Below are 69,144 nucleotides of genomic sequence, written 5' to 3'. Positions count from 1 at the left end.
GATCGCCCAATTAATTCTCCTAATTTAACCCCCCCAAAATCCATCCTCTTTAACCACCAGCATCCAGACCGGTGTCGTTTCTATGAAGCTGGGTCTAATGGATTTCTAGAGGAAGGACTTACAAATCCCTTTTTCCTTTGTTCTGCTGCCTTGTCCCTAAGGGCAGTTTCCCACGGGGTCCTATTTCCTAACTCCTTGAAGAGCTGGAAGTTTGCTTTCTTCAAATGTGGCGTCCTAACTGTGCTTCTCGTGGGCTTCCAACTTGTGAAGAGAGTGAAGTGCACTAGAGCATGATGACTGCAGCCCATGGACTAGGGGATTGGGGGATGGAAAGGGCCCCCGGGGTTTCGCTTTGCTCCTTTTGCTTCTAGAAAAGGCCCAAATGGCTCAATCCCCGCCTTCTGGCCCGGGGCAGCCGCAGGGGTGAAGTGGTAGCCGGAGGGTCCATCTCCAGAGCCCTGATTTCCCTGAGAAGGGGGAAATTTTGTGGGGGATGGAGTGGTGTGTGAGGAGGAGGAGGAGGGCAAGGAAGGCTAAAGGAGGGTGTTGGCGGAAAGATTTTTATCCCCAGCGTGGTTTTGTCAGATTTTTTGGGCAGAACCTCCAGGATTTTGGGGTTTTTTTGATGGAGGATGAGGCAAAAATCCACGTTGAGCCGTGGGAATGAGGGCGACCCCTGGGAAAACGGGAGGAGGGAACTGGGGGTGGGGGTGGGTGTCGCTCGGCCCCTTCTCCACAGCGTGTTTTTGGGTGGAGGGTCCCCCATATGGGCCAGAAACCCCCCCAAAGGCCCAGTGCTGTCCCAGTAAAGCACTGGTTTTGCTGACGTCACAGGCCGTTGCCGGCCTCCCGCGTTCCACACAACATTCTGAGGCGGCTCGCTGGCCGTGGCTGTGGCAGCTTCCTACCGCTGTGGAGAGTGACATTCAGCAGTTGGATTGTTTTTTTTGGGGAAACGCCCAAATTGTCCTGCCCGATGGGGCCCAAAAAGCCTCCGGTGGCCGAAGGGTAACGCTGGGGGTGGGAAGGGGCGTTGGAAGTTGGTGGCGGAAGACTGAGTGATGTTTTGCTGGGCAATAGGGACCGGTTTTGCCCCACCTCACCACGTTTTCCCTCTTTTTTAGCGTTTGTTGCGCCGTATCCATTCCCGACGTGCCTTCCTCCCCCTCCTCTTCCTCCCCCTTTCAGCCACATCAATGTCGGGGAGCAGTTGCAGGCGGAGCTGCCTGCCCTGCGGGACAGATGCCTCTTGGAAGAGGAGGAGGAAGGAGCCTCCCTGGTTTGGAAGCCCTGGGGTGACACGGAAAGCAAGCCCGAGCCGCAGGAGAAAGATTTCTCTTCAGGCTTTTCTTGTGGGAAAGGGGCAAATTCCCCCTTTTCAGAGTTACTTGATAGGGCGTTTGGGTTCTCTCCCGTCTTGTCTTGGCCCCGTAGCGTTGGAGGGAAGGAGATGGCTCGTTTTTGGGAGGAAAGTGTCTAGATAAGAGCCGATGGTGCTCTCGGGAGCATCTTCCATGAGAAAGGGGGGGTTTTGGCGGTCCCAGCTCATCTGCAGCCAGGGAGGAGTTTCTCTCTGGAGATCCCGCTCCCAAAGCTCTTGAAAGAGCCTTTTTTTTGTCCATCAGAAGACTTTTGGCCTCATCCAGAAGGAGGTAAAGCCGTTGGAGCGGGGCGGAGCTGGTTAGCGGGGAGGCTTTTAACCCAGAAAGCCCTATTTTCAATCCCCCGTTGGAATCCTGTCCTTAGGACCCTTCTTCCTGCTCAAAACCCAGCGGGAGAAGACATCATTGCCCTCCTTTGTAATGACAAGGGAGTCTTTAATATCCCTGGATTTCTGCCCATAGATCCAGAGGCAAACCGTGGCCCAGTGTGTTGACTCTTGTTACTTCTGGAGGAAGACAGTGCGATTTGGGTGCACCTGACCTCGCCTGCTGGAGAAAAGGGTCAAGAGAGTCCGGGATGAGGTGGAAAAAGCCAAAGGCGAGGTAAAAAAGCTGCTGGGGGGGTTTGTTTCCTGGACGAATCCATCTGCTCAAACGTTCCTTGCCAGGAAAGAGGGATTTGCTTCACGGAAAGAGATATTATTTTAATTTTTGGTGGGCGGGGGAAGGGGGTGGCTGTGTGGCTTCAGTGCGTGGGAATTGCACCTTTTCAGCCCCTTTGATAGATTTTGTGGAGGAAAGTGCTTTTCCGCTTGGGACAGTGGAAATAATAGAGTTTTTCTTGCACCCCGTTGTGGCTTTGCACCCTGTTTTCCCATTGGTTTTTTGGCTGTTTAGACTTTACCTGGGCTGATAAACTGCGTGAAATCCACAACCAAAAAATCTTATTTTTCTGCCTTTTTGAGCCATTTCAAGTTATTTTGTCCCTGGTTTGCAGGCTGTCTGCCAGCAGAAGAAGAGGCCACGTGCGACCCCCAAAGACAAGCCCACGCCGGGGCGTCACCACCCGCAGCCCCACAGCGCCTGCGGCTCCTCCGGGGATCCCGGGACCTCCCTGTGTTGGGACTTGCCCTGAGGTGAGTGCGGAAGGTCAGCCCTCCCTTTTTCTTCCCCAAATGCCTCCTTTGGGTTCAGAAAAGCACCCTGGGGGAGGGGGTGGTGGGGCGGGGGCAGAAGGGAAGGGCAGCTGGAGGATTGCCCTTGCCCAGGTGCCTCTTGGTGGTTTTATTTGACTTTCAACCCCCAACGTTCTGTCTTTTTGGAGTCGGGGAGACCTTCCCCGGAGCCGTGAGGTTCAGAGCGGCCCCTCCTTGTGCAAAAGCCTCCGGTTTCCCCTTTTTGCCCAGGACAAACTCAAGTTCCATTGAGTTTTGTGGCCCGAGGCTTGCCCACTCCAGTCCCTCACAGCCAGCAAAATGCCTCCAGTTTTAATTTGACCTCATTTGAAGTGATCGCCCAATTAATTCTCCTACTTTAACCCCCACCGATCCATCTTCTTTAACCACCAGCATCCAGACCGGTGTCGTTTCTCTGAAGCTGGGTCTAATGGATTTCTAGAGGATGTTTGGACTCGATGATCTCAAAGGTCCCTTCCAACCATGAAGATTCTGTGATTCTGTGAAATCCCTTTTTCCTTTGTTCTGCTGCCTTGTCCCTAAGGGCAGTTTCCCACGGGGTCCTATTTCCTAACTCCTTGAAGAGCTGGAAGTTTGCTTTCTTAAAATGTGGCGTCCTAACTGTGCTTCTCGTGGGCTTCCAACTTGTGAAGAGAGTGAAGTGCACTAGAGCATGATGACTGCAGCCCATGGACTAGGGGATTGGGGGATGGAAAGGGCCCCCGGGGTTTCGCTTTGCTCCTTTTGCTTCTAGAAAAGGCCCAAATGGCTCAATCCCCGCCTTCTGGCCCGGGGCAGCCGCAGGGGTGAAGTGGTAGCCGGAGGGTCCATCTCCAGAGCCCTGATTTCCCTGAGAAGGGGGAAATTTTGTGGGGGATGGAGTGGTGTGTGAGGAGGAGGAGGAGGGCAAGGAAGGCTAAAGGAGGGTGTTGGCGGAAAGATTTTTATCCCCAGCGTGGTTTTGTCAGATTTTTTGGGCAGAACCTCCAGGATTTTGGGGTTCTTTTGATGGAGGATGAGGCAAAAATCCACGTTGAGCCGTGGGAATGAGGGCGACCCCTGGGAAAACGGGAGGAGGGAAGTGGGGGTGGGGGTGGGTGTCGCTCGGCCCCTTCTCCACAGCGTGTTTTTGGGTGGAGGGTCCCCCATATGGGCCAGAAACCCCCCCAAAGGCCCAGTGCTGTCCCAGTAAAGCACTGGTTTTGCTGACGTCACAGGCCGTTGCCGGCCTCCCGCGTTCCACACAACATTCCGAGGCGGCGGTCGCTCGCTGGCCGTGGCTGTGGCAGCTTCCTACCGCTGTGGAGAGTGACATTCAGCAGTTGGATTGTTTTTTTGGGGAAACGCCCAAATTGTCCTGCCCGATGGGGCCCAAAAAGCCTCCAGTGGCCGAAGGGTAACGCTGGGGGTGGGAAGGGGCAGTGGAAGTTGGTGGCGGAAGACTGAGTGATGTTTTGCTGGGCAATAGGGACCGGTTTTGCCCCACCTCACCACGTTTTCCCTCTTTTTTAGCGTTTGTTGCGCCGTATCCATTCCCGACGTGCCTTCCTCCCCCTCCTCTTCCTCCCCCTTTCAGCCGCATCAATGTCGGGGAGCAGTTGCAGGCGGAGCTGCCTGCCCTGCGGGACAGATCCCTCTTGGAAGAGGAGGACGAAGGAGCCTCCCTGGTTTGGAAGCCCTGGGGTGACATGGAAAGCAAGCCCGAGCCGCAGGAGAAAGGTTTCTCTTCAGGCTTTTCTTGTGGGAAAGGGGCAAATTCCCCCTTTTCAGAGTTACTTGATAGGGCGTTTGGGTTCTCTCCCGTCTTGTCTTGGCCCCGTAGCGTTGGAGGGAAGGAGATGGCTCGTTTTTGGGAGGAAAGTGTCTAGATAAGAGCCGATGGTGCTCTCGGGAGCATCTTCCATGAGAAAGGGGGGGTTTTGGCGGTCCCAGCTCATCTGCAGCCAGGGAGGAGTTTCTCTCTGGAGATCCCGCTCCCAAAGCTCTTGAAAGAGCCTTTTTTTTGTCCATCAGAAGACTTTTGGCCTCATCCCGAAGGAGGTAAAGCCGTTGGAGCGGGGCGGAGCTGGTTAGCGGGGAGGCTTTTAACCCAGAAAGCCCTATTTTCAATCCCCCGTTGGAATCCTGTCCTTAGGACCCTTCTTCCTGCTCAAAACCCAGCGGGAGAAGACATCATTGCCCTCCTTTGTAATGACAAGGGAGTCTTTAATATCCCTGGATTTCTGCCCATAGATCCAGAGGCAAACCGTGGCCCAGTGTGTTGACTCTTGTTACTTCTGGAGGAAGACAGTGCGATTTGGGTGCACCTGCCCTCGCCTGCTGGAGAAAAGGGTCAAGAGAGTCCGGGATGAGGTGGAAAAAGCCAAAGGCGAGGTAAAAAAGCTGCTGGGGGGGTTTGTTTCCTGGACGAATCCATCTGCTCAAACGTTCCTTGCCAGGAAAGAGGGATTTGCTTCACGGAAAGAGATATTATTTTAATTTTTGGTGGGCGGGGGAAGGGGGTGGCTGTGTGGCTTCAGTGCGTGGGAATTGCAGCTTTTCAGCCCCTTTGATAGATTTTGTGGAGGAAAGTGCTTTTCCGCTTGGGACAGTGGAAATAATACAGTTTTTCTTGCACCCCGTTGTGGCTTTGCACCCTGTTTTCCCATTGGTTTTTTGGCTGTTTAGACTTTACCTGGGCTGATAAACCGCGTGAAATCCACGGCCAAAAAATCTTATTTTTCTGCCTTTTTGAGCCATTTCAAGTTATTTTGTCCCTGGTTTGCAGGCCGTCTGCCAGCAGAAGAAGAGGCCACGTGCGACCCCCAAAGACAAGCCCACGCCGGGGCGTCAGCACCCGCAGCCCCACAGCGCCTGCGGCTCCTCCGGGGATCCCGGGACCTCCCTGTGCTGGGACTTGCCCTGAGGTGAGCGCGGAAGGTCAGCCCTCCCTTTTTCTTCCCCAAATGCCTCCTTTGGGTTCAGAAAAGCACCCTGGGGGAGGGGGTGGTGGGGCGGGGGCAGAAGGGAAGGGCAGCTGGAGGATTGCCCTTGCCCAGGTGCCTCTTGGTGGTTTTATTTGACTTTCAACCCCCAACGTTCTGTCTTTTTGGAGTCGGGGAGACCTTCCCCGGAGCCGTGAGGTTCAGAGCGGCCCCTCCTTGTGCAAAAGCCTCCAGTTTCCCCTTTTTGCCCAGGACAAACTCAAGTTCCATTGAGTTTTGTGGCCCGAGGCTTGCCCACTCCAGTCCCTCACAGCCAGCAAAATGCCTCCAGTTTTAATTTGACCTCATTTGAAGTGATCGCCCAATTAATTCTCCTACTTTAACCCCCACCGATCCATCTTCTTTAACCACCAGCATCCAGACCGGTGTCGTTTCTCTGAAGCTGGGTCTAATGGATTTCTAGAGGATGTTTGGACTCGATGATCTCAAAGGTCCCTTCCAACCATGAAGATTCTGTGATTCTGTGAAATCCCTTTTTCCTTTGTTCTGCTGCCTTGTCCCTAAGGGCAGTTTCCCACGGGGTCCTATTTCCTAACTCCTTGAAGAGCTGGAAGTTTGCTTTCTTAAAATGTGGCGTCCTAACTGTGCTTCTCGTGGGCTTCCAACTTGTGAAGAGAGTGAAGTGCACTAGAGCATGATGACTGCAGCCCATGGACTAGGGGATTGGGGGATGGAAAGGGCCCCCGGGGTTTCGCTTTGCTCCTTTTGCTTCTAGAAAAGGCCCAAATGGCTCAATCCCCGCCTTCTGGCCCGGGGCAGCCGCAGGGGTGAAGTGGTAGCCGGAGGGTCCATCTCCAGAGCCCTGATTTCCCTGAGAAGGGGGAAATTTTGTGGGGGATGGAGTGGTGTGTGAGGAGGAGGAGGAGGGCAAGGAAGGCTAAAGGAGGGTGTTGGCGGAAAGATTTTTATCCCCAGCGTGGTTTTGTCAGATTTTTTGGGCAGAACCTCCAGGATTTTGGGGTTCTTTTGATGGAGGATGAGGCAAAAATCCACGTTGAGCCGTGGGAATGAGGGCGACCCCTGGGAAAACGGGAGGAGGGAACTGGGGGTGGGGGTGGGTGTCGCTCGGCCCCTTCTCCACAGCGTGTTTTTGGGTGGAGGGTCCCCCATATGGGCCAGAAACCCCCCCAAAGGCCCAGTGCTGTCCCAGTAAAGCACTGGTTTTGCTGACGTCACAGGCCGTTGCCGGCCTCCCGCGTTCCACACAACATTCTGAGGCGGCTCGCTGGCCGTGGCTGTGGCAGCTTCCTACCGCTGTGGAGAGTGACATTCAGCAGTTGGATTGTTTTTTTGGGGAAACGCCCAAATTGTCCTGCCCGATGGGGCCCAAAAAGCCTCCAGTGGCCGAAGGGTAACGCTGGGGGTGGGAAGGGGCGGTGGAAGTTGGTGGCGGAAGACTGAGTGATGTTTTGCTGGGCAATAGGGACCGGTTTTGCCCCACCTCACCACGTTTTCCCTCTTTTTTAGCGTTTGTTGCGCCGTATCCATTCCCGACGTGCCTTCCTCCCCCTCCTCTTCCTCCCCCTTTCAGCCGCATCAATGTTGGGGAGCAGTTGCAGGCGGAGCTGCCTGCCCTGCGGGACAGATCCCTCTTGGAAGAGGAGGACGAAGGAGCCTCCCTGGTTTGGAAGCCCTGGGGTGACATGGAAAGCAAGCCCGAGCCGCAGGAGAAAGGTTTCTCTTCAGGCTTTTCTTGTGGGAAAGGGGCAAATTCCCCCTTTTCAGAGTTACTTGATAGGGCGTTTGGGTTCTCTCCCGTCTTGTCTTGGCCGCGTAGCGTTGGAGGGAAGGAGATGGCTCGTTTTTGGGAGGAAAGTGTCTAGATAAGAGCCGATGGTGCTCTCGGGAGCATCTTCCATGAGAAAGGGGGGGTTTTGGCGGTCCCAGCTCATCTGCAGCCAGGGAGGAGTTTCTCTCTGGAGATCCCGCTCCAAAAGCTCTTCATAGAGAAGTCATAGCGTGGGGTTACAATGTCATAGAGGGTGTTATGATTTCATTCAGGGGAGTTATGACGTCATAGAAGGGGTTGTGATTTCACAGAGTTGGATTGTGACGTCATAGTGGGGTTTGTGATGTCACAGAGTGGTTTGTGATGTCATAGAGTGTGGTTGTGATGTCATAGATTGTGGTTGTGATGTCATAGAGTGGGGTTGTGATGTCATAGAGGGGATTGTGATGTCATAGAGTGCGGTTGTGATGTCACAGAGTCGGGTTGTGATGTCATAGACGGAAGGTTGTGATGTCATAGAGGTAGGGTTGTGACGTCTTAGAAGGGCGTTGTGATTTCACAGAGTGTGGTTGTGACGTCATAGTGGGGTTTGTGATGCCACTAAGTGGTTTCTGATGTCATAGAGTGGGGTTGTGGCGTCATAGAAGTAGCGTTGTGATGTCATAGAGTGGGGTTATTATGTCATAGATTGGGATTGTGACATCATAGTGGGGTTTGTGATGTCACAGAGTTGTTTGTGATGTCATAGAGTGGGGTTGTGACGTCATAGGGGGTTGTGATTTCATAGATGGGGTTGTGACGTCACAGGTTGGGGTTGTGACGTCACAGGTTGGGGCTGTGATGTCATGGAGGTTGTGATGTCATAGAGTGGGTTGTGATGTCATAGGTTGGGATTGTGATGTCATGGGGTTGTGACGTCATAGAGTGGGGTTGTGATGTCATCGGGGTGGTGAGCTCATAGTTGGGTGTTGTGACATCATAGGGTGGGGTTGTGACATCATAGGGTGGGGTTCTGACGTCATAGGGTGGGGTTGTGACATTATCGATGGGGTTCTGATGTCATAGTGGGGGTTGTGATGTCACAGATAGATTTGTGATGTCATAGAGTGTGGTTGTGATGTCATAGAGTGGGATTGTGATGTCATCGGGGGGTTGTGAGGTCATGGGTGTTGTGACATCATAGAGTGTGGTTGTGATGTCACAAAATCGGGTTGTGATGTCATAGATTGGGGTTGTGACGTCATAGGGGGGTTGTGGTTTCATAGATGGGGTTTTGACATCATAGGGGAGGGTTGTGACGTCACAGGTTGGGGTTGTGACATTATAGGTTGGGGTTGTGATGTCATTGGGGTGGTTGTGACGTCATAGAGTAGGGTTGTGACATCATATGGGGTTGTGATGTCATAGAGTGGGTTGTGATGTCATGGGGTTGTGACGTCATAGAGTGGGGTTGTGACATCTTAGAGTGGTGTTTTGATGTCATCGGGGTGGTGAGCTCATAGTTGGGTTTTGTGACATCATAGGGTGTGGTTGTGACATTATCAATGGGGTTGTGATGTCATAGAGGGGGGTTGTGATGTCATAGAGTGAGGTAGTGACGTCACAGAGTGGGTTTGTGACGTCACAGAGTGGGTTTGTGACGTCATATACTGGGTTGTGATGTCATGGTTCTTCTGATGTCATAGAGTGGGGTTGTGATGGCATAGAGTGGGGTTGTGACGTCATAGTTTGGGGCTGTGATGTCATAGCGGGAGGGTTGTGATGTCATAGAGTGAGGGTTGTGACGTCACAGGTTGGGGTTGTGAGGTCATAGGTTGGGGTTGTGACGTCATTCGGGTGGTGACATCATAGAGTGTGGTTGTGATGTCATAGAGTGTGCCTGTGACATTAGAGAGTGGGATTGTGATGTCACACGCTAGGGTTTGTGATGTCCTACAAGGAGGGTTGTGACGTCATAGGTTGGGGTTGTGACGTCACAGGGTGTGGTTGTGATGTCGTAGGGCAGTTGTGATGTCATAGTGGTACTGTGACGTCACAGAGTGGGGTTGTGATGTCCTATAGGGGGTTGTGACATCATAGGTTGGGGTTGTGATGTCATAGAGTGTGGTTGTGATGTCATAGAGTGGGATTGTGATGTCATCGGGGGGTTGTGAGGTCATGGGTGTTGTGACATGATAGAGTGTGGTTGTGATGTCATAGAGTGTGGTTGTGACGTCATAGAGGGAGGGTTGTGACGTCACAGGTTGGGGTTGTGACATTATCAATGGGGTTCTGATGACATAGAGGGGGGTTGTGACGTCACAGGGTGAGGTAGTGACGTCACAGAGTGGGTTTGTGACGTCACAGAGTGGGTTTGTGATGTCATATAGTGGGTTGTGATGTCATAGGTTGGGGTTGTGTTGTCATGGTCCTTGTGATGTCATAGAGTGGGGTTGTGATGGCATAGAATGGGGTTGTGATGGCATAGAGTGGGGTTGTGACGTCATAGTTTGGGGTTGTGATGTCATAGCGGGAGGGTTGTGACGTCATAGAGGGAGGGTTGTGACGTCACAGGTTGGGGTTGTGAGGTCATAGGTTGGGGTTGTGACATCATAGGTTGGGGTTGTGACGTCATTCGGGTGGTGACATCATAGAGTGTGGTTGTGATGTCATAGAGTGTGCCTGTGACATTAGAGAGTGGGATTGTGATGTCACACACCAGGGTTTGTGATGTCCTACAGGGAGGGTTGTGACGTCAAAGGTTGGGGTTGTGACGTCACAGGGTGTGGTTGTGATGTCGTAGGGCTGTTGTAATGTCATAGTGAGACTGTGACGTCACAGAGTGGGGTTGTGACATCACAGAGTAGGGTTGTGATATCTTATAGGGGGTCATAATGGTTGTGACGTCATAGAATAGGGTTGTGACGTCATAAGGGATTGTGATGTCTTAGAGGGAGGGTTGTGATGTCATAGAGTGGGGTTGTGATGCCATAGAGTGGGATTGTGATGTCATCGGGGGTTGTGATGTCATGGGTGTTGTGACATCATAGAGTGTGGTTGTGATGTCATAGAGTGGGGTTGTGACGTCACAGGTTGGGGCTGTGATGTCATGTGGTTGTGACGTCACAGGTTGGGGTTGTGACGTCACAGGTTGGGGCTGTGATGTCATGGAGGTTGTGATGTCATAGAGTGGGATTGTGATGTCATCAGGGGTTGTGATGTCATGGGTGTTGTGACATCATAGAGTGTGGTTGTGATGTCATAGAGTGGGGTTGTGACGTCATAGAGGGAGGGTTGTGACGTCACGGGTTGGGGTTGTGATGTCATAGAGGGAGGGTTGTGATGTCATAGTGGGGGTTGTGACGTCATAGAGTAGGGTTGTGATATCATAAGGGGTTGTGACGTCAGAGAGGGAGGGTTGTGATGTCATAGAGTGTGCCTGTGACATTAGAGAGTGGGATTGTGACGTCACATGTGGGACAGGATTCGGCTGGTCTCAGCAAAACCCCCAGCACTGCTCAGTTGATAGAAGAAGATGTGCTGGAACTTGTTGGCCACAGGCCCTGGGAAGGGTAAGATAAGAACTTTCGGAACAGAGAGTACTGACTTCACACAAGGACAGCTGGTGAGACTGTAAAACAATTATCCTGTAAAAGAGCAACTATTGTCCTTGCTCAAGATAGATTGATACATTTACAAGAAATAAGTGTTTAGAAAAATGCTTTTCGCATTAGCATTAGCCAATCTGTGAATGCCTAATGTGGAATGTGAACCAATCAGCTTAGAACACGCTACCTTAGGACTAGTATAAATGTATGTAAAGAATTATAATAAAATCGACATCTTGCTTGCATCAAGCTGTGTCCCGTCTCTCCATCGCGGCAAATTGGTGACCCCGACGTGATTCCAGGGCTCGGGAACTACCTATCTGCGTGGCACGCTGCGAGTCCCACAGAACGTTGAATGAGCTGCTGAAAGGAAGCAGGAGCCGGCCGGCCTGAAATCCCTCCGGAGTAGAGAGGTGAGCTGTGGGAAACATGGGGAATCAAGCGTCTTCCCCTGAGAGAGACGTATATGAGCTTATGAAAGCTCTCCTTAAAAAGCATGGAAAGAATATCTCTGGGCATGATCTTAAAACGATACTTAAATGGGTACAAGTGAAAATACCCACTGTAACTGCATCTACTATTTTTACGCGGGAACTTTGGGATGATGTGGGGGTGAAACTATGGGATGCGGTGACTACAGGGAATGCCGAAGCACAGCATATGCTTCCGTGGTGGAGAGGTATTTTTGAGACTTTAAAAGCCCAGGAAAAAAGTCACAAAGATGAAGCAGAGAGAGAGGAAGACTCTCCTGCGATACCTCCGTTATCGTCGGAGGGTAAAAAATCCATTGCACCACTAGAGGTGTGTGCCGCGGGGTATCCCCCAGAGGAGGATCCCTTTGATCCGGGATCAGTGGACCCTGAAAAGGAGCCAGACCTCTACCCCTCCAACCCACGTGACGCGTGGGTTAACATAAGGCGCCAAGCCTTAAAGGAAGGAGAACTGGAAATTGCTAAAACGATAGTAGCCCCCGTGATTTATCAAGGTCGGGGGGCACAGTGGGAAGCTCTATCTTTTCCAGTGGTTAAGGAGTTGCGCCGTACTGTCACTGAACATGGACTTTCCTCCCCGTATTTTGCAAGCTTCTTATCCTCTGGTTTTGATACATATGTTATGACTCCGCATGATTTAAAATCCTTAGCGCGATTGCTATTGACGCCGACACAATACACTTTGTGGGAGGCTCACTGGAGAGGGGGACTCCAAGCGCTCCTCTTAACTTACATAGGTCACGGCGACGCAGCTATCGCCGCGCTGACTATAGAGCACCTCACAGGTACAGGTCAGCACACCAATCCTGTGAATTCCACGGGAAGCCCCTGAGGCAAGTCGTGAAGAAGCAAAAAAGGCCTTTTTTAAGGTTCCTGACTCTCAGAAGCCACAAAAGACTTTTACTACTATTACCCAGGAACCCCGAGAGCCTTATATGCAGTTTATCGATAGACTAAAACAAGCTTTGGAGCGCCAAATAGATAATACGGAGGCACGGGAAATTTTGTTGCTAAAATTAGCCGTCGAGAATGCTGACGTGGATTGTAAAAAGTTGTTAAAGTCTCTTCCGAATCCGAACCCTACATTGGTTGAAATGGTGGAGGCTTGTAATAGAATTGGTACTATGGATCATAAATTTGAGGCCATGGCCGCTGCTTTCGCGGCCATGCGTGGCCCAACAGGACCGGGGAACTGTTATGGTTGTGGCAAACCCGGCCATCTGAAGAAAAATTGTCTAAATGCCAATGCCGGTGCTAGACCCCAAGCCCCTGGGATTTGTCCCAGGTGCCGAAAAGGGCGTCATTATGCTAATCAATGTCAGTCTAAGTATGATTTTCAGATCATACATATAATGTCGCTGTCCGCTGGGAACACATAATCCGTGTTCAGATTATGGCATGGACCCCGTTTCCTCCCTGCACTGTACCGAAAGGTAGCCGTATAGCGCAGTTGATACTGATTCCCACGGGGACGGACTCCCCGGTTTCTAGTCAGCCCCAACAATGGCGGGGAGGGTTCGGATCTACGGGGAACCCACAAATCTTATGGGTACAGTCTATCTCCCAGAAACGACCTATATGTCAATGCACCCTTATTTGCGGGGGACAGCAAGTCGCGTTAAATGGGATTATTGATACCGGGGCTGATGTTACAGTAATATCTCAGGCTAAATGGCCCCCACAGTGGCCTCTGGCCAACATTTCCCAGACGTTGGCAGGAATCGGCGGAACTGGCAGCAGTCACCAAAGTCTGGAATTAATCCAAATTCGAGGTCCAGAGGGGCGTATAGCCTCTGTTAAGCCTTTTGGGCTGCCTGTTCCCATGATTTTGTGGGGGCGTGATGTGCTGTCCCAGTGGGGAATGTCCATTCGGACCCATTTTTAGGCAGGGCCATTGAAGTGCGCGACACCCTAAAATTAACCTGGAAAACCGGTACCCCTATTTGGGTAGATCAATGGCCCCTACCACTGGAAAAGCTTTGCGCCCTCCAAGAATTAGTTACGGAACAGTTAATGAAAGGACACATTGTGCCTTCTACTAGCCCCTGGAATTCACCTGTTTTTGTTATTAAAAAACAGGCTGGCAAGTGGCGCTTGCTCCATGACCTTAGAAAAATTAATGATGCTATGGAAGACATGGGAGCCCTACAACCCGGACTCCCGTCCCCTACTATGATTCCTCGAGATTGGCATTTGACTGTTATTGACCTCAAAGACTGTTTTTTTAATATTCCTCTGCATCCAAATGATGCTCCTAAATTTGCCTTTTCAGTTCCAAGCGTCAACATGCAAGCCCCGTTGCAAAGATACCAGTGGGTTGTGCTGCCACAAGGAATGAAAAATAGCCCCACGATATGCCAATGGTATGTAGCCAAAGTGCTTAGTCCAGTCAGGACTGCAATGTCTAGTGTCTTACTGTACCACTATATGGATGATATCCTGGTGGCTGCGCAACATCACGAGGTCATGGAGGAAGCTGTAGCCCTTGTCACGGCTGCCGTTAATTCGGCAGGCCTCTGTATCGCGCCGGAAAAAATTCAGAAAACACCGCCATGGAAATATTTAGGCTGGCGCATAAGGGCTCAAACTATAGTTCCTCAACCTTTACAGATACAGACAGATATAAAAAACTTGCATGATGTGCAAAAATTGCTGGGAACAATCAATTGGGTCCGACCGCTGTTGGGAATTTCTAATGCGGACTTAGGTCCTTTATTCGAACTCCTTAAAGGAGATACTGACTTGCGTTCCCACCGCAGTCTTGATCCTGAGGCCATTGACTCCTTACAAATGGTTGCTACCGCAATCACTCTTAAACAAGCACACCGGTGGGCTCCCGAATTACCTTTTTATCTAATTATTTTAAACCCTGCTCGACAGCCTCATGCACTAATATTTCAATGGGACTCTCAAAAATCAGACCCACTGCTGATTATCGAATGGGTTTTCTTGCCGAATCAATCTACAAAAACCATTTCGACGCAGCATGAGATGTTTGCTTCTTTGATAATTAAAGCCAGGCAACGCTTGTTAACGTTATCAGGAGTAGACTTTGCTTGTATTTGCTTACCTGTGACAAATATGTATCTACAATGGCTTTATCAGCAGTCAGACACCTTTATTATGGCATTGGCAGACTATACGGGTCAACTCACATCCCACCCACCTTCGCATAAGCTGCTTAATGTTGATTTTCGCTTGATGCCCGGGCCGAAAAGGAGCGATCAGCCATTACAAGCCCTTACTGTATTTACAGACAGGTCTGGAAAATCGCACAAATCAGTCATTTTATGGTGGGACAACCAGCATGAACGCTGGGACTCGGACATAGAGACTGTTCCTGGTTCTCCCCAGATAGTGGAGTTAACTGCGGTTGTTCGAGTTTTTCGGAGGTGGTCCACACCGCTTAACCTCATCACTGATTCAGCCTATGTTGCGGGGATTGTTGAGCGAGCTGAAGCATCTGTGTTACGCAACGTCCCACATTCTGACCTATTTGCTTTATTACAGGAACTTATCTTTCTCTTGGACTCTCGCCCTCACCCCTATTTTGTTAGGCATGTCAGGTCACACACTTCTCTACCTGGTTTTATTGCAGAAGGGAACCGACGAGCTGATTTGCTGACATTACCAGTACAGGTGTTGCCGGATCGCGTGGCACAGGCTAAACTCAGCCATTCCTTTTTTCACCAGAATGCTGGAGGTCTCAAACGGCAGTTTGGACTTACCTCTCAACAAGCGTCTAACATTATCGCTGTATGTCCTGACTGCCAAAGGCATTCTTTCCCGTCAGTCGCAGGAGGAGTTAATCCCAGAGGACTGCAGAGTCTACAGCTATGGCAAACAGATGTTACGCATTATCCGGAGTTTGGTAAATTGAAATATGTCCATTCCTCCATTGACACCTTTTCAGGTGCTTTATTTGCTTCTTGCCACACAGGAGAGAAGGCACATGATGTCCGCAAACACTTGATGCGCGCTTTTGCTACTTTAGGTATACCTTCACAAATAAAGACGGACAACGGTCCTGCTTATGTCTCTACGGCAACAAAAGCATTTTTTGACTCCTGGGGTGTGACTCATATTACTGGTATTCCTCATTCCCCTACAGGTCAATCTCTAATTGAACGCTCTCACCAATCTTTGAAGCGTTTGTTACAAAAACAAAAAGGGGGAGTAGGAACTACCACTCCTGAGGAACGTCTGCAGAAAGCTTTGTATGTTTTTAACTTTTTGAATTGCTCTTTGTTAGATAGCAACCCTCCAATAGTCCGACATTTTAACACAAACGCTTCACTTGAGGTTCGAGTCAAAGCCCCCGTGTTGGTTCGTGATCTGGAAACAGGTAAGATCATGAGACCGTATCCTCTTGTTACATGGGGAAGAGGTTATGCTTGTGTTTCCACAGAAAAAGGCCCCAAGTGGATCCCAGCGAAGAACGTACGACCCTTCCGTGAATCCCTACCACAATCATCCAGTAACGACCCTGATCGTCTCTTTGATCAACAAACTCCTGAACCCTCGGTCTCAAAATCGCAGGACACATAGCAGAAGATAACAAAGGAGATTATATTAATTACCGCCAGTGGGCCTGTTTACTGTATAAGTAATAATCATTAGCATAAAGTGTAATAAGAAGTGTTTAGTATCAGCTGATTGAAAATGGATATTTTAGGTATAAATGTGTGGGTAACTTTAGCTCGATCACTCAACACGACCAGCTTTTGTGCAAGCCTAGCAACACCTAGTTCCCCATTTACTACATGCCTTGTGGGGGTGCCCTTGACCGATGTCACCTTTAAGGTATTTAATGAATCCCTCTCAGAATTAAGACAACAGTATAAGGTGACAAGCAAAGGCCAATTCATGTGGAATGACATTGCGGAAATGTTTGAAAAGTATGATAATTGGGACGATAAACTCCCTGTAGGTCCCGAACCACAGGAGATTGATCTAGCGGACTCCCTCAACGCCAGTTATTGCATATATATTGGCACTGAGAGTTGGACCGGGGAGCAAAAGGAGGGACGCATGGTCAGGGAGACGGCCCCTACAATCCTCTCTCCAATAGAAAACCATACTAGTTGGAGGAAAACCTGGTGTCAAAGAATGGCCCGTAGTGAGAGTTCTCCAGCCCCTGGCACCATACTGCCCAGGCACCTTCCAAAAGGATTCTTTTTAATCTGCGGCAACCGAGCATGGTCAGGAATCCCTTCCAACCCTCAAGGAGGACCATGTACTATAGGCCAACTTAGTCTAGCTGCACCACTAATGCACCCTAACAGCACTCACCGATATCGATTTACAAGAGACACTTCCACAGCCTGACTAACGATTGTTCCGACCAAGTTAATCTTTGGAACAAATGGGAAGTTATCTTCGCATCCCTTTTTACGCCAGGTGTTGCCGCAGCACGAGCCCATAGATATTTGAATAGTATAGCATGTTGGGTGGCAAAGCAAGCCAACGCAACAAGCAGAGTCCTGTCCGAACGTGCAGATGATCTATCCACAGTGCAACACGCGGTATTACAGAATAGAGCCGCGATAGATTTCCTTTTGCTAGCCCACGGACATGGCTGTGAGGATTTCGATGGAATGTGTTGTATGGACCTAGAGGATCACTCAAGATCTATCCATAAAGAAATTCAATACCTAATGACACATACTCAAAAGATACAACAAGATTCTGGATTCTTTGGCCTGGATGCTCTTGGGGACTGGCTAGGTCTGTCCGGATGGCTGAGAAGTTTAGTTAAAACGATTGTGTATATTTTAGTTGTTTTTGTCCTTTTGTTGCTTTGTTTGCCTTGTCTGTTGCAATGTGTGCAAAAGTTGATAGCAAACTCTGTTAAGAAAGTCCTTATTGTGCAACAAGAAGGGGGAGATGAAGGCCAAAGCCTTAGCAAAACATCGTCTGTCACACAACTGATAGAAAAGAATGAAAAGAAGGAAATGGACGTGCTGGAACTTGTTGGTCACAAGCCCTGGGGGAACAAAACAAGCTAGCCTAGGAGGAAGTAAAATGAGGAGCAAAAGAATGTTTACTCTCTGCCCCCCGGGGGTCAAAAGGAGAACAAAGGATGCTTATCTTATGTTGGGTAGTAAGCCTTCCTTAAACAGGACATGTATACATGCTATATAACATAAAACAGACCTTGCAACTGCATTAAGACTAACAGCAACCAATCAGCCAGTGCCTGATGTAAGAAGTAACCAATTAGAAAGGAACACGCTACTTTGTGATCTATGTATGTAGCCTTGAATCTGTATAAGTATATGTGAAACTTGTAATAAACCGACATTTTGCTTGCATCAAGCTGCGTCCCGTCTCTCCATCGCGGCAGCAAATCCCTCTTTCCTGGCAAGGAACGTTTGAGCAGATGGATTCGTCGAGGAAACAACCCCCCCAGCAGCTTTTTTACCTCGCCTTTGGCTTTTTCCACCTCATCCTGGACTCTCTTGACCCTTTTCTCCAGCAGGCGAGGTCAGGTGCACCCAAATCGCACTTTCTTCCTCCAGAAGGAACAAGAGTCAACACACTGGGCCACGGTTTGCCTCTGGATCTATGGGGAGAAATCCAGGGATATTAAAGACTCCCTTGTCATTACAAAGGAGGGCAATGATGTCTTGTCCCGCTGGGTTTTGAGCAGGAAGAAGGGTCCTGAGGACAGGATTCCAACGGGGGATTGAAAATAGGGCTTTCTGGGTTAAAAGCCTCCCCGCTAACCAGCTCCGCCCCGCTCCAACGGCTTTATCTCCTTCTGGATGAGGCCAAAAGTCTTCTGATGGACAAAAAAAAGGGTCTTTCAAGAGCTTTCGGAGCAGGATCTCCAGAGAGAAACTCCTCCCTGGCTGCAGATGAGCTGGGACTGCCAAAACCCCCCCTTTCTCATGGAAGATGCTCCCCAGAGCACCATCGGCTCTTATCTAGCCACTTTCCTCCCAAAAACGAGCCATCTCCTTCCCTCCAACGCTACGGGGCCAAGACAAGACGGGAGAGAACCCAAACGCCCTATCAAGTAACTCTGAAAAGGGGGAATTTGCCCCTTTCCCACAAGAAAAGCCTGAAGAGAAACCTTTCTCCTGCGGCTCGGGCTTGCTTTCCATGTCACCCCAGGGCTTCCAAACCAGGGAGGCTCCTTCGTCCTCCTCTTCCAAGAGGGATCTGTCCCGCAGGGCAGGCAGCTCCGCCTGCAACTGCTCCCCGACATTGATGCGGCTGAAAGGGGGAGGAAGAGGAGGGGGAGGAAGGCACGTCGGGAATGGATACGGCGCAACAAACGCTAAAAAAGAGGGAAAACGTGGTGAGGTGGGGCAAAACCGGTCCCTATTGCCCAGCAAAACATCACTCAGTCTTCCGCCACCAACTTCCACCGCCCCTTCCCACCCCCAGCGTTACCCTTCGGCCACTGGAGGCTTTTTGGGCCCCATCGGGCAGGACAATTTGGGCGTTTCCCCAAAAAAACAATCCAACTGCTGAATGTCACTCTCCACAGCGGTAGGAAGCTGCCACAGCCACGGCCAGCGAGCGACCGCCGCCTCGGAATGTTGTGTGGAACGCGGGAGGCCGGCAACGGCCTGTGACGTCAGCAAAACCAGTGCTTTACTGGGACAGCACTGGGCCTTTGGGGGGGGTTCTGGCCCATATGGGGGACCCTCCACCCAAAAACACGCTGTGGAGAAGGGGCCGAGCGACACCCACCCCCACCCCCACTTCCCTCCTCCCGTTTTCCCAGGGGTCGCCCTCATTCCCACGGCTCAACGTGGATTTTTGCCTCATCCTCCATCAAAAGAACCCCAAAATCCTGGAGGTTCTGCCCAAAAAATCTGACAAAACCACGCTGGGGATAAAAATCTTTCCGCCAACACCCTCCTTTAGCCTTCCTTGCCCTCCTCCTCCTCCTCACACACCACTCCATCCCCCACAAAATTTCCCCCTTCTCAGGGAAATCAGGGCTCTGGAGATGGACCCTCCGGCTACCACTTCACCCCTGCGGCTGCCCCGGGCCAGAAGGCGGGGATTGAGCCATTTGGGCCTTTTCTAGAAGCAAAAGGAGCAAAGCGAAACCCCGGGGGCCCTTTCCATCCCCCAATCCCCTAGTCCATGGGCTGCAGTCATCATGCTCTAGTGCACTTCACTCTCTTCACAAGTTGGAAGCCCACGAGAAGCACAGTTAGGACGCCACATTTTAAGAAAGCAAACTTCCAGCTCTTCAAGGAGTTAGGAAATAGGACCCCGTGGGAAACTGCCCTTAGGGACAAGGCAGCAGAACAAAGGAAAAAGGGATTTCACAGAATCACAGAATCTTCATGGTTGGAAGGGACCTTTGAGATCATCGAGTCCAAACATCCTCTAGAAATCCATTAGACCCAGCTTCAGAGAAACGACACCGGTCTGGATGCTGGTGGTTAAAGAAGATGGATCGGTGGGGGGGTTAAATTAGGAGAATTAATTGGGCGATCACTTCAAATGAGGTCAAATTAAAACTGGAGGCATTTTGCTGGCTGTGAGGGACTGGAGTGGGCAAGCCTCGGGCCACAAAACTCAATGGAACTTGAGTTTGTCCTGGGCAAAAAGGGGAAACCTGAGGCTTTTGCACAAGGAGGGGCCGCTCTGAACCTCACGGCTCCGGGGAAGGTCTCCCCGACTCCAAAAAGACAGAACGTTGGGGTTGAAAGTCAAATAAAACCACCAAGAGGCACCTGGGCAAGGGCAATCCTCCAGCTGCCCTTCCCTTCTGCCCCCCACCCCCCACCCCCCCAGGGTGCTTTTCTGAACCCAAAGGAGGCATTTGGGGAAGAAAAAGGGAGGGCTGACCTTCCGCGCTCACCTCAGGGCAAGTCCCAGCACAGGGAGGTCCCGGGATCCCCGGAGGAGCCGCAGGCGCTGTGGGGCTGCGGGTGGTGACGCCCCGGCGGGGGCTTGTCTTTGGGGGTCGCACGTGGCCTCTTCTTCTGCTGGCAGACGGCCTGCAAACCAGGGACAAAATAACTTGAAATGGCTCAAAAAGGCAGAAAAATAAGATTTTTTGGCCATGGACTTCACGCGGTTTATCAGCCCAGGTAAAGTCTAAACAGCCAAAAAACCAATGGGAAAACAGGGTGCAAAGCCACAACGGGGTGCAAGAAAAACTGTATTATTTCCACTGTCCCAAGCGGAAAAGCACTTTCCTCCACAAAATCTATCAAAGGGGCTGAAAAGGTGCAATTCCCACGCACTGAAGCCACACAGCCACCCCCTTCCCCCGCCCAACAAAAATTAAAATAATATCTCTTTCCGTGAAGCAAATCCCTCTTTCCTGGCAAGGAACGTTTGAGCAGATGGATTCGTCCAGGAAACAAACCCCCCCAGCAGCTTTTTTACCTCGCCTTTGGCTTTTTCCACCTCATCCCGGACTCTCTTGACCCTTTTCTCCAGCAGGCGAGGTCAGGTGCACCCAAATCGCACTGTCTTCCTCCAGAAGTAACAAGAGTCAACACACTGGGCCACGGTTTGCCTCTGGATCTATGGGGAGAAATCCAGGGATATTAAAGACTCCCTTGTCATTACAAAGGAGGGCAATGATGTCTTCTCCCGCTGGGTTTTGAGCAGGAAGAAGGGTCCTAAGGACAGGATTCCAACGGGGGATTGAAAATAGGGCTTTCTGGGTTAAAAGCCTCCCCGCTAACCAGCTCCGCCCCGCTCCAACGGCTTTACCTCCTTCTGGATTAGGCGAAAAGTCTTCTTATGCATGTAAAAAGGGGATGGGGTGGGAGAGGGTCTTTTGGGATGGGGGTGTTGAGAGGGAGTTTGGGGGCTTACAGAAAGGTGGAGTTTGGGGTTGGGTTTTTTGAGCTGGTAAGAGGAGTTTGGAATGGGAGGAGATTTTGGGGTGCAGGGTTAGGAAGAGGGATGTTCTTTGGGGGTGGGGGGTTTGGGAGACGGTTTTTTGGGGGTTGGGAGAATGGGTGGTTTTGGGGTGGGAGGGTGGGAGAAGGGGTGACTTAAGGGTGGGAGAGGGTGTGTTTTTTGGGGTCCCCCCCCTTTCCAGCCCATGGTCTGCACAGCGAAGCGCCAGCCCCGACCGAGCCGTTTATACTGCACTGAAGAGAAAAAATACCTAAAAAACACTGGCACCCCCTCCCCCCACCCCAGTGACTGGAGGGGTCTGTCACGGGGCCAGGGAGCGCAGGCACCCCCCAAAAAGTGCTAGAGGGGAGGGGGCCAGGGCTGCTGGAGCCCCTCTGCTGTGAGGACAGGCTGAGAGAGTTGGGGGGGTTCAGGCTGGAGAAGGGAAGGCTCCGGGGAGACCTTTCTGCCCCTTCCAGTCCCTAAAGGGGGGGGCTCCAGGAAAGCTGGGGAGGGACTCTGGATGAGGGAGGGGAGCCGTGGGAGGAGGGGGAAGGGTTTGCCACTGGAAGAGGGGAGATTGAGATGAGATGTGGGGAGGAAATGGTTTGCTGGGGGGGTGGTGAGAGCCTGGCCCAGGTTGCCCCGAGAAGCTGTGGCTGCCCCATCCCTGGAGGGGTTCCAGGCCAGGTTGGAGGGGTCTTGGAGCAGCCTGGTGTGGTGGGAGGTGTCCCTGCCCAGGGCAGGGGGTGGCACTGGAGGGGCTTTAAGGTGCCTTCCAACTGTGACCATTGTGTGGTTGTGTGATCTCAAGAGCGGGCTGGTGTGTTAATGCAGGACATCAAGGTCTCTTGAGAGGTACTTGTGTTCTGCAGGTCAGGTGCCCGGGTGGTTCCGAGTCCCCGGATGAGGCAGCTCCTGCCGACAGTTTTAGCTCCGAGGATGTGACAGAACGGAAACCAGCCTTGTGGTGGACCCCAACCCTCAGAGGTGCGGACGCGTTGGTGACGTCCCCCTGGTCCAGAGACGCGGGGAGTTTTGCCACCAGCCTGGTAAGGATTCTCTTTTCTGCTGGAATGGGTGTCCCGATGGATTTCCCAAAGGATTGCCTTTGTGCTGGCTGTGTCTCTGTGCAGAGGGGTGCTCCTGACTGTGTGGCTTTAGCCCTGTGAGGGCTTTGGAGGAGAAGTGGCTAAAGCAGCTTTCTCTCCCTGGAGATGAGCAGCGTTTGGGTAGAAAAGCAGCGGTTGAGTCAGTAAAGCTTCTGGTTAGTGCTGCGCTCAGGCCGTGGAGCTCTGTCTCCTGGAGCTACATTTCCTTTGGAGCCATCATTTTCTCAGCTGAGCCTGTGCGAGTCTCACAGACTGGAGCCCGTTGGGGTGGTGACGCTGGAGCTGGGGTCCATGGACCAAGTCTGATCAACCTTCTGATGATAATAGAAGTTTCCAATGGATATAATTAAGGGACATCTCCTTGGCTGGGCAGCCCCCATGGACCAGCCAAGGAGAGCTCCCCGAGGTGGCTTTGGGGCGCCTTTGGATGGGATTGTGCCATCTCTGTGTGGTCTGACCGACCGGCTGACACAGACCTGTCCTTTCCGTACACAGCTGGACGTGTCTCCAAGGGTTGGTGATCCGCCAGCAGCTACAGGCAGTTGGTCACGGGTTTGCGTGTGCGAGTGGGTCTGTGCAGCGGTGTGAGCAGTGCCATCAGGCTGTCACTGTCCCATGCCATGCCCGAGGGCAGGAGCGTCTGGCACCCTGCCATGTCATGGAAGATGGTGTGACCCAGGGGTGGGTGACATCCTGGGAGTGTGACCCAGAGGAAGGTGACAGAGCCCAGACTGCCCCCAACCCATCCCCAGGGTGACCCCAGAGCCTCCTGTGAGGCCAGAGCAGGCTTTCCCTTGGGGATGGAGGCTCCTTCAGGCCAAAACCTGGCCCTGGGGTGGTCCCGCTGCCTCCTGCGATGCCGGGAGCAGTGATTGCCCCATGGAGAACCCCCAAACTCCCCCAAAGCCCACTCCTGGGCAGCCTTTCCCTCCTTCTTCCTGCCCCTCGGCCTCTCCCAGGGTGGGGGAAATGCTTCTGCCCCTTCTCTTTCTGCATCTTTCCATGAAAAGACCCTCTTCCCTTCCCAGAGCCCGCCTGGGGGGCCCGGCAGCTCCTGGCCTGGGGTTTTAACCAGAAATGGGGATTTCTTCTCCCATGAGGTACCTTTTATCTGGGGCTGGTTGTGGTAGGGCTTGGGGTTTGCTCAGCAACGCCAAATCTTCCTTCCTTTCCCCTTTTTGACGTTTCCTTTCGGAGGCTCGTTGCCCTCCCGCCCTCCAGTTCTGCTCCAGGTCTAATTAAGCCCCGTTTCATTGGCTTTAATTGGTGGTTGAGGGGCACGGAGCAGATCCCCTCCGGCGCCGAGAGTGGAGCAATGGAGAAAGGATTCAGCAGGGATTTCAGAGAAGAATTTGCCAACTTTGGATGTCTTTGACTTGGCTGATGCCAGAAAACCCCCTCCTGCTTCTGTTTGTGCCCAGAAACTGTGGCTGGAGGCAGCAGGAGATGGAAATTGTCCCTCAAAAGCCCGAGATGCTTTTGGGGGGAGGTGAGGGTGGGTCCCGTCTCGGTCCCGGTGACGACAGCAGCCGGGAAGCAGGTGGGTGGCAATTTTTTGTGCTTTGAGTGTATTTAGGCAAAAGGCCTTTGTTTTGGTGAGACTTTGGCAAAGGTTGCAGGGTCCGTGGGAGGAATTGATTGGAAATACGTCCCCCGTTAATCACCTGGAGCTGCAGGAAAAGAAAAGGGGAGGTGGGAAGTGTCAAGGGGGATGGGAAAGCTGGGGAAATCCTTGGGCTTTGAGAAGGAGATTTGAAGGATTTCAAGACGATTTGGGAAATGACTTTTATTCCTTTGAGCTCTCTCTCTGGCCACACAAAAGCTGGCAGGGGGGTTTCTTCTCCCCAGCTCCTGTTCTCAGGAGAACTGGAAAGGAATCCAGCCGGCTGCCATTAAATGGAGCAACTCCACCCGTTTGGAGCCATTTTCTGCCAGAGAATTCCTAAATTCAAACATTGTCCCCCTTCCTGGGGGATCAATGACCGCGGTGGAAACCCGGGTGTTGACAGGGAGCAGTTGGAGCTCCTCCTAAAGCCACCGCCTGGTTTTTATGGTACGAGTTTGGGGTTCAAAACTGAATCCAAGCATTAAAAAGAGGCGGTGGTTGGACCCAAACTGGCGTGTCTGGGGCGCAGCCGCCCACTCATCCCAGTTTCCCTACTGGGCTCGGCTTCTGCTTACTGGTTTTGCCACCTGGAGTTCCTGGGAGCCGAGGAGTTGAGCCCCCAGGCCCCGGGTCTGCTTTTGCCTCCCAAAAAAGCTGGAAAGAGTAAAAAGGAGGGGATGGGGGAGAAGGGGTGGAAACGGCCCCTGGGGTTTCGCTTTGCTACTTTTGCTTCTAGAAAAGCCCCAAATGGCTCAATCCCCACCTTCTGCCCCGGGGCAGCCGCAGGGGTGAAGTGGTAGCCGGAGGGTCCATCTCCAGAGCCATGATTTCCCTGAGAAGGGGGAAATTTTGTGGGGGATGGAGTGGTGTGTGAGGAGGAGGAGGGCAAGGAAGGTTAAAGGAGGGTCTGTAGAATGAGATTTATCCCCAGTGTAGTTTTGTTATATTTTTGGGGCAGAACAGCCAGGATTTTGGAGGTTTTTTGATGGAGGATGAGGCAAAAATCCACGTTCAGCCATTGGAATGAGGGGAAACGCTGGGAAAACGGGAGGAGGGAACCGGGGCTGGGGGTGGGTGTCGCTCGGCCCCTTCTCCACAGCGTGTTTTTAGGTGGAAGGTACCCCATATGGGCCAGAAACCCCCCCAAACGCCCAGTGCTGTGCCAGTAAAGCACTGGTTTTGCTGACGTCACAGGCCGTTGCCGGCCTCCCGCGTTCCACACAACATTCCGAGGCGGCGGTCGCTCGCTGGCCGTGGCTGTGGCAGCTTCCTACCGCTGTGGAGAGTGACATTCAGCAGTTGGATTGTTTTTTTGGGGAAACCCCCAAATTGTCCTGCCCGATGGGGCCCAAAAAGCCTCCAGTGGCCGAAGGGTAACGCTGGGGGTGGGAAGGGGCGGTGGAAGTTGGTGGCGGAAGACTGAGTGATGTTTTGCTGGGAAATAGGGACCGGTTTTGCCCCAACTCATCACGTTTTCCCTCTTCTGAAGTGTTTGTTGTGCCGTATCCATTCCCGACGTGCCTTCCTCACCCTCCTCTTCCTCCCCCTTTCAGCCGCATCAATGTCGGGGAGCAGTTGCAGGCGGAGCTCCGTGCCCTGCAGGACAGGTCATGCGTCGAAGATGAAGAAGACCGAGCCTCCCTGGTTTGGAAGCCCTGGGGCGACATTGAAAGCAACCCCGAGACGCAGGAGAAAGGTTTCTCTTCAGGCTTTTCTTCTGGGAAATGGGAAAATTCCACCTTTTCAGAGTTACTTGACAGGGCGTTTGGGTTCTCTCTCGTCTTGTCTTGGCCCCGTAGCGTTGGAGGGAAGGAGATGGCTCGTTTTTGGGAGGAAAGTGGCTAGATAAGAGCCGATGGTGTTCTCGGGAGCATCTTCCATGAGAAAGGGGGGGTTTTGGCGGTCCCAGCTCATCTGCAGCCAGGGAGGAGTTTCTCTCTGGAGATCCCACTCCAAAAGCTGCTCTTCCTGTGGCAATAGTTGGAATATGGGCCTTTTTTCTGGGCCTTTTCTGGTTTCCGGTCTGTTTTCTGCCCTTCCTCCATTTCCCATCCATCTCCTGTGGCATCTTTTCTCCTTCTTTGAGGAAAACCTGACTCGTTGGTGTTTTTTCTTGCCTTTGTAGTTTCAAAGCTGCTGAAGATGGCCTCTTCCAGCGGCAGAGCCGGGGCAGGGCTGAACGCGGAGCTGGCTCTGCATTGCCTGCACGAGGCTCGGGGCAACGTTGCGGTAGGGAGCAGCGCTTCCCCCTGAAGAACCCGCTTTGTGACTGGTTTGAGCTGGGAGTTGCTCTGAGTTGGCTCTTCCAGGGGCCGGAATCTCTTTGCTCAAGGCGCCGGGTGCTGCCTGTGGCGGCGTTAAGGTCTGGTGGGGTGACAGAGCCCGTCCCGGTGCATCCATTGGAGCTTGTTTGGATTCTGGGACAGTTGCGAGAATGGAATTTCCCTTTTTCCTTTTTTTGCCCTTTTTCCTCCTCTGCCAAAGGAACTGATGTCTTTTTTTCCCATTAAATCTGGCAGGAAGCTCTGGAAATGCTGCGCTCTGGGCCCCCCCGGAGACCCGAATGCCACCCCTTGGCTGATTACCATTACGCAGGTAAATGGGAGGAGAACAGATCCCTTTGCTATTGGAATTGTTCTTTAAAATGTGGGGTTTGGGTGGGGAAAATAGTAGTTTTAATCCATTTGTGGGGCTTTTTGAGGCAGGGAAATGCGTCTTCTAATAATTTGCCTGTGGCTGTTTATCCCAAGGCTCAGACACCTGGACCCGGCGGGAACAGCAGTTATTTAAAGAGGCGTTTTATGTTCACAAGAAGAATTTTCGCCTCATCCAGAAGGAGGTAAAGCCGTTGGAGCGGGGCGGAGCTGGTTAGCGGGGACGCTTTTAACCCAGAAAGCCCTATTTTCAATCCCCCATTGGAATCCTGTCCTTAGGAGCCTTCTTCCTGCTAAAAACCCAGTGGGAGAAGACATCGTTTGCCCTCCTTTGTAATGACAAGAGAGTATTTAATATCCCTGGATTTCTCCCCATAGATCCAGACGAAAACCGTGGCCCAGTGTGTCGAATATTACTACAGCCAGAAGAAGAAGATGCGTTTTGGCTGCACCCGACCTCGCCTCATGCAGAAAAGGTCCAAGAGATGCCGGGATGAGGAGGAAAAAGCCGAAGGCGAGGTAAAAAAGCTGCTGGGGGGGTTTGTTTCCTCGACGAATCCATCTGCTCAAACGTTCCTTGCCAGGAAAGAGGGATTTGCTTCACGGAAAGAGATATTATTTTAATTTTTGGTGGGCGGGGGAAGGGGGTGGCTGTGTGGCTTCAGTGCGTGGGAATTGCACCTTTTCAGCCCCTTTGATAGATTTTGTGGAGGAAAGTGCTTTTCCGCTTGGGAGAGTACAAATAATACAGTTTTTCTTGCAAGTTGTGGCTTTGCACCCCGTTTTCCCATTGGTTTTTTTGGCTGTTTAGTGCTCAGACTTGACCTGGGCTGATAAACCGCGTGAAATCCATGGCCAAAAAATCTTATTTTTCTGCCTTTTTGAGCCATTTCAAGTTATTTTGTCCTTGGTTTGCAGGCCGTCTGCCACCAGAAGAAGAGGCCACGTGTGACACCCAAAAACAAGCCCACACTGGGGCATCACCACCTGCACCCCCACAGCACCTGCGGCTCCTCCGGGGATGCCGGGACCTCCCTGTGCTGGGACTTGCCCTGAGGTGAGTGCGGAAGGTCAGCCCTCCCTTTTTCTTCCCAAAACACCTACTTTGGACTCAAAAAAACACCGTGTGGGGGGCCAGATAGGAAGGGCAGCTGGAGGATTGCCCTTGTCCCAGGGCCTCTTGGTGGTTTTATTTGACTTTCAACCCCCAACATTCTGTCTTTTTGGAGTCGGGGAGACCTTCCCCGGAGCCGTGAGGTTCAGAGCGGCCCCTCCTTGTGCAAAACCCTCAGGTTTCCCCTTTTTGCCCAGGACAAACTCAAGTTCCATTGAGTTTTGTGGCCCGAGGCTTGCACACTCCAGTCCCTCACAGCCAGCAAAATGCCTCCAGTTTTAATTTCACCTCATTTGCAGTGATCAACCAATTATTGTCACATTTTAACCGGCAACAATTCATCTTGTTTAACCACTGACATCCAGAACGGTGTCGTTTTGCGGCCAAACAAACCAGGAATTCACACAAGTAGGAAATGACGAAGCTCGGTCTAATGAATTTCTAGAGAAAGGATGTAAAAACCCCTTTTTTTCTCTCATTTCCAGAGTATTTGAGAAGATCCCGACGAGAAACACCCCAATGAGGCTCCATCCCCCCCGGGCTGTTTGAAAGGCCCCGGGCACCGACACCGACCCACCGGCGGGGCCATTTTTCCCTGCATGGCGGGCCTGTGCTGGTGACTGGGAGCGCTCCCTGCCCTCCCTGCCAACAACAGCCCATCCCAGCAGGGAGAGCTCCATGTGCCCCTTGTCCCCCCCAGACCTCCAAGGCCCCCGGCCCTCCCTCCCATCGTTGCCACCCCTCAGCACTGGCAGCTCCCTGTCGTCCCTGCACCCCCCAGAAAGGCAGCCCCCCCAGCCCCAGAGCCACCAACTGTCCCGTGATGACAGCCTGTCTCTCCTGTCCCTTCGGGAGCCCCTGGACTCCTGGCCCCCCCTGCCACCCCTGAGCCATGGCCAGGGCCAGGCGTGCTCTCCCAAGGAAGACAGAGCAGAGGTGCCAGGCTGGATGGGAGGGAGAGGAGCCGGCAGGGACAGGGACAAGGCTGCGGAGGGACATGGCCTGCTTTGGGCCGGGGACACGGATGCTTCTCCTGGAGGGAGGGCAAGAAGAGAGACAAAGGAGAGCGACTGGGAGATGGAGATGAGCTCCTGCACCCTCCTCGGACACCTGCCAAAAATAAAGTCTTTTCCCTCTCTTCATTTATTGCATTTTGTTGGTGATGTCACCATCCCAGCCCCAGGATCCTGAGGCGCGGAACCGACTCTACAACTCGCAGAGAGTTATTAATCAGACATGTTTATTGCGGCGCCGGGTGCAAGGGGGATCGCTCCTCTAAACTTGCACACTGGCTCGTAAAACAAGCATCTATTTATGATAAAAAGCATACATATTCATTAGTGTGGGTGGGGTTATCATAATTAATTCTAAGAAAAGGCGTTACTATTCTATTTATTTCTAGGAACTCATTATCATAAGTCTCCTCCCCTTGCCCCATGCCTACTGTCGCCCGGTGGTCGTGGGCTGGGGTCTTCTGGAGGAAGGCTCATAGTCTTCTTCACCGTGTACTTTTACCTTTGGCTTAGAATGCTGGGCTGGCTGGACCTCAAACCGCGGGACTGGTCCCGACCAGATGGACACTGCACCCAGACAGTTGGGTTCCTCCTTAGGGTGCAGGCTGTTCCTGCTATCCTATACACAAGGCCAGCTCCTTATCTTGGAATGCTGGGCTCCTGGGCTCCGAGGTGTGCTCTTTGCCAAGCTGTACTAAATCTACACTAACGACCTTGTCATCTTGTCATCTCGTACAGAATCCTAGTGCAATAAATATAATTACTGCGACAAAGAGCTGCTTAAGCCATATAAAATTAGGTAACCATGATGTAAGCTTTTCCCAGAGCTTAGTAAAACCTAGGGAAGCACCACCTCGGGCCACTTGGTGTCAGACCTTTGCGTGTTCTCAAATTTTCTGGATATCGGTTTCCATCTTACCTGACTCATCGACATAAGTGCAGCAGCTTGTGTGGGTCAGAGCACAGACTCCTCCTACATCAGCTGTTATTATATCTAGGGCCATTCTGCTTTGTATGACCGTGCCCTTCAGGGATTCTAGTTCCTTGCCCAAACGGGAAAGGGCATCAGCAGTTGAGTTTGCTATTATTTCCATTTCCGCCGAAATATTTACTATGGCCCGTTCCGGTTGGTACACACCTAGTGAAGGAAGCAGAACTCTGACAAAACTGTAAAATCCGGTGTTACATCTAAGTAAAGGGTTGGAGATTGTTCGTCGATTGAATTGTCTCCAAACGCCCCGTACAATACCTCTCGTACCATCTCTGTGGAACATTTGCAATGGAGGAGCTAGATAACCCATAGTGCAGTCTCCTGTCCGATGTCGTGGCAGCTGTTTCCAGCCTTTAAATCTCCGCAGAGCCACCAATACCCCTCCGGTAGGTTACAGGTAGCATTTATAGCCGGGGAAGTATCGGCAGCGCTTCTGACGTACAAGTATTGTGCCCGCTTCTGTTCTCCTTCTCCCGGAGAAGCTTTTGTAGAGTTTATTGGCTTGTCAACACTAGTTATGTTCCCTTTGACCAAAGCTGTTGTGGGCCAGTTGCCGAGGTCCGTACGGCTAAATTGCCCTGGTGATGCTCCCGCAGGGTTGTAACTTATGTACGGCACAGAGCGGTTTGCTAATGCTAAAGTGTAGGTTACTTGCTCTAATGAAGAGCTTTCCGTCCGACAGGAGTGTGAGGATTTAAGCATTTCATACGGATTTATGTCTGTCCAGTTGCTTACAGGGACTCCAAAAAGTGGGGAATCAAAGTCATCAGCTTGCTCACGTATCCAACAGTCACTAACATTGGTATATTTTACAACACTCTTTACAAGGGATGCGTAAGCATTCGCGTTAATGGATGCAGCCACAGCACAGTAAGGCTACAAGAGTCCAGATTTCTGTCTTTAGAGATGAAGTTTTAAAGGTCCGGTAGGCGTCGACTCCTGTCGTGGTTTAGGTTTAGGGGCTTTCTCCACTCTGGTATGATGTGTCCATGAGGCTTGTTCTTCAATCTTGGCTGCCGTGTGAGAAGTCAGCAGCACCTGGAACGGACCTTCCTATTTCGGCTTTAAAGGTGAATCTGAAAGAGATCTAACGTACACATAGTAGATGATTCATAGATTGGTCCAGGCCGGAAGGGACCTCCAAAGGTCATCTAGTCCGACCTCCCCGCAGTCAGCAGGGACACCCCCAACTAGACCAGGTTGCCCAGGGCCCTGTCGAGCTTCACCTTGAATGTCTCCAGGGAAGGGGCCTCAACCACCTCCCTGGGCAACCTGTTCCAGTGCTCCACCACCCTCATGGTAGAGAACTTTTTCCTGATATCCAATCTAAATCTCCCCTTCTCCAACTTAAAACCATTGCCCCTCATCCTGTCACTGCCGGCCTTTGTAAACAGACCCTCCCCAGCCTTCCTGTAGCCCCCCCTCAGGTACTACATGTACCCGGCATTGCTCTGACCCAGGGGCAGCACCTTGCGATTCTGACACCGTTGGGTGTCCCAGCACCCAGCGAGGGGGCGCAGCGTGGGAGAAACCAGCGTCACTCTGCAGCTCCTCCGTCCTTCCAGGGTGCCAGGAGGAAAAAGAAACCGTAACTGGTACAGGGCTGAGCGTAGCTACGTGCTGCCTCTTCTCGAGAGAAACGGGGCGCTGGTTTCAAAGAGAAGGTGCCGTTTGATTGAGACGCTGGCTCTGCTGCCTGGAATCCAGCCTGCAGCGGGGTTAGCAGGCTGCAGAAGGATCCTTACTTCCCCCCAACCCCGGTCAAGTGGCTTCAGATTCAAAGACTCAAACCCTTCCTTCTTCCAAAGAGGGGGCAGAGGAAAACGTACAGGGAAGAGACACGATTTAAGCACCAGCTTCCAAACTGGAAAGAAATCCTTCCCGGTTCCACACGGAAAACGAGAGAAAAGGGTTCCTTCTTTCCACCTAAAGAGGCAAACCGATGCCTTCGTTGATATCGTAGAGTCCCAGATACCAGGTTGGAAGGGACCTCAAGGGTCACTGGCCCAACCTTTGGATGCGAGGGTGATCTGGCTGCGACATCTGTCACCCCGTGGATCGCCAGGGTTGATTCGGCTGGTCTGGCTGGCGAGGGGGGTGTCCCCTCTCCACTCCATGGGCGTCCCTCCCAAAAACGCACGCTGGGTCAAAGGGGACGACCTTCCCCAATAGAGACGCGCCATTCATCAGTCAAGGGTACAGGGAAGCTTTGCTCCCCCGCGAGAACCTCCAAACCATTGATACTTAAAAAGTGCTTTGAACAACAGAGGCAGACAAAGTCCCCTCTCCAAAAAAGTCAAAATCTGACTTGCTGCACAGTAAGATTTCTCCCAAAACCCCTCGGAGTTTTCTTCCGGTAGCCAGCAGAAGACAACAGGAGCAGAGAACAAGTCCCCACTGGCTCTTGCCATCCCTGCACAGCAACGTAAGCATCTGTACGAGATCTACGGTAACAGCAGAGAGAAGGGCGAGAGACGAGATTTCATGAACGTACACGAGGAGAGAGCAAAGCCTCGGGACGTGATGCACTTGCCAAAGGATCGATGAGCAGACGGGCCACCGGTCTGACCTGTCCCAGAGAGTCCAGGTACCAGCTCACGAGGAAAGAGTCCCGCGAGACCCAGTGTCCACTCAGACACAGGGATTCCTGCCAGCTCCAGGCACAGAGAGGCCGGCCCTCGTACTGCATTGCGAGGGGGGAGACTACGGGAGGAGATATGGGGCAAAATATCAAGTAAAACCATCTTATCATTTATTAAGAGGTTAAAAAGTCAATATTCTCAGGATCTTCCACTCTCCGCTGGTGCGAAGACTTGACATGTTCTCGGGAGATGCTGTACACCCTTCTTTTGACAGATGACAAAGCTGCAGCCTCCCGAGAGTCCAAAGAAAAGGGCTTTTGGGGGACCTTCTCCTCCATCAGTGCCACGCGTCCCCAAGAGGGAAAGTCCCGGGTCTGGGCTGCAGCTTATCTCTGAGAGCACCTCTTTTTGAAGTCTTTGACAGACTGTGCCATCAAGGGTGCAATTTCTGCAACAGAGAAAGAAAAAAGAAAACACAAATCAACCCCAAAGCCCCTCCCATGAAAGCAGCAGCCACAGAGGAGGGGAGCAGAGAGCAGTTCCAAGCTGCAGCCCTGGCAAAGCAGACCCAAGGCAGGCGTGAGCGTTGGAACAGCCTTTATCCTCTCCTTGGGGAGAGGAGAGAGGCCACCAACATCCCCCCTCCTGCAGAGCCGGCAGAAGCAGCAGATTCCTGCGTTTGTGAAGGAGGAGCTCAGGGAGACTCAGGGACGTTCCGGGGTTTGTACTTACTCTTCGCTGGTGGTTTCCTGGGGTCCCAGGAGGAGAAGGTGCTGGCTGAGGATGGGACAGAGCGGGCACTGCTGGTGCTGGGCCCATCACAGGACTTCTCGCTCACACGAGGGTGGCTTTCGGTGGATGCGCACAGGACTGGTTTTGTTCTGAAAAAGAGACGGGACAGGCGTTTCAGGAAAGGATTCGCTGTGGTTTGATGCAATTCTTCAGGTACAAGCCACGTGTGTTAACAGCAGCATGGCTGAGACCACACGGCACCAGCAGGGACCAGGACCTCCAGGCTTCCCAGCAAGACAGAGGCCATTACAGTTACAGGTTTCCCTGGAAAAGGGCCTCCCGAGGACACAGTGTCCCTTCCTGCCAGGACACGGCGCCTGCAGGAATGCCGAGGAGAAGAGGCCCTGAACAGCAAGCGCTCCTTGAGAAACACTCACTTGCTCTTCTCTGGCACAAGAGCTCCTCCAGTCCCAAACATCTCCTGTCTCCGTCGTACGTCCCGAGGGGCCTTTGGCGGGGAGGCCAGAAGCATGGTTTTGGCTGCTTGACCTGTAGGAGGCCAAAGGGAAACATTGCTGAGATGCAGCTGATGATAAATGGGGCTCCTCGGTTCCTGTCTTAGTAGAGAACAGAGAGTTAAGCAGCTCCTAAATTGGACCGGAGTTAAACCAGCCACTCGGGAAGACTTTCCCCACACAAAGACGTCCCCTCGGCAGCATTCCCAGAGCCCTCTCCCATCGTTCAGCCCTTCCTTACCTTTGTTGGCCTGAGCTGAGCCGATCTTCTGGGCTAACTTGAGCAGCCGCTGCTCCCGTGCCTCCTGGAGGCGGAGGTACATCTCCCGCCAGGACTCGGACTCTTTGGGCTCCTCGTTCTTAAAGTCTCGGAGACATCGGTTGCGCCAGAGCCGTTCTGTATCTTCAATGAGGACCTGAAACAAACCCACCCGTGAGCTGGGATCCCCCCGGACACCTTCACTCCCCTCTCCCTCGGCACGGGCTGGCGCCAGCGGCACTGGAACAGCAGCGAGGGCAAGGCAGCTTTGGGAGCAACGTGCAGCAAGAGAGGGGCAGATGCCGACTCCAGGAACTCCGGACTAGCAAAAGCCACCTCTGGCTGCAAAGGGCGCTGTGCTTGACTATTCATCTATCGCAGATGAGGACAGAAGGTCCCTCCCGCGTGTCACCAGCCCTTCCCCAGGCCCAGGCACTCACATGGTGACGTTCCTCGGCGCCACAAAGCTGCTCTCGGACAGTGCATCTGTCCAACGCTGGCTCCAGCCCAGGGACACCACCCGCTTCACAGATCGCTAGAGAGAAGCAAGATGCAGAGCATTTATCCTGCCCCTTCCTCACCAAGGAAAAAGGCTCGACTCCTTGAATGCAGTGGAAACCGCTGCAGCCGCTGCACAAGAGGAGGGGAAGGAGAAAGGGACCGTGGGTGCCGTAGCTCTGGTGGGTCATCAGGCACCAGTGTCTCCAAGTGCCTGCGCAGGGCTCCATTTACCACTATTTCCAGTGCTTGAGGAACGGTACTTACAGTCAATGCTGTTGGTGACGACTGGGACACACAGCTGAGAAGGAGTCCTTGGGACTCGGGCAGTTTTAAGGCCTGAAAACACGGGCGTCTTTGAATACAGCCGGCGGCCTGTGAAGCCCCCTTCGATCTCTTCAGCTGCTGAGTAAACCGCTGTGAAGTGGAAGACTCGGGGTAAGAAGGGAACAGAGCAAAGAAGAGCCCAGCCTGAGGAATGGCACAGGAGACACAAATCAGAGTCCCCCAGAAGCAACGCCAAGGGCCGAGGCTTCTCTCTGAGACCCACAACCCGGTTCAGGAAGGGCAAGGCCAAAGCCCGAGCCTCCAGAAGGGTCAGCAAAGGCTCTTCCTCGTTTCTGCCAGAGCACGTGGGAGAGAAGCCGCCGCTTGGCTGAAACCCGGGCTCTGGGCACCAAGAGGCGGGAGAGCGGACGCCAACGGGAAGATTTGAACGCAGCCACCATCCACTCCCTCTCACAAAGAGTGGCTGCAGCCCATTTCAGCCCAATTTGCCTGCCCAACATACCTCTCCTTTTCTTCTGGGAGCAGGGAACGGACTCAGCAGCAGGAAGAGGGCTGCAGCTGGCCTGGAGCGGCGGCAGGGGGATCTCCGGGAGCTTTATGTCCACATCGAGAAGTATCTGGAAAGAGACGATGGTCATGCAAGTTACATACCCGTAACATGGATATGAGGCACCTTTTCAGCATCGTAAAAGGCTGCTAAGATTATAAAAACGCTTTCTGAAGGGGAAAGCGTTTCAAAGTTGAGCAACAAGACTCGGCAGGCAAGGTTTTACAGAGCCAGCACCTCTAAGGGGAAAACAAAGAAGCCCCAGAGGGCAGAGGACCGAGAGCAGCTGGTCCCACATCCTTGGTTCACTTGCAGACCCTTCAGAACCTTACCCTCTTTGGTTTAGGAGCCTCTGGTGGCTCCTGCTCTGCCCTTTTCTCATTGCTGCGCTTGCGGCTGGGGCTTTGGCGACTGGAGCAGGAGCTGTCGACGCTGGGGTGGCACAGCAAATGGGCGCTGTGCCGTTGCTCTTCCTCCCCAGCCGACACAGAGGCTTTGACCGCTCGCTTCTTTTTCTTTTTCTGGGGCTGGTCATAGGTGAGGTACTCCTCAAAGGACATGGTGGGGGGTTTAAAGTCCTCTTCCTCTTCATCCTCCCCCAGAATGGAGGAAAAGCCTGTCGATTTTTTGGACGCGTCGGTGTATTTGCGCTTCCTCTGTGACGTCTCCAGGCTCAGCTTGGTCTTTTCCACTTTGCCTCTTTCGGAGTCCCGACTTTTTTCCTTCTCAGCTTGTTTGTTTTCTCTGAAGGGATAAAAACCCCAAAATCGTTAGATTAAAACATGGGCAGCAAGCAGATTGCATCTCTTGCTTTATTAAAGGCCCTTTGCTGGCCTTGAAAGGCCTTTGAAAGCTGTTAATCGCTTCATCAAAACGCAGATTCTTGGCAGTCGGTCCCTACGTTCACCCAAAACTGCGGCCACCAGCAGCCCAACGCTCCGTGGCCAGCAGAGGCAGGAATTTCTGCCAAAGCGAGGCACAAACCCCATCCAGAGTCAGCATGCTTGTCTCACGAGCCTTCCCAGAGCCTCCCCTTTTATTACCTCCGGTCAGAGAAGTTTCTCCTCCCCACGGCAAAACCAGAACAAAGCTTCTCCATCAAGATCACCAACCAGCTTCACTCACCTCAGTGCCTCTTGGCACAGCCGCTCCAGCTTCTGCCACGCAGCCTGGAAATTCGCCTCAAAGTCTGCGTCCGGCTCGGTCACAGCGTTCCCAAGAGGCGTCTCCTTCAGGAGAGAGCCCGGACGTCAGTTCATCTTGGCAAGACACGCGGCATCCTCACCTCTGCTCAACTTCCCACAGGGTGAATAAAGTTAACCCCCTGCCCGTCCCCGCCAGGTAGAAATAAACCCCCTCGATCTAACGGCAAAGATACCCCAAATCATAAATTATGTTTTCAGCAGCCATTGTAGCGTTTACTAGCGTTCTGTAAATCAAAGATGAGTTAACTCTGCCTTAGACAAACATTAATTGTTTGTAGCCATAACCCAAGTTAGTATTTACCATGACCGCGGGTAAGTTCGATGACAGAAGACTTCACTAATAATCGTCAGGATTATTACTTCTGATAACTAATAAACTATCAAGCTAGTAAACTAATAATCTAATAAGATATTAAACTAGTAATCTAAACTAATATTAGTTCTAATAATAATTCTAATAATGTAATGCCGATTCCGTTAGCGTCAGGAATGGCTCCGACTCTCAGGTCTCGGTCAAGGGTGAAGCTTGGTGAGGAGCTGAGGACGAGCGAGTGTCCTCCGAGGCTTCCCCCTGACACGCTCCTTGGCGCTGCCTTTTATCTCTAGAACCGCATCACAATCGCGCCTGTGAGACGGGGCTGGAGCAGGCGGCCGAGGGAACAGGCCCCATTCCCGGGGAGGCAGCTTTGCCGGGGCAAAGACTTATCCCGGGACTTGACAGACACCCGGGAAGCGGCAGAGATTTCACAGCTCTTACCCCAAGAACGTCCAGCGCGACGGGCACCTCAGGCAGCCTCTCCAGAGCTTCTGTTCACCAGAAACCACTGCCCCATCGCCATTATATTTAGGAGTTCGTTGCCATGACCAAAGTCCTTCTGGTTTGCTTTGGAAGAGCGAAACACTGATCCCAACAGTAACGGTGTGTTTTATGAACCGGAGCTGTGTGTCCAGGCTGCCACCCCGCTGCCTTGCCCCCTCCTCCCAGCGCAAATGGCCCAGGGAGCAGGAGGAGCAGCTTCCCTCACTCCTGTGGCCAGCAATGAGCTGTCACTGGGGCCAGGAGCAGGGGATTCAACATTCCGCACCCCAAAAAGCTCTGGGCTGCAGGCACAGGAACCCCCGCGGCTCTGGGGAGATGGGTGTCAGAGCAGAGCTCTCACCCGACAAGGGCAGGAGGGAGACGGGGAGGCAAATCCTGCTCTGGGGCACCTTTGAGATGCCAGGGAAGGAACTGCCCTCTGCTAACGATTTCCTAACAGCGGGCACCTCGCCAGCAGCTGGATGGAGTGCGGCGCCTGCGCTCGGGAGGAGCAGCCCCCTACACCCCCCCAGGCCCGTGGGTCGGCATCGTACTTGGTGGGGTACTCCAGCTCCCCCGTCGGACCCCGGTTCAGGCTGAACGTCTGCTCCGGTTCCCTGGCCGTGTCATCAAAGGACATGTGAGGAATGTTCCTGAACCTGGGAAGAGAGGGAGGAAGCCCAGGAAGGGGTTATTAACACACAGGGCAGCTCGTCGGTTCCCTCCCAGCCATTCCCACTACCCCCATTGCTCTCAACAATGAGAAACGGGATTTGCTCTGTCTTCTACGGGTGAAAATACCAACCGGTGCTGCCCCAAACGCTCCCCACAACAAGGGGAAGAGCCGCTGAAGAGCCAGTGCCTGGGGGCGCCCGGCTCCTCGCTCTCGGCTGCAGCCTCAGCACAGGGACCTGGAATCACCCCATTCCCACAGCACTCGGGCTCCCAACCTCCCCAGGGGAGCTGGGCTTCAGGGCGCCTCCTCACACTTCCAACAACCCCAGCCACCGGGCCACATCCCACACCCTTTCCTTCCAGAGCTCCAGGTCCTCAGACACCAAGCACAGCACAGCCTTTTGACCTCTTCCCATGTCGTACATTAACTCCTGTTAAAAACATTCCCTTATTCCCTTCCCAGCAGACCTCATCCTGCCCTCACCACCGAACCACAGCCCCAGGGAGGCCCCATCCACCTCTGCTGCCCCACCACATTCCTTCTTGTCTCCGGCTTTGGCTGCTGCTGACACTTCCAAGTGCTGAGAGAGCTGGCAGATGTTATCACTGGGCCACTCTCTATCATCTTTGAAAGGTCATGGAGAACAGGAGAGGTGCCTGAAGACTGGAGAAAGGCCAACATCACTTCAGTCTTCAAAAAGGGCAAGAAGGAGGACACCGGGAACTACAGACCACTTAGTCTCACCTCCATCCCTGGGAAGGTAATGGAGAGACTCATTCTAGATGTCTTCTCCAAACAAGTTGAAGAGCAGGGGGTTATTGGAAGTGGGCAACATGGGTTTACCAAGGGTAAATCACGTTTGACCAATCTGATAGCTTTCTACGATGCTATAACTGGTTGGCTGGATGAGGGGAGGGCAGCAGATGTCATCTACCTTGACTTCAGCAAGGCTTTTGACACTGTCTCCCGTAACATCCTCGTTGGGAAACTAAGGAAGCGTGGGCTGGATGAGGGGACAGTGAGGTGGATTGAGAACTGGCTGTGTGACAGGACCCAAAGGGTAATGATTAATGGAGCAGGTTCAAGCTGGAGGCCTCTAACCAGTGGTGTCCCCCAGGGGTCAATACTTGGTCCAGTCCTGTTCAACATATTCATCAGTGACAAGGGGCTGAGCCCCCCCCCCGGACGAGGGGACGGAGCGTATCCTCAGCAAGTTTGCTGATGATACCAAACTGGGAGGGGTGGCTGACACGCCGGAGGGCCGTGCTGCCATCCAGCGAGACCTGGACAGGCTGGAGAGCTGGGCAAGGAAGAACCTCATGAGGTTCAACAGGGAAAAGTGTAGGGTCCTGCACCTGGGGAAGAAGAATGTCAGACACCAATACAGGTTGGGTGTGGACCTGCTGGAGACAAGTTCCAAAGAGAAAGATCTGGGGGTCCTGGTAGCCAGCAAAATGACAATGAGCAAGCAGTGTGCTCTTGTGGCCAGGAAGGCCAACGGAATCCTGGGCTGCCTAGGGAAGAGTGTGGCCAGTAGGTGGAGGGAAGTCATTCTCCCCCTCTACTCTGCACTGGTGAGGCCACAACTGGAATACTGCATCCAGTTCTGGGCTCCCCAATTCAAGAGGGACAGGGAACTACTGGAAAGAGTCCAGCGAAGGGCAACGAGGATGATTCAAGGATTGGAGCATCTCCCTTGTGATGAAAGGCTCATTCACCAGGACCACCCCACAGGCCCAAAAATGGGTCATGGAGTTAACAAATTGGTAAGTCTCCGTGACACCCAGTGGGATCCTGGGGCTGGGATGGTGACATCACCAACAAAATGCAATAAATGAAGAGAGGGAAAAGCCTTTATTTTTGGCAGGTGTGCGAGGAGGGTGCAGGAGCTCGTCTCCATCTCCCAGTCGCTCTCCTTTGTCTCTCTTCTTGCCCTCCCTCCAGGAGAAGCATCCGTGTCCCCGGCCCAAAGCAGGCCATGTCCCTCCGCAGCCTTGTCCCTGTCCCTGCCGGCTCCTCTCCCTCCCATCCAGCCTGGCACCTCTGCTCTGTCTTCCTTGGGAGAGCACGCCTGGCCCTGGCCATGGCTCAGGGGTGGCAGGGGGGGCCAGGAGTCCAGGGGCTCCCGAAGGGACAGGAGAGACAGGCTGTCATCACGGGACAGTTGGTGGCTCTGGGGCTGGGGGGGCTGGCTTTCTGGGGGGTGCAGGGACGACAGGGAGCTGCCAGTGCTGAGGGGTGGCAACGATGGGAGGGAGGGCCGGGGGCCTTGGAGGTCTGGGGGGGACAAGGGGCACATGGAGCTCTCCCTGCTGGGATGGGCTGTTGTTGGCAGGGAGGGCAGGGAGCGCTCCCAGTCACCAGCACAGGCCCGCCATGCAGGGAAAAATGGCCCCGCCGGTGGGTCGGTGTCGGTGCCCGGGGCCTTTCAAACAGCCCGGGGGCTGTTTGATTCGTTTGGGTTGAAAATCAAATGAAACCACCAAGGAGCCCTGGGGCAAGGGCAATCCAGCAAGGGCAATCCTCCAGCTGCCCTCCCCCTCTGCCCCCCGCACTGGGTTGTTTTTTGAGCTCAAAGGAGGCATTTGGGGACGAAAAAGGGAGGGCTGACCTTCCGCACTCACCTCAGGGCAAGTCCCAGCACACGGAGGTCCCGGGATCCCCAGAGGAGCCGCAGGCGCTGTGGGGATGAAGTTGGTGATGCCCCGGCGTGGGCTTGTCTTTGGTCATAAAACGCGGCCTCTTCTTCTGGTGGCAAATGGCCTGCAAAATGGGCAAAAACTAACTTGAAATGTCTCAAAAAGGCAAATAAATAAGATTTTTTTGCCATGGATTTCACGCGGCTTATCAGCCCAGGTAAAGTCTGAGCACTAAACACTCAAAAAACCAATGGGAAAACGGGGTGCAAAGCCACAACTTGCAAGAAAACATGTATTATTTCTACTGTCCCAAGTGGAAAAGCACTTTCCTCCACAAAATCTATCAATGGGGCTGAAAAGGTGCAATTCCGACGCACTGAAGCCACACAGCAACCTTGCTTCCCCACCCACAAAAAATTAAAATAATATCTATTTCTGCGAACGAAATCCCTGTTTCCTGGCAAGGAACGTTTGAGCAGATGGATTTGTCGAGGAAACAAACCCCCCCAGCAGTTTTTTTACCTCGCCTTTGGCTTTTTCCTCCTCATCCCGGACTCTCTTGACCCTTTTCTGCATGAGGCGAGGTCGGGTGCAGCCAAAACGGATCTTCTTCTTGTGGCTGTAGTAATATTCAACGCACTGGGCCACGGTTTTTGTCTGGATCTATGGGGAGAAATCCAGGGATATTAAAGACTCCCTTGTCATTACAAATGAGGGCAATGATGTCTTCTCCCGCTGGGTTTTTAGCAGGAAGAAGGGTCCTAAGGACAGGATTCCAATGGGGGATTGAAAATAGGGCTTTCTGGGTTAAAAGCGTCCCCGCTAACCAGCTCCGGCCCGGTCCAACGGCTTTACCTCCTTCTGGATGAGGCGAAAATTCTTCTTATGTATGTAAAAAGCCTCTTTAAAGAGCTGCTGTTCCCGCCGGGTCCAAGTGTCTGAGCCTTGGGATAAACAGCCACGGGCAAATTATTAGAAGAGGCATTTCCCTGCCTCAAAAAGCCCCACAAATAGATTAAAACTACTATTTTCCCCACCCAAAACTCACATTTTAAAGGATAAATCCCAAAGCCAAGGGATCTGTTCTCCTCCCATTTACCTGCGTAATGGTAATCAGCCAAGGGGTGGCATTCGGGTCTCCGGGGGGGCCCAGAGCGCAGCATTTCCAGAGCTTCCTGCCAGATTTAATGGGAAAAAAAGACATCAGTTCCTTTGGCAGAGGAGGAAAAAGGGCAAAAAAAGGAAAAAGGGAAATTCCATTCTCGCAACTGTCCCAGAATCCAAACAAGCTCCAATGGATGCACCGGGACGGGCTCTGTCACCCCACCAGACCTTAACGCCGCCACGGGCAGCACCCGGCGCCTTGAGCAAAGAGATTCCGGCCCCTGGAAGAGCCAACTCAGAGCAACTCCCAGCTCAAACCAGTCACAAAGCGGGTTCTTCAGGGGGAAGCGCTGCTCCCTACCGCAACGTTGCCCCGAGCCTCGTGCAGGCAATGCAGAGCCAGCTCCGCGTTCAGCCCTCCCCCGGCTCTGCTGCTGGAAGAGGCCATCTTCAGCAGCTTTGAAACTACAAAGGCAAGAAAAAACACCAACGAGTCAGGTTTTCCTCCAAAAAGGAGAAAAGATGCCACAGGAGATGGATGGGAAATGGAGGAAGGGCAGAAAACAGACCGGAAACCAGAAAAGGCCCAGAAAAAAGGCCCATATTCCAACTATTGCCACAGGAAGAGCAGCTTTTGGAGCGGGATCTCCAGAGAGAAACTCCTCCCTGGCTGCAGATGAGCTGGGACCGCCAAAACCCCCCCCACTTTCTCATGGAAGATGCTCCCGAGAGCACCATCGGTTCTTATTTAGCCACTTTCCTCCCAAAAATTAGCCATCTCCTTCCCTCGAACGCTACGGGGCCAAGACAAGACGGGAGAGAACCCAAACGCCCTATCAAGTAACTCTGAGAAAGTGGAATTTTCCCGATTCCCCAAAGAAAAGGTTTAAGACAAACCTTTCTCCTGCGTCTCGGGGTTGGATTCAATGTCACCCCACGGCTTCCAGACAAGGGAGGCTCGCTCTTCTTCCTCCTGTCCCAAGCAGGATCTGTCCTGCAGGGCAGGGAGCTCTGCCTGAAACTGTTCCCCGACATTGATGCGGCTGAAAGGGGGAGGAAGAGGAGGGGGAGGAAGGCATGTGGGGAACGGATACGGTGCAACAAACGCTTCAAAAGAGGGAAAACGTGGTGAGTTGGGGCAAAACCGGTCCCTATTTCCCAGCAAAACATCACTCAGTCTTCCGCCACCAACTTCCACCGCCCCTTCCCACCCCCAGCGTTACCCTTCGGCCACTGGAGGCTTTTTCGGCCCCATCGGGCAGGACAATTTGGGTTTTTCCCCAAAAAAACAGTCCAACTGGTGAGTATCACTCTCCACAGCGGTAGGAAGCTGCCACAGCCACGGCCAGCGAGCGACCACCGCGTCGGAATGTTGTGTGGAACGCGGGAGGCCGGCAACGGGCTGTGATGTCAGCAAAACCAGTGCTTTACTGGGACAGCACTGGGCGTTTGGGGGGGCTTCTGGCCCATATGGGGGACCCTCCACCCAAAGACACGCTGTGGAGAAGGGGCCAAGTGACACCCATCCCCAACCCCGGTTCCCTCCTCCCGTTTTCCCAACATTAGTCCTCATTCCAATGGCTGAACGTGGATTTTTGCCTCATCCTCCATCAAAAAAACCAAAAATCCTGGATGTTCTGCCCAAGAAATCTAACAAAACCACACTGGGGATAAAACTCATTCTACAGACCGTCCTTTAACCTTCCTTGCCCTCCTCCTCCACACACACCACTCCATCCCCCACAAAATTTCCCTCTTCTCAGGGAAATCATGGCTCTGGAGATGGACCCTCCGGGTACGACTTCACCCCTGCGGCTGCCCCGGGGCAGAAGGCGGGGATTGAGCCATTTGGGGCTTTTCTAGAAGCAAAAGGAGCAAAGCGAAACCCCGGGGGCCGTTTCCATCCCTCCTCCCCCAATCCCCAGGGAAAAATCCCCTCCTTCATCTGTTTTCAGCTTTTTTAGGAGGCAAAAGCAGAGCCGGGGGCTGGGGGCTCAAATCCTCGGCTCCCAGGAACTCCAGGTGGTAAAACCAGTCAGCAGAAGCCGAGCCCAGTAGGGAAACTGGGATGAGTGGGCGGCTGCGTCCCAGACATGCCCATGGTTTGGGTCCAACCACCACCTCTTTTTAATGCTTGGATTCAGTTTTGAACCCCAAACTCGTACCATAAAAACCAGGCGGTGGCTTTAGGAGGAGCTCCAACTGCTCCCTGTCAACACCCGGGTTTCCACCGTGGTCACTGATCCCCCAGGAAGGGGGACAATGTTTGAATTTAGGAATTCTCTGGCAGAAAATGGCTCCAAATGGGTGGAGTTGCTCCATTTAAGGACAGCCGGCTGGATTCCTTTCCAGTTCTCCTGAGAACAAGAGCTGGGGAGAAGAAACCCCCCCGCCAGCTTTTGTGTGGCCAGAGAGAGAGCTCAAAGGAATAAAAGTCATTTCCCAAATCGTCTTGAAATCCTTCAAATCTCCTCCTCAAAGCCCAAGGATTTCCCCAGCTTTCCCATCCCCCTTGACACTTCCCACCTCCCCTTTTCTTTTCCTGCAGCTCCAGGTGATTAACGGGGGATGTATTTCCAATCAATTCCTCCCACGGACCCTGCAACCTTTGCCAAAGTCTCACCAAAACAAAGGCCTTTTGCCTAAATACACTCAAAGCACAAAAAATTGCCACCCACCTGCTTCCCGGCTGCTGTCGTCACCGGGACCGAGACGGGACCCACCCTCACCTCCCCCCAAAAGCATCTCGGGCTTTTGAGGGACAATTTCCATCTCCTGCTGCCTCCAGCCACAGTTTCTGGGCACAAACAAGGGCAGGAGGGGGTTTTCTGGAATCAGCCAAGTCAAAGACATCCAAACTTTGCTGGTCCATGGGGGCTGCCCAGCCAAGGAGATGTCCCTTAATTATATCGACTGGCAACTTCTATTATCATCAGAAGGTTGATCAGACTTGGTCCATAGACCCCAGCTCCAGCGTCACCACCCCAACGGGCTCCAGTCTGTGAGACTCGCACAGGCTCAGCTGAGAAAATGATGGCTCCAAAGGAAATGTAGCTCCAGGAGACAGAGCTCCACGGCCTGAGCGCAGCACTAACCAGAAGCTTTACTGACTCAACCGCTGCTTTTCTACCCAAACGCTGCTCATCTCCAGGGAGAGAAAGCTGCTTTAGCCACTTCTCCTCCAAAGCCCTCACAGGGCTAAAGCCACACAGTCAGGAGCACCCCTCTGCACAGAGACACAGCCAGCACAAAGGCAATCCTTTGGGAAATCCATCGGGACACCCATTCCAGCAGAAAAGAGAATCCTTACCAGGCTGGTGGCAAAACTCCCCACGTCTCTGGGCCAGGGGGACGTCACCAACGCGTCCGCACCTCTGAGGGTTGGGGTCCACCACAAGGCTGGTTTCCATTCTGTCACATCCTCGGAGCTAAAACTGTCGGCAGGAGATGCCTCATCCGGGGACTCGGAACCACCCGGGCACCTGACCTGCAGAACACAAGTACCTCTCAAGAGACCTTGATGTCCTGCATTAACACACCAGCCCGCTCTTGAGATCACACAACCACACAATGGTCACAGTTGGAAGGCACCTTAAAGCCCCTCCAGTCCCACCCCCTGCCCTGGGCAGGGACACCTCCCACCACACCAGGCTGCTCCAAGACCCCTCCAACCCGGCCTGGAACCCCTCCAGGGATGGGGCAGCCACAGCTTCTCGGGGCAACCTGGGCCAGGCTCTCACCACCCCCCCAGCAAACCATTTCCTCCCCACATCTCATCTCAATCTCCCCTCTTCCAGTGGAAAATCCTTCCCCCTCCTCCCACGGCTCCCCTCCCTCATCCAGAGTCCCTCCCCAGCTTTCCTAGAGCCCCTTTAGGGACTGGAAGGGCCACAAAAGGTCTCCCTGGAACCTTCCCTTCTCCAGGCTGAACCCCCAACTCTCTTAGCCTGTCCTCACAGCAGAGGGGCTCCAGCCCTCCCAGCATCTCCGTGGCCTCCTCTGGCCCACACTCCACATTGTTGGCTCCTGTGGAGCTTCTCACCCACCAACACCCCCACATCCTTCTCCTCAGGGCTGCTCTCCAGCCATTCTCCACCCAGCCTGGATTTGTACCTTGCACCTTGCACTTGGCCTGGTGGAACTTCAGGGGGGTCACAGGAGCCACCTCCATCCTGCCCATGTCCCTCTGGCTCTGGGCAGAGGGTGGAGAAGCAGGACAACTGGCGGACTCATCACACAGGACTGCGGGAGAGCTGATCCCACCTCGCTGAGGAGCTGCTGGGACCATCCCAGAGGCAAAAGGGGCTCAGTCTCTCCTGCATCTTCAGGGATAACGTTCCTCAAAGCCCAGGAAGAAACAGGGCCTGACCAGCACGGGGGAAAGGAGACCCCACGGGGCAGGGGACGGGGGGACAACGACAGGACAAACACAGTCATTCCTCGGAACAGAGCGCCTTCCTCGGCACTCTTGCTCAGAAACGTGGTTTCTGGAGGAACTGGGTGTTTCACGGAAGGTTTTTACCCTCTTCCGCCACCAGCACCTCGCGGTGGGACTCTCTCGGTGACAGGAGGTCGAGGTGACAGGGACAGTCCAGCGCAGGGAGCACTTTGGGGCCCTGAGCTCTGTGCAAAACCCCAAAACTCGCTTTTTGAAGGTTGTTGGCCCTGCTGTGAGGGAAAGTTTGAAAATAGTTTTTAAAAATGAAGCCACAAGAAATAGAACGAAAGACGTCGAGTGAAGGAAACGTCTCCTGGCGACGTTAAGCTGCAAACGGCGTTGGTGGTTTCATCCTCCTGGCTTGGTTTCCTCTTGGCAACTTCATCCTCAAAACCACCTTTTCTTCCTCAAAACCACCTTTCTCCCTCTCCCCAGGGCCAGGCTCAAAAGGAGCACCCAAGGGCCGCAGCACCCAAGGGCCGGAGATTGCTCCCACACCCAAGGGGACAGGTTTTCACAGCACAGGGCGTGGTGGCACTGCTTTGGGGGTGCTCACAGAACAGGGGGCGGGGGGGCATCGGTGACCCCCTTTTTCCCCCCATCCAGGTTCTTTGCGTGGAATCCATCTGCGTCGACCCCGCCACCATCGAGGGGAACATCAAGGTGAGACCCTGGGGGGGGGCAGAAGCGACACCGAGGTGAGAACCTTGAGGCAGGGGCCCCCCCAAAAATCGTGCCCACCCCCCCAAAAAACCCGTGCAGACACCCTCTTCCCAGCAAGTGAAGCTCAACCCACATCGAGGGGGACACGGGGGTCTCCCCTCGGGGACAGCGGGGGGGGCAGGACATGTCTGTGAGGTGGGACCAAGCAGGGACAGGCTGGGGGGGGGAACAGGGAGGGGGGTGGGAGGGGTGGGGACAGGGGCGGGGCTGAGGCCACACCCACCCAGCAGGTCAGGAAGGGGTGGCTAAGAGAAAAGGGGTGGGGCTAAGAAAGGAGGCCACACCCAGCAGGGTCACCCCAGGGAAGGGCAGGGCTAGGGGGAAGGGGGAGGGGCTCTGGGAGGCCACGCCCACAGACTCAGGGAGGAGGTGGAGCTAAAGGACAAGGCCACGCCCACCAGTGGGAGTCACCCCTAGAAGGGTGGGGGTAGGAAAAAGGGGTGGGGCTTAGGGAGGTCACACCCACCACTCACACAAGGGAGGGGCTGGGCTATGGGCAGGGGCGGAGCCACAGGGAAGGGGTGGGGCGATGGGAGGTCACACCCATAGGGAACACCCTGGGGGGCGGTGCTAAGGGAACAAGCCACACCCCCAAGGGCTACTACAGGCAGGGACAGAGGGGCGTGGCTAAGGGGGAAGGGGTGGAACTGAAGGGAAGGGGCGTGGCTAAGGGAGGAAGCCACACCCTCAGGTGAGACAGGGACACAAAGGGGTGGAGCCAGGGGAAACAAGCCACGCCCACAGGGCCTCCTGCAAGAGGCAGGGCTAAGGCAGTGAGCCCCGCCCACAAGAGCTGGAAGGCCACACCCACAAAGGGGTGAGGCTAAGGGGGAAGGCCACACCCACAAAGGGGTGGGGCTAACAGGGCCAAGACACAGCCCCAGCAGCCCCCATCATTTCAAGGGAGGGCCTGGCCAGGGGTTGCCCCACCCCATGGCAGTGCCCACCCTGTCTGCCCCCAAAAAAGGGGACAACCTCCCCAAAAAGGGGACAACCTCCCCAAAAAGGGGACTGTCCCCTCCCCGGGTGTGCCTCCCAAAACAGGGTCACCACCCTCAAAAAGGGGGCTGCCCCCCCCCAAGCGCTGTTGCCTCCCGGGGAACCAGGGTACGAGGGGGAGGCAGTGAACACCCACAGGTAAGGGAGGAGCCCAAAAAAAAACCCCCAAAAGAGGGGACAGATCTCATTAAACCCCCCTGAAATTGGGGGGGTGGTAGATTTTGGGGAACCTCCCCATTTTGCCAATGGGAAGTTCCCATTTTGCCCCATAGAATGTTGACATCAGCCGCCCCCCTTGCCAAAGCCCTGGTCACCGTCCCCAAGCATTATTGGGGGTGGGGGGCATTAATTTTGGGGGCTTCCAGGGGGGTCCATCAGGGTGATGGGGGTGATCTCCAGGTACCTACGAGGGGGATGAGGAGGGTGTGTGTGTGAGGTGGTGACCCGCTACCCTCCAGCACCTTTTCGGGGGTACCTGCACCCCCTCGGCCCATGACAGACCCCTCCATTCACTTGGTTTGGGTGTGTGGGTGTGTGTGTGTGGGGGGGAGGTGTGTTTGTCAGTGGTTTTCAGGTGTTTTTTCTCTGCAGTGCAGTATAAACGGCCCGGACGGGGCGGGCGCTGCTCTGTGCGCACCGGGAATGGGAAGGGGGGGGGGGGGGGGCACCACAAAAACACCCATTTTCCCAACCCCCTCACCCCAAAAACCACTAATTCTCTCACCCCCCACCCCAAAACACACTTCCTCACCCAAAAAGACCCCTCTCCCAACTCTTCCATCCCCCAAAAAACCCTCTCCCACCCCAAACTCCCCTCTCTCCCAACCCAGACAGCCCAAAACCCCCCACATTCTCCCACCCCCACCAAAAAAATCTCTCCCAAACCCCCCCACCCCCAAAGAACACCCCTCCTCCCAAACCTGCACCCCCAAAACTCCTCCCATCCCAAACTCCCCTTACCAGCTCAAAAAACCCAACCCTAAACCCCCACTCTCCCAAACCCTTCTCCCAAACCCCCACTAACCCACCCTCAACACCCCCCATCCCAAAAGACCCTCTCCCACCCCAAACCCCAGCTCACTTCTTCTTCACAAGCTCTTCCCTCTTCCATCACTAGCTTCTTGATAGCCCCAAAAACCTCCTGTCACTCCCTGGAAGGGAAGGGCTCTGGTGGTGCCTTGCGAGGGGCGGGGTCAGCACAGGTGCTTTAAATCTCTTCTTTTGGTAAAACTGGCTATTTGGGGGAGTTTTTATTTTGTTTCTAATAATTCAAGCCAAGCGGTGCGGCCATTTTGTGGCCCTGAGGGGAAAGGGGGCAGGGGCGCCTTTCCCGCCTTTTTCACCACCTGAGGGGAGCCCTCGCAGGAGAGAGGGGGTGGGGCAAGTGCAGCCGCTGGCCCAATGGCGGCTTGAAGAGGGGACGGTGGGCGGGATGAGAGCGTTGGGCGGGCCAATGGGCAGCGGTGTTTTCCAGGGTGGGCGGTGCCGCCGTGAGCGCATGGGCAGAAGGGGAGGGCGCGCAGGCGGCTCCCTAAGGGCAGCTGGTGTGGGCGGTGCTGCCGGGGGGTTTTAAGGGGTCCCGGGGGGGTTTGTGGCCTCTGTAGAAGAGGGGAAAAGGGAGGAAGGGATGTGGGAGAGGGCAATGGGGATGATCTCGTCGTGGTTTGAGCTCGCCGGGTGCTTCTTTTTCCTCAGAAGGGCTGTGAGAAATGTCCCCGAGGAAGCGCTGCAGAGTGTCGGGTGTCTCTCAGGTGAGGGGCTGCCCCCCCTCCGTGTCCACTCTCCCCTTTCTCACCCTTTTCATTCCGCATTTTCCCCATAGGAGCCACCACTTCCCCCCTTCCCCAAGCTTATTGCCCCGATATCCAGGCAATTCCCTCCCCTTTTTCCCCATAGATATCTTGAAGGAAGTCATTTGGGAATACAGAGATGCCTACTGGGAGATGGTCAGGCGGGTGGGCAGGACCCTGCAGCAGGTGAGGGGGGAGGCAAAGAGGGGCGTGTGGGGGGTATTTTCTGGGGTTTAAGGCCCCCTGTTAGATTAACCCTTTGTGCCTTACAGGTCTTTTGGCTGCAGCTGGTGGAGATGGACACCAAACACCACATTGACATCCTCACCAGTGACCTGTCCCCCACCAAAGGGGTGATCCTGTGCTAGTGTGGGTCTTTTTTCCCTGGGAGGGGGAGGAATTTTGGGAGGCAAGCAGACCCCGTTAGAGCTTCCCCCTCCCTGTTCAGGGGGACTCCTCTGCTGTCCCCCCTCAAGCCCCAGGGACACCCAGACGGCCAAGCTGGGGCTCCTCATGGTCATCCTCAGCTTCATCTTCATGAAGGGCAACTTGCCCGAAGATGGTGAGGCCTCCCCCCAAATCCCCCCAGCCATATCCTGCTTCCCACTGGTGCCCCTCCCCCCTATTGACACCACCTTTTTTCCAGGTGCTGTCTGGAAATTTCTTTGCTGGCTCTGGCTGCAGACAGGATAGAACATAATGGGGGATGGGGCTCGTTAGTGCTGCCCCTCGTTAATCCTGTTGTTCCCAGGGAGTGACAGGAGGTTTTTGGGGATATCAAGAAGCTGGTGATGAACAAGGGAAGAGTTTGTGCAGCAGAAGTGAGTTGGGGTTTGGGGTGGGAGAGGGTCTTTTGGGATGGGGGGTGTTGAGGGTGGTTTTGGGGAGGTTAGCGAGGGGGGTTTGGGAGAGGGGGGCTTTGGGGTTGGGTTTTTTAGACCTGGTAAGGGGAGTTTGTGATGGGAGGGGATTTGGGGGTGCAGGGTTGGGAGGAGGGATGTTCTTTGGGGGTGGGAGGTTTGGGAGAGGGTTTTTTGGGGGCAGGGGTGCGAGAATGGGTGGTTTTGGAAGGGGTGGGAGAAGGGATGAATTTAAGGTGGGAGAGGGTGTGTTTTTTGGGGTCCCCCCCCTTGCCAACCCACGGTGTGCACAGAGTAGCACCAGCCCCAACCGGGCTGTTGATACTGCACTGAAGAGAAAAAATACCTAAAAAACACTGCCACCCCCTCCCCCCACCCCGGTGACTGTCACTGGGTCAGGGAGCGCAGGCACCCCCCAAAATGTGCTGGGGGGAGGGGGTCAGGGCTGCTGGAGCCCCTCTGCTGTGAGGACAGGCTGAGAGAGTTGGGGGGGTTGAGCCCAGAGAAGGGAAGGCTCCGGGGAGACCTTTCTGCCCCTTCCAGTCCCTAAAGGGTGGGGCTCCAGGAAAGCTGGGGGGGGACTCTGGATGAGGGAGGGGAGCCGTGGGAGGAGGGGAAAGGGTTTGCCACTGGAAGAGGGGAGATTGAGATGAGATGTGGGGAGGAAATGGTTTGCTGGGGGGGTGGTGAGAGCCTGGCCCAGGTTGCCCCGAGAAGCTGTGGCTGCCCCATCCCTGGAGGGGTTCCAGGCCGGGTTGGAGGGGTCTTGGAGCAGCCTGGTGTGGTGGGAGGTGTCCCTGCCCAGGGCAGGGGGTGGGACTGGAGGGGCTTTAAGGTGCCTTCCAACTGTGACCATTGTGTGGTTGTGTGATCTCAAGAGCGTGCTGGTGTGTTAATGCAGGACATCAAGGTCTCTTGAGAGGTACTTGTGTTCTGCAGGTCAGGTGCCCGGGTGGTTCCGAGTCCCCGGATGAGGCAGCTCCTGCCGACAGTTTTAGCTCCGAGGATGTGACAGAATGGAAACCAGCCTTGTGGTGGACCCCAACCCTCAGAGGTGCGGACGCGTTGGTGACGTCCCCCTGGCCCAGAGACGCGGGGAGTTTTGCCACCAGCCTGGTAAGGATTCTCTTTTCTGCTGGAATGGGTGTCCCGATGGATTTCCCAAAGGATTGCCTTTGTGCTGGCTGTGTCTCTGTGCAGAGGGGTGCTCCTGACTGTGTGGCTTTAGCCCTGTGAGGGCTTTGGAGGAGAAGTGGCTAAAGCAGCTTTCTCTCCCTGGAGATGAGCAGCGTTTGGGTAGAAAAGCAGCGGTTGAGTCAGTAAAGCTTCTGGTTAGTGCTGCGCTCAGGCCGTGGAGCTCTGTCTCCTGGAGCTACATTTCCTTTGGAGCCATCATTTTCTCAGCTGAGCCTGTGCGAGTCTCACAGACTGGAGCCCGTTGGGGTGGTGACGGTGGAGCTGGGGTCGATGGACCAAGTCTGATCAACCTTCTGATGATAATAGAAGTTGCCAGTCGATATAATTAAGGGACATCTCCTTGGCTGGGCAGCCCCCATGGACCAGCAATTTTGGATGTATTTGACATGGCTGATGGCAGAAAACCCCCTCCTGCCCTTGTTTGTGCCCAGAAACTGTGGCTGGAGGCAGCAGGAGATGGAAATTGTCCCTCAAAAGCCCGAGATGCTTTTGGGGGGAGGTGAGGGTGGGTCCCGTCTCGGTCCCGGTGACGACAGCAGCCGGGAAGCAGGTGGGTGGCAATTTTTTGTGCTTTGAGTGTATTTAGGCAAAAGGCCTTTGTTTTGGTGAGACTTTGGCAAAGGTTGCAGGGGCCGTGGGATTGATTGGAAATACGTCCCCTGTTAATCACCTGGAGCTGCAGGAAAAGAAAAGGGGAGGTGGGAAGTGTCAAGGGGGATGCAAAAGCTGGGGAAATCCTTGGGCTTTGAGGAGGAGATTTGAAGGATTTCAAGACAATTTGGGAAATGACTTTTATTCCTTTGAGCTCTCTCTCTGGCCACACAAAAGCTGGCGGGGGGGTTTCTTCTCCCCAGCTCTTGTTCTCAGGAGAACTGGAAAGGAATCCAGCCGGCTGTCCTTAAATGGAGCAACTCCACCCATTTGGAGCCATTTTCTGCCAGAGAATTCCTAAATTCAAACATTGTCCCCCTTCCTGGGGGATCAATGACCACGGTGGAAACCCGGGTGTTGACAGGGAGCAGTTGGAGCTCCTCCTAAAGCCACCGCCTGGTTTTTATGGTACGAGTTTGGGGTTCAAAACTGAATCCAATCATTAAAAAGAGGTGGTGGTTGGACCCAAACCATGGGCATGTCTGGGACGCAGCCGCCCACTCATCCCAGTTTCCCTACTGGGCTCGGCTTCTGCTGACTGGTTTTACCACCTGGAGTTCCTGGGAGCCGAGGATTTGAGCCCCCAGGCCCCGGCTCTGCTTTTGCCTCCTAAAAAAGCTGAAAACAGATGAAGGAGGGGATTTTTCCCTGGGGATTGGGGGAGGAGGGATGGAAATGGCCCCCAGGGTTTCGCTTTGCTCCTTTTGCTTCTAGAAAAGCCCCAAATGGCTCAATCCCCGCCTTCTGCCCTGGGGCAGCCGCAGGGGTGAAGTGGTAGCCGGAGGGTCCATCTCCAGAGCCATGATTTCCTTCAGAAGAGGGAAATTTTGTGGGGGATGTAGTGGTGTGTGACAAGGAGGAGGGCAAGGAAGGTTAAAGGACGGTCTGTAGAATGAGTTTTATCCCTAGTGTGGTTTTGTTAGATTTTTTGGGCAGAACATCCAGGATTTCTGTTTTTTTTTGATGGAGGATGAGGCAAAAATCCACGTTCAGCCATTGGAATGAGGGCAAACGCTGGGAAAACGGGAGGAGGGAACTGGGGTTGGGGATGAGTGTCACTTGGCCCCTTCTCCACAGCGTGTTTTTGGGTGGAGGGTACCCCATATTGGCCAGAAACGCCCCAAAATGCCAAGTGCTGTCCCAGTAAAGCACTGGTTTTGCTGACGTCACAGGGCGTTGCCGGCCTCCCGCGTTCCACACAACATTCCGACGCGGTGGTCGCTCGCTGGCCGTGGCTGTGGCAGCTTCCTACCACTGTGGAGAGTGATACTCACCAGTTGGACTGTTTTTTTGGGGGAAAAACCCAAATTTTCCTGCCCAATGGGGCCCAAAAAGCCTCCAGTGGCCGAAGGGTAACGCTGGGGGTGGGAAGGGGCGGTGGAAGTTGGTGGCGGAAGACTGAGTGATGTTTTGCTGGGAAACAGGGACCAGTTTTGCCCCAACTCATCACGTTTTCCCTCTTCTAAAGCGTTTGTTGCACCGTATCCATTCCCGACGTGCCTTCCTCACCCTCCTCTTCCTCCTTTCAGCCGCATCAATGTCGGGGACCAGTTTCAGGCGGAGCTGCCTGCCCTGCGGGACAGATCCCTCTTGGGACAGGAGGAAGAAGAGCGAGCCTCCGTTGTCTGGAAGCCGTGGGGTGACATTGAATCCAACCCCGAGATGCAGGAGAAAGGTTTGTCTTAAACCTTTTCTTTGGGGAAAGGGGCAAATTCCACCTTCTCAGAGTTACTTGATAGGGCGTTTGGGTTCTCTCCCGTCTTGTCTTGGCCGCGTAGCGTTGGAGGGAAGGAGATGGCTCGTTTTTGGGAGGAAAGTGGCTAGATAAGAGCCGATGGTGCTCTCGGGAGCATCTTCCATGAGAAAGGGGGGGTTTTGGCGGCCCCACCTCATCTGCAGCCAGGGAGGAGTTTCTCTCTGGAGATCCCGCTCCAAAAGCTGCTCTTCCTGTGGCAGTAGTTGGAATATGGGCCTTTTTTCTGGGCCTTTTCTGGTTTCCGGTCTGTTTTCTGCCCTTCCTCCATTTCCCATCCATCTCCTGTGGCATCTTTTCTCCTTTTTGGAAGAAAACCTGACTCGTTGGTGTTTTTTCTTGCCTTTGTAGTTTCAAAGCTGCTGAAGATGGCCTCTTCCAGCGGCAGAGCCGGGGCAGGGCTGAACGCGGAGCTGGCTCTGCATTGCCTGCACGAGGCTCGGGGCAACGTTGCGGTAGGGAGCAGCGCTTCCCCCTGAAGAACCCGCTTTGTGACTGGTTTGAGCTGGGAGTTGCTCTGAGTTGGCTCTTCCAGGGGCCGGAATCTCTTTGCTCAAGGCGCCGGGTGCTGCCCGTGGCGGCGTTAAGGTCTGGTGGGGTGACAGAGCCCGTCCCGGTGCATCCATTGGAGCTTGTTTGGATTCTGGGACAGTTGGGAGAATGGGATTTCCCTTTTTCCTTTTTTTTGCCCCTTTTCCTCCTCTGCCAAAGGAATTGAAGTCTTTTTTTCCCATTAAATCTGGCAGGAAGCTCTGGAAATGCTGCGCTCTGGGCCCCCCCGGAGACCCGAATGCCACCCCTTGGCTGATTACCATTACGCAGGTAAATGGGAGGAGAACAGATCCCTTTGCTATTGGAATTGTTCTTTAAAATGTGGGGTTTGGGTGGGGAAAATAGTAGTTTTAATCCATTTGTGGGGCTTTTTGAGGCAGGGAAATGCCTCTTCTAATAATTTGCCTGTGGCTGTTTATCCCAAGGCTCAGACACCCGGACCCAGCGGGAACAGCAGTTATTTAAAGAGGCGTTTTATGTTCACAAGAAGAATTTTCGCCTCATCCAGAAGGAGGTAAAGACGTTGGACCAGGTCGGAGCTGGTTAGCGGGGACGCTTTTAACCCAGAAAGCCCTATTTTCAATCCCCCGTTGGAATCCTGTCCTTAGGACCCTTCTTCCTTCTATAAACCCAGCGGGAGAAGACATCGTTTGCCCTCATTTGTAATGACAAGAGAGTATTTAATATCCCTGGATTTCTCCCCATAGATCCAGACGAAAACTGTGGCCCAGTGTGTTGAATATTACTACAGCCACAAGAAGAAGTTCCGTTTTGGCTGCACCCGACCTCGCCTCATGCAGAAAAGGTCCAAGAGATGCCGGGATGAGGACGAAAAAGCCAAAGGCGAGGTAAAAATGCTGCTGGGGGGGTTTGTTTCCTCGACGAATCCATCTGCTCAAACGTTCCTTGCCAGGAAAGAGGGATTTGCTTCACGGAAATAGCTATTATTTGAATTTTTGTTGGGCGGGGGAACGGGGTGGCTGTGTGGCTTCAGTGCGTCAGAATTGCACCTTTTCAGCCCCTTTGATAGATTTTGTGGAGGAAAGTGCTTTTCCGCTTGGGAGTGTACAAATAATACAGTTTTTCTTGCAAGTTGTGGCTTTGCACCCCGTTTTCCCATTGGTTTTTTTGGCTGTTTAGTGCTCAGACTTTACCTGGGCTGATAAACCACGTGAAATCCATGGCCAAAAAATCTTATTTTTCTGCCTTTTTGAGCCATTTCAAGTTATTTTGTCCCTCGTTTGCAGGCCGTCTGCCACCAGAAGAAGAGGCCACGTGTGACACCCAAAAACAAGCCCACACTGGGGCATCACCACCTGCACCCCCACAGCACCTGCGGCTCCTCCGGGGATCCCGGGACCTCCCTGTGCTGGGACTTGCCCTGAGGTGAGTGCGGAAGGTCAGCCCTCCCTTTTTCTTCCCAAAACACCTACTTTGGACTCAAAAAAACACCGTGTGGGGGGCCAGATAGGAAGGGCAGCTGGAGGATTGCCTTTGTCCCAGGGCCTCTTGGTGGTTTTATTTGACTTTCAACCCCCAACGTTCTGTCTTTTTGGAGTCGGGGAGACCTTCCCCGGAGCCGTGAGGTTCAGAGCGGCCCCTCCTTGTGCAAAACCCTCAGGTTTCCCGTTTTTGCCCAGGACAAACTCAAGTTCCATTGAGTTTTGTGGCCCGAGGCTTGCCCACTCCAGTCCCTCACAGCCAGCAAAATGCCTCCAGTTTTAATTTCACCTCATTTGAAGTGATCAACCAATTAATTCTCACATTATAACCCCCACCGATCCATCTTGTTTAACCACCGACATCCAGAACGGTGTCGTTTTGTGGCCAAACAGACCAGTAATTCACACGAGTAGGAAATAACGAATCTGAGTCTAATGGATTTCTAGAGAAAGGACTTAAAAATCCTTTTTTTTCCTCATTTCCAGAGTATTTGAGAAGATCCCGACGAGAAACACCCCGATGAGGCTCCATCCCCCCCGGGCTGTTTGAAAGGCCCCGGGCACCGACACCGACCCACCGGCGGGGCCATTTTTCCCTGCATGGCGGGCCTGTGCTGGTGACTGGGAGCGCTCCCTGCCCTCCCTGCCAACAACAGCCCATCCCAGCAGGGAGAGCTCCATGTGCCCCTTGTCCCCCCCAGACCTCCAAGGCCCCCGGCCCTCCCTCCCATCGTTGCCACCCCTCAGCACTGGCAGCTCCCTGTCGTCCCTGCACCCCCCAGAAAGCCAGCCCCCCCAGCCCCAGAGCCACCAACTGTCCCGTGATGACAGCCTGTCTCTCCTGTCCCTTCGGGAGCCCCTGGACTCCTGGCCCCCCCTGCCACCCCTGAGCCATGGCCAGGGCCAGGCGTGCTCTCCCAAGGAAGACAGAGCAGAGGTGCCAGGCTGGATGGGAGGGAGAGGAGCCGGCAGGGACAGGGACAAGGCTGCGGAGGGACATGGCCTGCTTTGGGCCGGGGACACGGATGCTTCTCCTGGAGGGAGGGCAAGAAGAGAGACAAAGGAGAGCGACTGGGAGATGGAGACGAGCTCCTGCACCCTCCTCGCACACCTGCCAAAAATAAAGGCTTTTCCCTCTCTTCATTTATTGCATTTTGTTGGTGATGTCACCATCCCAGCCCCAGGATCCTGAGGCGCGGAACAGACTCTACAACTCGCAGAGAGTTATAAATCAGACATGTTTATTGCGGCGCCGGGTGCAAGGGGGATCGCTCCTCTAAACTTGCACACTGGCTCGTAAAACAAGCATCTATTTATGATAAAAAGCATACATATTCATTAGTGTGGGTGGGGTTATCATAATTAATTCTAAGAAAAGGCGTTACTATTCTATTTATTTCTAGGAACTCATTATCATAAGTCTCCTCCCCTTGCCCCATGCCTACTGTCGCCCGGTGGTCGTGGGCTGGGGTCTTCTGGAGGAAGGCTCATAGTCTTCTTCACCGTGTACTTTTACCTTTGGCTTAGAATGCTGGGCTGGCTGGACCTCAAACCGCGGGACTGGTCCCGACCAGATGGACACTGCACCCAGACAGTTGGGTTCCTCCTTAGGGTGCAGGCTGTTCCTGCTATCCTATACACAAGGCCAGCTCCTTATCTTGGAATGCTGGGCTCCTGGGCTCCGAGGTGTGCTCTTTGCCAAGCTGTACTAAATCTACACTAACGACCTTGTCATCTTGTCATCTCGTACAGAATCCTAGTGCAATAAATATAATTACTGCGACAAAGAGCTGCTTAAGCCATATAAAATTAGGTAACCATGATGTAAGCTTTTCCCAGAGCTTAGTAAAACCTAGGGAAGCACCACCTCGGGCCACTTGGTGTCAGACCTTTGCGTGTTCTCAAATTTTCTGGATATCGGTTTCCATCTTACCTGACTCATCGACATAAGTGCAGCAGCTTGTGTGGGTCAGAGCACAGACTCCTCCTACATCAGCTGTTATTATATCTAGGGCCATTCTGCTTTGTATGACCGTGCCCTTCAGGGATTCTAGTTCCTTGCCCAAACGGGAAAGGGCATCAGCAGTTGAGTTTGCTATTATTTCCATTTCCGCCGAAATATTTACTATGGCCCGTTCCGGTTGGTACACACCTAGTGAAGGAAGCAGAACTCTGACAAAACTGTAAAATCCGGTGTTACATCTAAGTAAAGGGTTGGAGATTGTTCGTCGATTGAATTGTCTCCAAACGCCCCGTACAATACCTCTCGTACCATCTCTGTGGAACATTTGCAATGGAGGAGCTAGATAACCCATAGTGCAGTCTCCTGTCCGATGTCGTGGCAGCTGTTTCCAGCCTTTAAATCTCCGCAGAGCCACCAATACCCCTCCGGTAGGTTACAGGTAGCATTTATAGCCGGGGAAGTATCGGCAGCGCTTCTGACGTACAAGTATTGTGCCCGCTTCTGTTCTCCTTCTCCCGGAGAAGCTTTTGTAGAGTTTATTGGCTTGTCAACACTAGTTATGTTCCCTTTGACCAAAGCTGTTGTGGGCCAGTTGCCGAGGTCCGTACGGCTAAATTGCCCTGGTGATGCTCCCGCAGGGTTGTAACTTATGTACGGCACAGAGCGGTTTGCTAATGCTAAAGTGTAGGTTACTTGCTCTAATGAAGAGCTTTCCGTCCGACAGGAGTGTGAGGATTTAAGCATTTCATACGGATTTATGTCTGTCCAGTTGCTTACAGGAACTCCAAAAAGTGGGGAATCAAAGTCATCAGCTTGCTCACGTATCCAACAGTCACTAACATTGGTATATTTTACAACACTCTTTACAAGGGATGCGTAAGCATTCGCGTTAATGGATGCAGCCACAGCACAGTAAGGCTACAAGAGTCCAGATTTCTGTCTTTGGAGATGAAGTTTTAAAGGTCCGGTAGGCGTCGACTCCTGTCGTGGTTTAGGTTTAGGTACTTGCTCCACTCTGGTATGATGTGTCCATGAGGCTTGTTCTTCAATCTTGGCTGCCGTGTGAGAAGTCAGCAGCACCTGGAACGGACCTTCCTATTTCGGCTTTAAAGGTGAATCTGAAAGAGATCTAATGTACACATAATAGATGATTCATAGATTGGTCCAGGCCGGAAGGGACCTCCAAAGGTCATCTAGTCCGACCTCCCCGCAGTCAGCAGGGGCACCCCCAACTAGACCAGGTTGCCCAGGGCCCCGTCGAGCCTCACCTTGAATGTCTCCAGGGAAGGGGCCTCAACCACCTCCCTGGGCAACCTGTTCCAGTGCTCCACCACCCTCATGGTAGAGAACTTTTTCCTGATATCCAATCTAAATCTCCCCTTCTCCAACTTAAAACCATTGCCCCTCGTCCTGTCACTGCCGGCCTTTGTAAACAGACCCTCCCCAGCCTTCCTGTAGCCCCCCCTCAGGTACTACATGTACCCGGCATTGCTCTGACCCAGGGGCAGCACCTTGCGATTCTGACACCGTTGGGTGTCCCAGCACCCAGCGAGGGGGCGCAGCGTGGGAGAAACCAGCGTCACTCTGCAGCTCCTCCGTCCTTCCAGGGTGCCAGGAGGAAAAAGAAACCGTAACTGGTACAGGGCTGAGCGTAGCTACGTGCTGCCTCTTCTCGAGAGAAACGGGGCGCTGGTTTCAAAGAGAAGGTGCCGTTTGATTGAGACGCTGGCTCTGCTGCCTGGAATCCAGCCTGCAGCGGGGTTAGCAGGCTGCAGAAGGATCCTTACTTCCCCCCAACCCCGGTCAAGTGGCTTCAGATTCAAAGACTCAAACCCTTCCTTCTTCCAAAGAGGGGGCAGAGGAAAACGTACAGGGAAGAGACACGATTTAAGCACCAGCTTCCAAACTGGAAAGAAATCCTTCCCGGTTCCACACAGAAAACGAGAGAAAAGGGTTCCTTCTTTCCACCTAAAGAGGCAAACCGATGCCTTCGTTGATATCGTAGAGTCCCAGATACCAGGTTGGAAGGGACCTCAAGGGTCACTGGCCCAACCTTTGGATGCGAGGGTGATCTGGCTGCGACATCTGTCACCCCGTGGATCGCCAGGGTTGATTCGGCTGGTCTGGCTGGCGAGGGGGGTGTCCCCTCTCCACTCCATGGGCGTCCCTCCCAAAAATGCACGCTGGGTCAAAGGGGACGACCTTCCCCGATAGAGACGCGCCATTCATCAGTCAAGGGTACAGGGAAGCTTTGCTCCCCCGCGAGAACCTCCAAACCATTGATACTTAAAAAGTGCTTTGAACAACAGAGGCAGACAAAGTCCCCTCTCCAAAAAAGTCAAAATCTGACTTGCTGCACAGTAAGATTTCTCCCAAAACCCCTCGGAGTTTTCTTCCGGTAGCCAGCAGAAGACAACAGGAGCAGAGAACAAGTCCCCACTGGCTCTTGCCATCCCTGCACAGCAACGTAAGCATCTGTACGAGATCTACGGTAACAGCAGAGAGAAGGGCGAGAGACGAGATTTCATGAACGTACACGAGGAGAGAGCAAAGCCTCGGGACGTGATGCACTTGCCAAAGGATCGATGAGCAGACGGGCCACCGGTCTGACCTGTCCCAGAGAGTCCAGGTACCAGCTCACGAGGAAAGAGTCCCGCGAGACCCAGTGTCCACTCAGACACAGGGATTCCTGCCAGCTCCAGGCACAGAGAGGCCGGCCCTCGTACTGCATTGCGAGGGGGGAGACTACGGGAGGAGATATGGGGCAAAATATCAAGTAAAACCATCTTATAATTTATTAAGAGGTTAAAAAGTCAATATTCTCAGGATCTTCCACTCTCCGCTGGTGCGAAGACTTGACATGTTCTCGGGAGATGCTGTACACCCTTCTTTTGACAGATGACAAAGCTGCAGCCTCCCGAGAGTCCAAAGAAAAGGGCTTTTGGGGGACCTTCTCCTCCATCAGTGCCACGCGTCCCCAAGAGGGAAAGTCCCGGGTCTGGGCTGCAGCTTATCTCTGAGAGCACCTCTTTTTGAAGTCTTTGACAGACTGTGCCATCAAGGGTGCAATTTCTGCAACAGAGAAAGAAAAAAGAAAACACAAATCAATCCCAAAGCCCCTCCCATGAAAGCAGCAGCCACAGAGGAGGGGAGCAGAGAGCAGTTCCAAGCTGCAGCCCTGGCAAAGCAGACCCAAGGCAGGCGTGAGCGTTGGAACAGCCTTTATCCTCTCCTTGGGGAGAGGAGAGAGGCCACCAACATCCCCCCTCCTGCAGAGCTGGCAGAAGCAGCAGATTCCTGCGTTTGTGAAGGAGGAGCTCAGGGAGACTCAGGGTCGTTCCGGGGTTTGTACTTACTCTTCGCTGGTGGTTTCCTGGGGTCCCAGGAGGAGAAGGTGCTGGCTGAGGATGGGACAGAGCGGGCACTGCTGGTGCTGGGCCCGTCACAGGACTTCTCACTCACACGAGGGTGGCATTCAGTGGATGCGCACAGGACTGGTTTTGTTCTGAAAAAGAGACGGGACAGGCGTTTCAGGAAAGGATTCGCTGTGGTTTGATGCAATTCTTCAGGTACAAGCCACGTGTGTTAACAGCAGCATGGCTGAGACCACACGGCACCAGCAGGGACCAGGACCTCCAGGCTTCCCAGCAAGACAGAGGCCATTACAGTTACAGGTTTCCCTGGAAAAGGGCCTCCCGAGGACACAGTGTCCCTTCCTGCCAGGACACGGCGCCTGCAGGAATGCCGAGGAGAAGAGGCCCTGAACAGCAAGCGCTCCTTGAGAAACACTCACTTGCTCTTCTCTGGCACAAGAGCTCCTCCAGTCCCAAACATCTCCTGTCTCCGTCGTACGTCCCGAGGGGCCTTTGGCGGGGAGGCCAGAAGCATGGTTTTGGCTGCTTGACCTGTAGGAGGCCAAAGGGAAACATTGCTGAGATGCAGCTGATGATAAATGGGGCTCCTCAGTTCCTGTCTTAGTAGAGAACAGAGAGTTAAGCAGCTCCTAAATTGGACCGGAGTTAAACCAGCCACTCGGGAAGACTTTCCCCACACAAAGACGTCCCCTCGGCAGCATTCCCAGAGCCCTCTCCCATCGTTCAGCCCTTCCTTACCTTTGTTGGCCTGAGCTGAGCCGATCTTCTGGGCTAACTTGAGCAGCCGCTGCTCCCGTGCCTCCTGGAGGCGGAGGTACATCTCCCGCCAGGACTCGGACTCTTGGGGCTCCTCGTTCTTAAAGTCTCGGAGACATCGGTTGCGCCAGAGCCGTTCTGTATCTTCAACGAGGACCTGAAACAAACCCACCCGTGAGCTGGGATCCCCCTGGACACCTTCACTCCCCTCTCCCTCGGCACGGGCTGGCGCCAGCGGCACTGGAACAGCAGCGAGGGCAAGGCAGCTTTGGGAGCAACGTGCAGCAAGAGAGGGGCAGATGCCGACTCCAGGAACTCCGGACTAGCAAAAGCCACCTCTGGCTGCAAAGGGCGCTGTGCTTGACTATTCATCTATCGCAGATGAGGACAGAAGGTCCCTCCCGCGTGTCACCAGCCCTTCCCCAGGCCCAGGCACTCACATGGTGACGTTCCTCGGCGCCACAAAGCTGCTCTCGGACAGTGCATCTGTCCAACGCTGGCTCCAGCCCAGGGACACCACCCGCTTCACAGATCGCTAGAGAGAAGCAAGATGCAGAGCATTTATCCTGCCCCTTCCTCACCAAGGAAAAAGGCTCGACTCCTTGAATGCAGTGGAAACCGCTGCAGCCGCTGCACAAGAGGAGGGGAAGGAGAAAGGAACCGTGGGTGCCGTAGCTCTGGTGGGTCATCAGGCACCAGTGTCTCCAAGTGCCTGCGCAGGGCTCCATTTACCACTATTTCCAGTGCTTGAGGAACGGTACTTACAGTCAATGCTGTTGGTGACGACTGGGACGCACAGCTGAGAAGGAGTCCTTGGGACTCGGGCAGTTTTAAGGCCTGAAAACACGGGCGTCTTTGAATACAGCCGGCGGCCTGTGAAGCCCCCTTCGATCTCTTCAGCTGCTGAGTAAACCGCTGTGAAGTGGAAGACTCGGGGTGAGAAGGGAACAGAGCAAAGAAGAGCCCAGCCTGAGGAATGGCACAGGAGACACAAATCAGAGTCCCCCAGAAGCAACGCCAAGGGCCGAGGCTTCTCTCTGAGACCCACAACCCGGTTCAGGAAGGGCAAGGCCAAAGCCCGAGCCTCCAGAAGGGTCAGCAAAGGCTCTTCCTCGTTTCTGCCAGAGCACGTGGGAGAGAAGCCGCCGCTTGGCTGAAACCCGGGCTCTGGGCACCAAGAGGCGGGAGAGCGGACGCCAACGGGAAGATTTGAACGCAGCCACCATCCACTCCCTCTCACAAAGAGTGGCTGCAGCCCATTTCAGCCCAATTTGCCTGCCCAACATACCTCTCCTTTTCTTCTGGGAGCAGGGAACGGACTCAGCAGCAGGAAGAGGGCTGCAGCTGGCCTGGAGCGGCGGCAGGGGGATCTCCGGGAGCTTTATGTCCACATCGAGAAGTATCTGGAAAGAGACGATGGTCATGCAAGTTACATACCCGTAACATGGATATGAGGCACCTTTTCAGCATCGTAAAAGGCTGCTAAGATTATAAAAACGCTTTCTGAAGGGGAAAGCGTTTCAAAGTTGAGCAACAAGACTCGGCAGGCAAGGTTTTACAGAGCCAGCACCTCTAAGGGGAAAACAAAGAAGCCCCAGAGGGCAGAGGACCGAGAGCAGCTGGTCCCGCATCCTTGGTTCACTTGCAGACCCTTCAGAACCTTACCCTCTTTGGTTTAGGAGCCTCTGGTGGCTCCTGCTCTGCCCTTTTCTCATTGCTGCGCTTGCGGCTGGGGCTTTGGCGACTGGAGCAGGAGCTGTCGACGCTGGGGTGGCACAGCAAATGGGCGCTGTGCCGTTGCTCTTCCTCCCCAGCCGACACAGAGGCTTTGACCGCTCGCTTCTTTTTCTTTTTCTGGGGCTGGTCATAGGTGAGGTACTCCTCAAAGGACATGGTGGGGGGTTTAAAGTCCTCTTCCTCTTCATCCTCCCCCAGAATGGAGGAAAAGCCTGTCGATTTTTTGGACGCGTCGGTGTATTTGCGCTTCCTCTGTGACGTCTCCAGGCTCAGCTTGGTCTTTTCCACTTTGCCTCTTTCGGAGTCCCGACTTTTTTCCTTCTCAGCTTGTTTGTTTTCTCTGAAGGGATAAAAACCCCAAAATCGTTAGATTAAAACATGGGCAGCAAGCAGATTGCATCTCTTGCTTTATTAAAGGCCCTTTGCTGGCCTTGAAAGGCCTTTGAAAGCTGTTAATCGCTTCATCAAAACGCAGATTCTTGGCAGTCGGTCCCTACGTTCACCCAAAACTGCGGCCACCAGCAGCCCAACGCTCCGTGGCCAGCAGAGGCAGGAATTTCTGCCAAAGCGAGGCACAAACCCCATCCAGAGTCAGCACGCTTGTCTCACGAGCCTTCCCAGAGCCTCCCCTTTTATTACCTCCGGTCAGAGAAGTTTCTCCTCCCCACGGCAAAACCAGAACAAAGCTTCTCCATCAAGATCACCAACCAGCTTCACTCACCTCAGTGCCTCTTGGCACAGCCGCTCCAGCTTCTGCCACGCAGCCTGGAAATTCGCCTCAAAGTCTGCGTCCGGCTCCGTCACAGTGTTCCCAAGAGGCGTCTCCTTCAGGAGAGAGCCCGGACGTCAGTTCATCTTGGCAAGACACGCGGCATCCTCACCTCTGCTCAACTTCCCACAGGGTGAATAAAGTTAACCCCCTGCCCGTCCCCGCCAGGTAGAAATAAACCCCCTCGATCTAACGGCAAAGATACCCCAAATCATAAATTATGTTTTCAGCAGCCATTGTAGCGTTTACTAGCGTTCTGTAAATCAAAGATGAGTTAACTCTGCCTTAGACAAACATTAATTGTTTGTAGCCATAACCCAAGTTAGTATTTACCATGACCGCGGGTAAGTTCGATGACAGAAGACTTCACTAATAATCGTCAGGATTATTACTTCTGATAACTAATAAACTATCAAGCTAGTAAACTAATAATCTAATAAGATATTAAACTAGTAATCTAAACTAATATTAGTTCTAATAATAATTCTAATAATGTAATGCCGATTCCGTTAGCGTCAGGAATGGCTCCGACTCTCAGGTCTCGGTCAAGGGTGAAGCTTGGTGAGGAGCTGAGGACGAGCGAGTGTCCTCCGAGGCTTCCCCCTGACACGCTCCTTGGCGCTGCCTTTTATCTCTAGAACCGCATCACAATCGCGCCTGTGAGACGGGGCTGGAGCAGGCGGCCGAGGGAACAGGCCCCATTCCCGGGGAGGCAGCTTTGCCGGGGCAAAGACTTATCCCGGGACTTGACAGACACCCGGGAAGCGGCAGAGATTTCACAGCTCTTACCCCAAGGACGTCCAGCGCGACGGGCACCTCAGGCAGCCTCTCCAGAGCTTCTGTTCACCAGAAACCACTGCCCCATCGCCATTATATTTAGGAGTTCGTTGCCATGACCAAAGTCCTTCTGGTTTGCTTTGGAAGAGCGAAACACTGATCCCAACAGTAACGGTGTGTTTTATGAACCGGAGCTGTGTGTCCAGGTTGCCACCCCGCTGCCTTGCCCCCTCCTCCCAGCGCAAATGGCCCAGGGAGCAGGAGGAGCAGCTTCCCTCACTCCTGTGGCCAGTGACGAGCTGTCACTGGGGCCAGGAGCAGGGGATTCAACATTCCGCACCCCAAAAAGCTCTGGGCTGCAGGCACAGGAACCCCCGCGGCTCCGGGGAGATGGGTGTCAGAGCAGAGCTCCAACCCGACAAGGGCAGGAGGGAGACGGGGAGGCAAATCCTGCTCTGGGGCACCTTTGAGATGCCAGGGAAGGAACTGCCCTCTGCTAACGATTTCCTAACAGCGGGCACCTCGCCAGCAGCTGGATGGAGTGCGGCGCCTGCGCTCGGGAGGAGCAGCCCCCTACACCCCCCCAGGCCCGTGGGTCGGCATCGTACTTGGTGGGGTACTCCAGCTCCCCCGTCGGACCCCGGTTCAGGCTGAACGTCTGCTCCGGTTCCCTGGCCGTGTCATCAAAGGACATGTGAGGAATGTTCCTGAACCTGGGAAGAGAGGGAGGAAGCCCAGGAAGGGGTTATTAACACACAGGGCAGCTCGTCGGTTCCCTCCCAGCCATTCCCACTACCCCCATTGCTCTCAACAATGAGAAACGGGATTTGCTCTGTCTTCTACGGGTGAAAATACCAACCGGTGCTGCCCCAAACGCTCCCCACAACAAGGGGAAGAGCCGCTGAAGAGCCAGTGCCTGCGGGCGCCCGGCTCCTCGCTCTCGGCTGCAGCCTCAGCACAGGGACCTGGAATCACCCCATTCCCACAGCACTCGGGCTCCCAACCTCCCCAGGGGAGCTGGGCTTCAGGGCGCCTCCTCACACTTCCAACAACCCCAGCCACCGGGCCACATCCCACACCCTTTCCTTCCAGAGCTCCAGGTCCTCAGACACCAAGCACAGCACAGCCTTTTGACCTCTTCCCATGTCGTACATTAACTCCTGTTAAAAACATTCCCTTATTCGCTTCCCAGCAGACCTCATCCTGCCCTCACCACCGAACCACAGCCCCAGGGAGGCCCCGTCCACCTCTGCTGCCCCACCACATTCCTTCTTGTCTCCGGCTTTGGCTGCTGCTGACACTTCCAAGTGCTGAGAGAGCTGGCAGATGTTATCGCTGGGCCACTCTCTATCATCTTTGAAAGGTCATGGAGAACAGGAGAGGTGCCTGAAGACTGGAGGAAGGCCAACATCACTCCAGTCTTCAAAAAGGGCAAGAAGGAGGACACCGGGAACTACAGACCACTTAGTCTCACCTCCATCCCTGGGAAGGTAATGGAGAGACTCATTCTAGATGTCTTCTCCAAACAAGTTGAAGAGCAGGGGGTTATTGGAAGTGGGCAACATGGGTTTACCAAGGGTAAATCACGTTTGACCAATCTGATAGCTTTCTACGATGCTATAACTGGTTGGCTGGATGAGGGGAGGGCAGCAGATGTCATCTACCTTGACTTCAGCAAGGCTTTTGACACTGTCTCCCGTAACATCCTCGTTGGGAAACTAAGGAAGCGTGGGCTGGATGAGGGGACAGTGAGGTGGATTGAGAACTGGCTGTGTGACAGGACCCAAAGGGTAATGATTAATGGAGCAGGTTCAAGCTGGAGGCTTCTAACCAGTGGTGTCCCCCAGGGGTCAATACTTGGTCCAGTCCTGTTCAACATACTCATCAGCGACCTGGACGAGGGGACGGAGCGTATCCTCAGCAAGCTTGCTGATGATACCAAACTGGGAGGGGTGGCTGACACCCCGGAGGGCCATGCTGCCATCCAGCAAGACCTGGACAGGCTGGAGAGCTGGGCAAGGAAGAACCTCATGAGGTTCAACAGGGAAAAGTGTAGGGTCCTGCACCTGGGGAAGAAGAATGTCAGACACCAATACAGGTTGGGTGTGGACCTGCTGGAGACAAGTTCCAAAGAGAAAGATCTGGGGGTCCTGGTAGCCAGCAAAATGACAATGAGCAAGCAGTGTGCTCTTGTGGCCAGGAAGGCCAACGGAATCTTGGGCTGCCTAGGGAAGAGTGTGGCCAGTAGGTGGAGGGAAGTCATTCTCCCCCTCTACTCTGCACTGGTGAGGCCACAACTGGAATACTGCATCCAGTTCTGGGCTCCCCAATTCAAGAGGGACAGGGAACTACTGGAAAGAGTCCAGCGAAGGGCAACGAGGATGATTCAAGGATTGGAGCATCTCCCTTGTGATGAAAGGCTCATTCACCAGGACCACCCCACAGGCCCAAAAATGGGTCATGGAGTTAACAAATTGGTAAGTCTCCGTGACACCCAGTGGGATCCTGGGGCTGGGATGGTGACATCACCAACAAAATGCAATAAATGAAGAGAGGGAAAAGCCTTTATTTTTGGCAGGTGTGCGAGGAGGGTGCAGGAGCTCGTCTCCATCTCCCAGTCGCTCTCCTTTGTCTCTCTTCTTGCCCTCCCTCCAGGAGAAGCATCCGTGTCCCCGGCCCAAAGCAGGCCATGTCCCTCCGCAGCCTTGTCCCTGTCCCTGCCGGCTCCTCTCCCTCCCATCCAGCCTGGCACCTCTGCTCTGTCTTCCTTGGGAGAGCACGCCTGGCCCTGGCCATGGCTCAGGGGTGGCAGGGGGGGCCAGGAGTCCAGGGGCTCCCGAAGGGACAGGAGAGACAGGCTGTCATCACGGGACAGTTGGTGGCTCTGGGGCTGGGGGGGCTGGCTTTCTGGGGGGTGCAGGGACGACAGGGAGCTGCCAGTGCTGAGGGGTGGCAACGATGGGAGGGAGGGCCGGGGGCCTTGGAGGTCTGGGGGGGACAAGGGGCACATGGAGCTCTCCCTGCTGGGATGGGCTGTTGTTGGCAGGGAGGGCAGGGAGCGCTCCCAGTCACCAGCACAGGCCCGCCATGCAGGGAAAAATGGCCCCGCCGGTGGGTCGGTGTCGGTGCCCGGGGCCTTTCAAACAGCCCGGGGGGGATGGAGCCTCAGGTGGGACTTTCTGGTGGTCTGGTGGGACTTGTCCTCATGGGGGTGTTTCTCATGAGGATCTTCTCAAACAATCTGGAAATGAAGAAGAAAGGCATATTTAAATCCTTTTTTTAGAAATCCTTTAGATCCAGCTTTGTTATTTCCTACTTGTGTGAATTCCTGGTCTGTTTGGCCACGAAATGATACCGTTCTGGACGTCGGTGGTTAAAGAAGATGGATTTTTTGGCATTTAAAATAGGAGAATTAATTGGTCGATCACTTCAAATGAGGTGAAATTAAAACTGGAGGCATTTTGCTGGCTGTGAGGGACTGGAGTGTGCAAGCCTCGGGCCACAAAACTCAATGGAACTTGAGTTTGTCCTGGGCAAAAAGGGGAAACCTGAGGCTTTTGCACAAGGACGGGCCGCTCTGAACCTCACGGCTCCGGGGAAGGTCTCCCTGACTCCAAAAATACAGATTCGTTTGGGTTGAAAATCAAATGAAACCACCAAGGAGCCCTGGGGCAAGGGCAATCCAGCAAGGGCAATCCTCCAGCTGCCCTCCCCCTCTGCCCCCCGCACTGGGTTGTTTTTTGAGCTCAAAGGAGGCATTTGGGGACGAAAAAGGGAGGGCTGACCTTCCGCACTCACCTCAGGGCAAGTCCCAGCACACGGAGGTCCCGGGATCCCCAGAGGAGCCGCA

The 69,144-nt window shown here is 53.8% G+C and overlaps 2 protein-coding genes across 2 annotated transcripts; both read right to left on the bottom strand.

Annotated features, from left to right (window-relative positions):
- Positions 1-32,637: 32,637 nt before the first annotated feature.
- Positions 32,638-38,185, bottom strand: LOC141478363 (elongin-A-like). The gene is made up of 11 exons (XM_074167446.1): positions 38,082-38,185; positions 37,567-37,753; positions 36,216-36,319; positions 35,423-35,834; positions 35,046-35,160; positions 34,523-34,672; positions 34,198-34,292; positions 33,740-33,914; positions 33,421-33,532; positions 32,984-33,132; positions 32,638-32,699 (listed from the first exon to the last, which is right to left on the bottom strand). Exons 1-11 carry the CDS (start codon positions 38,183-38,185, stop codon positions 32,638-32,640), a joined length of 1,665 nt encoding a protein of 554 aa, XP_074023547.1.
- Positions 38,186-60,891: 22,706 nt separating this feature from the next.
- On the bottom strand, positions 60,892-66,439 carry LOC141478362 (elongin-A-like). Its single transcript, XM_074167445.1, has 11 exons — positions 66,336-66,439; positions 65,821-66,007; positions 64,470-64,573; positions 63,677-64,088; positions 63,300-63,414; positions 62,777-62,926; positions 62,452-62,546; positions 61,994-62,168; positions 61,675-61,786; positions 61,238-61,386; positions 60,892-60,953 (listed from the first exon to the last, which is right to left on the bottom strand). The coding sequence occupies exons 1-11, from the start codon at positions 66,437-66,439 to the stop codon at positions 60,892-60,894; spliced, it is 1,665 nt and encodes a 554-aa protein (XP_074023546.1).
- Between the last annotated feature and the right edge of the window lie 2,705 nt (positions 66,440-69,144).

The sequence above is a fragment of the Numenius arquata genome, unplaced genomic scaffold, assembly GCF_964106895.1.
Source record: "Numenius arquata unplaced genomic scaffold, bNumArq3.hap1.1 HAP1_SCAFFOLD_40, whole genome shotgun sequence".
In the NCBI taxonomy this organism is placed as follows: domain Eukaryota; kingdom Metazoa; phylum Chordata; class Aves; order Charadriiformes; family Scolopacidae; genus Numenius; species Numenius arquata.
The sequence above is the reverse complement of the archived record's forward strand: the minus strand, read 5'-3'. Positions and strand labels throughout refer to the sequence as shown.

Coding starts and splice junctions, on each gene's coding strand:
- LOC141478363 (XM_074167446.1), bottom strand. CDS start 38,185: ATGGGAAGAGGTCAAAAGGCTGTGCTGTGCTTGGTGTCTGAGGACCTG. Junction 33,133..33,420: donor CTTGTGCCAGAGAAGAGCAA/GTGAGTGTTTCT, acceptor TCTCTTTTTCAG/AACAAAACCAGTCCTGTGCG. Junction 32,700..32,983: donor CAGGAAACCACCAGCGAAGA/GTAAGTACAAAC, acceptor TCTCTGTTGCAG/AAATTGCACCCTTGATGGCA.
- LOC141478362 (XM_074167445.1), bottom strand. CDS start 66,439: ATGGGAAGAGGTCAAAAGGCTGTGCTGTGCTTGGTGTCTGAGGACCTG. Junction 61,387..61,674: donor CTTGTGCCAGAGAAGAGCAA/GTGAGTGTTTCT, acceptor TCTCTTTTTCAG/AACAAAACCAGTCCTGTGCG. Junction 60,954..61,237: donor CAGGAAACCACCAGCGAAGA/GTAAGTACAAAC, acceptor TCTCTGTTGCAG/AAATTGCACCCTTGATGGCA.